The sequence below is a fragment of the Adelges cooleyi genome, unplaced genomic scaffold (assembly GCF_023614345.1).
Source record: "Adelges cooleyi isolate 19-005CV unplaced genomic scaffold, UGA_ACOO_1.1 ACOO_flye_CR_arks_rails_tigmint_CR_PRNA_38, whole genome shotgun sequence".
NCBI lineage: Eukaryota > Metazoa > Arthropoda > Insecta > Hemiptera > Adelgidae > Adelges > Adelges cooleyi.
In genome coordinates this window covers 292,045-364,133 of record NW_026096056.1, presented here as the reverse complement: position 1 = coordinate 364,133, position 72,089 = coordinate 292,045, and the positions used below count along the sequence as shown (strand labels likewise).

At 29.8% G+C, this 72,089-nt stretch overlaps 4 protein-coding genes across 7 annotated transcripts; 2 read left to right on the top strand and 2 right to left on the bottom strand.

Annotated features, from left to right (window-relative positions):
- The first annotated feature begins 18,022 nt into the window (after positions 1–18,022).
- Positions 18,023–30,086, top strand: LOC126841249 (cytochrome P450 4C1-like). Of its 3 annotated transcripts, none has more exons than XM_050577588.1 (9): positions 18,023–18,170; positions 18,604–18,650; positions 26,440–26,663; positions 26,776–26,970; positions 27,346–27,595; positions 27,800–28,085; positions 28,627–28,703; positions 28,811–29,000; positions 29,088–30,086. In XM_050577588.1, exons 1-9 carry the CDS (start codon positions 18,032–18,034, stop codon positions 29,414–29,416), a joined length of 1,737 nt encoding a protein of 578 aa, XP_050433545.1. In that variant the 5' UTR covers positions 18,023–18,031; the 3' UTR covers positions 29,417–30,086. The 3 variants fall into 3 exon arrangements, with proteins under 3 accessions (XP_050433545.1, XP_050433543.1, XP_050433546.1); XM_050577586.1 differs by having other exon boundaries at positions 28,627–28,724; XM_050577589.1 differs by lacking the exons at positions 18,023–18,170; positions 18,604–18,650 and adding an exon at positions 26,038–26,155 and having other exon boundaries at positions 28,627–28,724.
- A 4,228-nt stretch (positions 30,087–34,314) lies between these two features.
- On the bottom strand, positions 34,315–44,518 carry LOC126841257 (uncharacterized). Its single transcript, XM_050577609.1, has 3 exons — positions 44,248–44,518; positions 36,136–36,364; positions 34,315–34,876 (listed from the first exon to the last, which is right to left on the bottom strand). Exons 1-3 carry the CDS (start codon positions 44,386–44,388, stop codon positions 34,539–34,541), a joined length of 708 nt encoding a protein of 235 aa, XP_050433566.1. The 5' UTR covers positions 44,389–44,518; the 3' UTR covers positions 34,315–34,538.
- A 6,372-nt stretch (positions 44,519–50,890) lies between these two features.
- LOC126841250 (cytochrome P450 4C1-like) lies at positions 50,891–55,187 on the top strand. Of its 2 annotated transcripts, none has more exons than XM_050577591.1 (8): positions 50,891–51,008; positions 51,293–51,516; positions 51,629–51,823; positions 52,199–52,448; positions 52,653–52,938; positions 53,481–53,557; positions 53,665–53,854; positions 53,942–55,187. In XM_050577591.1, the coding sequence occupies exons 1-8, from the start codon at positions 50,976–50,978 to the stop codon at positions 54,268–54,270; spliced, it is 1,584 nt and encodes a 527-aa protein (XP_050433548.1). In that variant the 5' UTR covers positions 50,891–50,975; the 3' UTR covers positions 54,271–55,187. The 2 variants fall into 2 exon arrangements, with proteins under 2 accessions (XP_050433548.1, XP_050433547.1); XM_050577590.1 differs by having other exon boundaries at positions 53,481–53,578.
- Positions 55,188–57,701: 2,514 nt separating this feature from the next.
- LOC126841278 (cytochrome P450 4c3-like) lies at positions 57,702–58,440 on the bottom strand. The gene is made up of 3 exons (XM_050577647.1): positions 58,408–58,440; positions 58,119–58,308; positions 57,702–58,030 (listed from the first exon to the last, which is right to left on the bottom strand). The coding sequence occupies exons 1-3, from the start codon at positions 58,438–58,440 to the stop codon at positions 57,702–57,704; spliced, it is 552 nt and encodes a 183-aa protein (XP_050433604.1).
- Positions 58,441–72,089: the final 13,649 nt, after the last annotated feature.

Genomic DNA, 72,089 nt, shown 5'->3' with positions numbered 1-72,089 from the left:
CAAATGTTATCTAGTTGGCAACTTAAAGGGAGTAAAAATTGAAAAATTTTACTTCTTTACAGTCAAAATTAAAAAAAATACCACACTAGTTTTTAAGTTTTAACTTTTACTATCATTTCGAGAAAAATGGTCGAATCGAGTTGAAATTTCTAGAGGGGAATATTTACTTGAGGCTTAAATTTAAGTTAGACCCCTTTTCCACCCCCTTGCGGCGGGATGCGAGTTATTTTTTGGGGTTTTAGGACCTTATCTTAAAAAAAATTATATTATCAAATCATTCCAATATTTTTATGGATACTCCCCTCCTTAGAGTGGCCCCAGTAAGATTCGAGTGCTCAAGTACCAGTTAAAGGTTTTAATTAATTTTTTAAAAAGTGAATTTATCACATTCAATCAGCTCGGCCCAGCTCGAGTCCCGACCCAAGTTGTAATGGATTTTTCCTTTGAGAATATCCGCGGATAGCCATACTTAAGTTTAGTATACTCGATTCGATTACTTTTGCAATTTTAGACGATTTGCTATGACCTTCGAATCTTCGAAGTAAAAAATAACACTTCGGTGTGCACAAAAAAAAAATGAGAAACTCTAACATAACAATTTTATATATTGTTTTTGTCGTTCGATCGACGTATTTTTCTGCTTAAAATGTATGAAAATGTATCGATGGCAAAAATAATGACTAAAACATTCTCATGTGTGCACAAGTGTATGTTTTTCGAAAATATTTTCGATTTCTTATAACCTTAGCATTATCTAAATAAAAAGTTTCATCAACAAAATCGCACAAGGAAAACTCCGAAATTTCAACAACCCTCCCTCCTCCTGGGAAAAAGGCTGAAAGTTTTAAAAAATTTGGTTAGCGCAATTTTAACATTTAACAACTACCAAGTGAAACTAATTCCAAATTTGTGTGGAATTTAAACCGTTTCCAATAGAAAAGCTAGAATTTTTTTCTTTATTTCACTTTTGGAAGCAAGTTTTAGGGATTTAGGTCGGGGAAATTAGACCTAAGGTATATTATCTAGAACGGAACTATACCATATACAATTTTCTTAAAAAAATCTGTGATCAAACTTATTTTTTTTAAGGAAAACCCCCCAAAAAAAGGGAAAAATTGCACTTTGGCCGTAGTCAATTTCTAGGTTTCTATATGTGAGTGAATAAATAGGCAATGAAAATATTTTTTATATTGTTAACAACGATATATGGGTTATTATAGCAATACATTTATATAGAGAGACGACAGTGAAGTTTTTAAAGAGGGGGGGGGGGGCGATCGCTCTGGGTGGCAATTTTTTAGAGGCGCCATCAGATTTGTACATAGCCTATCTTCTGATAGTGAATCAATTATTGAGATGTGTCTAAAAATTAAAAATGAAGGATTTGAAGACCCTTCAAACCCTTATGTAAATATTGCTCTGAAAATGTATCTATGTTGTCCCTTATCAAACTACTCTTCAGAGCGATCATTTAGTGCATTAAATAAACAGTATCGCTATATTAAATATTGAATCGCACTTCACAAAAAGTTTAAAGTATGATCACATATTATTCGATGAGTATAGCTCCTCAAAAGCTTGCAAAAATATAACGCATATTGTAAATATTTATTGCTTTGTAATTTGTGGATAATAAATAAACATATTTTATATTTGTGACTATGTATAAAGATAACATAATGTTTAAACTCTGCTTTCTGTTTTACTTTTGTTCAACTTCTTGTGGAAGCAAGCCCTTTAATGTGTAATTGTCATTTAAATGTATTGTAGTATGTTAAGCATGTAATCAGTGAATGTACAACTAACAAACTGAGAGCATTTAATTATTTAGTCGCTCTTATTGTATAGATTCCAATGTAGAAGAGAAGTTTTACCCAACGACTAAAAATTGTTTAATTGAAATTTTTTATTAAATGGTCAATGTCAACTGGTTCCACCAGAGATTACAAAAAGTAAATGCATTTAGAACAAAAATGTAACAAATGTAACCCTAATCATATCCACCCTTAAACTAAACATTCATTTTCAAGCACATAATTATTGTTATTAGGTACAATGCTCTTATCGATATTCGATTTGACTGGATTGCTCTTTGAGTCCCAAATTTGGGTTTCCAAACCATAATATGTAAGGTTTTATTTTATGCTCTAAATTTTCGTTGTACGTTATAAATGCGTTAACATTACACGGCTAGTAATATTTTTTTTTGGGTTTTATTTACCTTAAATTCGTATCGGTATGAAAAAAATATGAGTCATTATAATACACTTAAAAAAGCTCCTTGATGGTGTAGATGTACTCAGATTTTTCATACTATTAAATGAGTTAGTATATAAAATATCTTGGAATTTTATTATGTTAAACATACTCGATATAGACACAAATGTGTTGTATACCTTTAGGCAGAATTTACAGAAATGAGAAAATTGTAAATACATTTATAATATACTATTATTTTTATATTTAAAATTTAAAACCTTTATCATTATTTTTCTAAATCATTGTATATTCACTTTCTTAAACGGGAAAACGTATTAAAAACACGTTTAAGTTGTATTATGTAATTAAAATAAGAAGACTACTTGTTTTGATTTGTTGTTTTGTATGACTGTACAAACAGTTACAGTCATACACCTATGTCCTAAATAAAAAAATATTCGAAAACAAAAACAACATCTTTTATAATCGACCTAGTTATATTATTTGAAGTCACCAACGTTAAAACGGTTTTGATTATTATTATATTTTGGGTCCATGCATTTTTTACTTGAGTAATTAAAATTGCAGGGCAATTATCAGTATTCCGAATTATACACCATCCGAATTATTTCTAAACATTATAAATGTTTAGAAAAAAATTATACTTTAATACTTATAGAATACATAATACATTCCATCTCTTATGGAATATTTATAAATTATTATAAATGGGATAATAATATAGATTATACAATTATTGTGATGTAACATACATGCTAAATTAGGCATTTCATACAAATTAGGAAATACCAATATTGCTCAACGACTACCTTGAAGGTATTGAATGCACGAATGCATGTTATACTATGGAAGTCGATTGTTGAATAACTGTTTTATTTACATTACAAAGACAAATTTGAGCAAATAAATTAAGATTTAAACACAATATTAAATGAAATATCATTAGCCGATTTCTACATTAACCTAGAAAAGTGGCCGAATAATTCAAATATTTTTTCAGAATTTAAATCTAACCATCCTGAGTTGGTGTAGTTAAGTCAGGCTTTTAGGCCTAAAATGTCCAACAAACAGGTCACTTCAACCCTTCATAAGATGGGTCAAAATCTATTCACTGAAATCAAACTTATAATGTTTACAACAGTTTTTGGCTACCATAAGTTGTGACTTAAGAGCATTTTCTTTAATATCTAATGTGTAAGCATGCGGTTCACAATACACGTTCAATCAAGATTGGCAATATATTATTTTCACTTCAAAATATCTATTTGTATCATAACCCTTTTTTGTGACATACGAAAATCGCTAAAGAAGTAAAACATTTTTTAAAAATAATTTTCAGTTTATAGAAATAACGGTACATTTTTTTATGTAGCATTTAAACTACTAGGGAGGATATTCTGGAAATGGGCTCTCCTTCCCTTAATTACACCTATGGATTTGTATGGGAAAAATCGCCATCGGTGATGTATCTAACCTATGTTTTCAAACAGGGTTTTGAACTCAATTTGTATTTGATTTCACAGTAATAGTTTTCAAAACCGATTCCGAATAGATTGAACAATTCACCAACACGACGTTAACCGCTTTAGTGTGTATGAATATAAACAGCTGTACTATGTATTGTACCTATGCTAGGAAATGTGTCAATACTTAAGCAATCTTCAGTATAAATATATACATATACATATGAATATCGTAAAAAGGCGTTTGCATAGTATGTAATTTTCCGAATTCCAGCAAGTATTATAATAATTTTACCCATTGCATCAACCTCTTACCTAACCTAGCCGGTTATTTTTTAAATTGTTCTCGATTGGTAGTATAAAATATAAACAGATATTTTATCGAGCGTTTCAATAGAAAATCTATTTATTTTCTGTCGAAACGAAATTGTTTTTGTATTTTCTATTATATTTTTTCGTTGTAACCGTTCTTATTTGTACAAATTTTTCATACGCGAAAATATTTCACTGAAAAATAACTTATTTTTTTTTGTTCCATATAGGTCGGTACTATTAGTTTTTTAACTTAATGCGAATTGTTGTTTTCGATTTTACACAGTATTTTTTGTCCCTGCAAATAATTTTTCTGTTCGAATACAATATATAAAACCATTTATATTTGTAATAGATTTACAATGTACAGTATACCTTGGTTACATCTACTTTAAGTCTAATTTTAATTCCTAAACCTCGGTTAGGAGAAAAACAAATAAAGAAAAATGTTCAGCCACTTTTAAGGAAAAAGATCAATTAATCCCACTAATTTTCAAAACAAATATGCTTTGCTTAAAAACTAATTTAATATAATATAAGTCAGCGCTTAATTATCAAAATGTAATATATGATATATATAAATATACTTAAAGCTCAGAGCATATTAGGGAGCAATCACAATTATTCCAGAACTATAATAATTGAATGTCTTAAATCAATAAACTTCAAAAATAGATTTTTTTTTCTCCGCCAAATCTACACTACTTTCGCATGTTAATTACACAAAATAACAATTATTAGTTTTTGTTCCATAAAAGTTGTATAAAGTCACCTGCTATAAAATATAGCTTATAAGCATATATCTAACAGTTACTGTCATATAATGAAGCTAATAGCTCTGAACTCCTATACTTGATTTCCTTTTACTTGCTTTCCTATAAAAACATTAAACAGGTTCGATAGTTTGTACATATATATTAGACCCTATATATATTAAAAAAGAGTCAGTGGCGCAACTCTTACCCCTACCCCTACCACCAATCATCTACCCCCTATCTTTTACCGTATCTCTCATCCCCTATCTCCAAGCTAATTCCCACCCCAACCCCAACCACATCCCTCATCTCTAATCTCTTATCAGATACGCTTTTGTAAGGAACGCTTTTTTCGGGGTTGTGCCAGAGCTAAGACATGAAAATGTCAAAAAGATTATATCATTATAAAACATAGTTGTATTGAAAATTATGTTATGTTATTGTGAATATTTTAATATCAGACTCTCCACTATTCCTCTTCTATCTCTTCCCACGATTTTATTTCTTCATTTTCCTTAACCATTATTGCGTCATTTCATTTTTTATAAAAACAATAGTTATTTTGTGTAGGTACCTCTAATTTATGATAGCACAACGATAAACATTGCTGTTCAAGACAACAAAAAGATGTCTTTGGAATTCATAAACGAATATATCTTATAGTTTTTTCAAGCATAAGTACTAAATGCTATTATTGGATTAATTAATAGTTAAACACCAAGAAATTCGTATGATTGTGTTGAGGCTACAATTATTATAAACCCAAAAATTGTATCATTAACTTTGCAATATAAACAAGTTATAGAAAATATCTGATGATGTAACGTGTAAAATACACAGTGGCTATTTGTTTTTTATCGAAAAACACCTAATTTAGGATTACAAGTTTTCATGAACAGTATAATAAATATACAAAAAAACATATATCACTATTTTTTTTTTATTTTGTACTTGTAAATATTTTAACGAGTAGAACGATTATTTTTATTAGACTTTGGCAAGTTAAATTAACTCTGAAATGGCATACTCACACAATTTTTGGTGTACTTTTTGGTAATGTTTGTTATTGGGTTAAAAATAGCCAATAATTCCAATCATAAACACATCAAGATTAGAATGACAATATTTTAATGTGCACGTGTAAAATTAATTATCGCCATAAATGCACATAACGGTAAAATATCAACACTATTTTTGTAGATAAGCGAATACTGCAACAGGTTTTTAAAAAACTTATCATTAAAGCTTTTACATACTATTGTGTCGCACGTGTCTCTTTAATTGACTTACAGCATTTTATTTACAACAGATTTAAAATTAAGTGTAAGTAAAATTTTTTTGAAAAAGATTTAATAAGGGACGTGTACAATGGAAAATGGTCTTTGGCAAATGTGGTGTCATCCCGCTTAACTTTATGAGTTGAAAACAGATAAAAATGTCTAGAGGTAAGTCGGCAAAATGTCTGCTATGGTTTACCTTTGTGAAACAAAATTCGTTCAAACGTAGTGTAATGATTATATTGTATTCATTGAATCATTTACATGTAATATGATAATACATAATACATAACACACAATACATGAAATTATATGCACTAAAAATACCTCTATATATGATAAGATTATATGCACTAAATTCAATATCTGCACTAATCAAAAATGTCAATTATATAAGATCAATTATATGCACAAATAATAATATCGCACACAATTATTTATATATTATTTCAAATACAGTATTTTATAAAAGTATTAAAGGATATACTAAAATAAACAGGACACATAACATATGCTGACTCATACTATACAATTGTACGCTTGGATGATTATCCTAGGAAACATTTCATACCTCACCCCCCTGCTAATGACGCATTTACTCCCTATATAAGACAATACGACGGGCTTGTCGCCGCTCAGTCGTTTAGCTACAATCGTCTGCAACTTATCAATTATTTAATTGTTAAGGCAGGGTGTGCGTAGTTAACCGATTCTTTTCGTAATTGTTTATGGTTTTGACTCAGTGTATGTTCCAAGTCCTATGCACAACAAAACATTGTGTTTATTTATTTGTTTTATTTAATAATTCATCTATTAATTTAGCTATCTTAACATAGTCCGAGAGACTGACCTGGTTCATTTAATTCTCTCGAGAAGCGTAAAGCAGCTCTAGGGATCCAATTCCTTTGAATTAAACTATTCACTTGGAATTTGGATGTTCTCGTCAGCAATTGAAAAACTTAAGTAGTTGAGTAGTTAATTAATTAGTGTTTAGCTAAGGGAAGACAACTAGAGTAGCGGCTGTTTAGTGAGGTTAAATATGGACCCTTAAGGTCTGTTGCTTCTAAATATCGCAGCCCAGTAGTCTGATCTTCTAAACGAACTTGTGTAGTCCTCCGACTAGTTATCACGTAGCATGCTAGAGGATCACCAAGTTAAAGACGCTTAAAAGTATATCTGAAAAGGGTAACTTCATTTGGACGAACAGGAATACACTCTGAGCGGATCATTAATACATTACACCTAGTAGTACGCGTGTTATTAAGTAAAACTTTCGGTATCTATTAGAAAATAACGAGTTCGATAAGTGCGTGTCATACGGGACTTCTATTTTCAGTCACTACAGACAACAAAGGAACAACGAAGAACAACGGAGGACAGCGAGACAACGCATTTCCACTCTATAGCTGAGCCATAAGGTACGTGAAAGCTTATTAACACCAGCATACTATTGTAGTAATAGGATATGGAAAAAGTAGGACACATTTAAAAGCACACATACATATATTAAAAGTAATTTCATTAAAGACATCACAAATTACCCCTCCTATCCCTACTTTTAGCCACCATTCTTATTACGACAATTTGGCGCCCAACTAAAAACTCGTTTCCAAACCACATCATATTTGAATTAGCCGCTGCTCAACTCATAATAATTCTTCTTTCCAAATTATATTATTGTTAAAAAAATATATTTAAACACAAACACTAAAACATTGAAATTATTTTAAATGTCATATCCCTCTAAACTAGATTTTTTATTTATAATCAAAGAATTAACAAAACAAATAATAATTGAATACGAAAATCGAACTTTCCACAATTTTTTTAAAACACTAGACATTATTGCGAATACTTTATGGAATATCTCATTTAAAAATAACATCAAACAAACACATACAATAATTCTTTACAGATTCATTATTCAATACTTACGAGATAGTCTAACATCTCCTATCACAGAGAGAATAATAATTCATAGACTCACACTCGCATTAGATTTCATATTATCTCATACAATACAACAAATATACAAATACATTCCACATAAATATATCATTTTTGGCAACATAGAAATAGAAGCAACTCTCGATTAAACAAATAAATAAAATCCATACTACCATAAAAGTATTTAATAATTAAACACTTAAATGACCAAACCCTCTAAAAAACAATTTATAAAAGCAGTCAAATTTGTCTTAAAAAGAACTATAAAAATTTATGAAAATACTCTATTCCACAATCATTATGGTATAATTGAATTTATCACAAGCATAATCTGGGAATATTCTAATCACAAAAGATTAACTATAATTCAATCTTTAACAATTTAACGATTTTGTATCTCCCAAATAAATAAAGATTTAAACTTACCAACATCAGAAACAATTATTATACATAAACTAACTGACCTCCTACACCTTATTATAAGGTTGACCGAAGAGCAACTTCTTGCGTGTGCTCCAATGTATTCTGAACTTACTAATTCATCGATTAGAAAAACATTAGTTTAAACTATCACAACATCACTGTATATCAGATTCATAACTACTACATTTTAAAATGAACACATCTGTTGTCTAACAGAACTTCATCCTAGAAATGAATCATCACTTACTAATGAAGTAATACAAATACAACAAAGAATCATAATAAAACAAATTCTAAGAATACTTCTGACAAAACTAGGCTCAAATACCGAAATAACTGATTTTAAAAAATATAGAACACTTCTAAGAGAAGTACACGTTCAATCTGCCAAAGAAACAGAAATCGTAGACATAGATTTAATAAAAAAATCATATTTGTTCATTCTTTCAAACACCATTCGAGGCATACTATTTCCCTCCTCAATAGAAATTTTCTTTCTTGAATTACTTCAGATGCTTGAATTTACATTTTACATGACAACATAGAACATTTCAATATACAACACAAGATTAATCATTCACAAAATATTAAAATCTCACCAACCATAACTAATTTTAATTTTTTTTCTGTTGTTTGAAATTTTTATTCAATATTCTACCGTTTCATGAAATGCACATAAATGGAAAATCAGAATGATGTCACTAATGTAATAAACTCAATAAATACTTATGACATAGACGATTCACAAAATATATTGTGGGCTCAAAAAGCACCCTTTAATTCTATTAAGGAGAATTTAGCTAAGAGAAAATTTAAAGTCGAAGGATCAGCAAACGAACTTCGAGAAAGACTTATAAGATACCTTAAAGGCGATTGGTTAGTATCTGATTTTCAAAAAATTTCCACAATGACTGAAAGAATTCCATTCTGTAAGCCTTCTAAATTTTCAGGAGCAATACATGAAAGTGTTGACTCGTTTCTAAATAAATACAACAGAGCATCATCAATAAAAGGATGGACCTCTGAACAAAAAAAATAATTTCTAGTTATTTATCTAAGTAATACAGCCCTTACCTTTTATGAAAATTTCGAAAAAACTAACCCATCAGCAGATTGGAATGCAATAGAAACATCATTTAGATCTGAATTCGAACCCATAGCACAAACACATATGCTTAGGACACTGTTAGAAAAACGCAAACAACTTCCAGATGAATCTATTGCTTCTTATATTAATGAAGCACAAAATCTCTGTAAAAGAATTGATCCCAACATGTCACAATCTGAGTTAGTACATACATCTAATCTCTAATAAATCAAAATCTCAATAACAATAATAGAAATCTTGGCACCATTGAAAAATGCAAACACTGCTCACTCTCCAACCATTCATCAGAAAATTGTAAGTGGAAATTGCAATGTTCCATTTGCAATAAAAGATATCATACTGATGAAAATTGTTATTCAAAAATTCAAAACACAAAAAACGAATAAATAGGTCATATGTCCACATTGAAGTGCATTTACCTTCAACTCCAATACCTAACACCAATTTTGACGAAAACACAGACATTATACATATTATACTCAATAAAAATAGAAAAGCCAATGCATTATATATTTTAGCTAAATTAAATAATCAATGGATAGAAGTAACAATTGATTCAGGCGCCAATATTAACTGTATTCGCCCGGATCTAATAAACCCTAATTCCATAAATAAAACACACAACTATAAACTTTCTGGCCCAGATAAATCGCCATTAAATCTTTTAGGCACAACAAAAATAATTCTAACCATTGAGAATAAACAATTCCCTATACAAGTATGTGTAATTGAAAACTTAAGTAGCACAATTATTCTTGGAAATGATTTTCTAAAACACAATAAAGCTAAAATAGATTATACTAAACAAACAATTCAATTAAACGACAAAATTAAAACAAAAATCATGAACAACAAATTTCCACAAATAATAAAAAATGTACAAGAAACATTAACTCAAAATATTCTTCAATCAAACAACATAAAAAAAATTGACATAAATATCATACATTCTCCAGAAAAATACTCTATTTTATCTTGCATATCCATAGACCTTAACTACAATACTCAAATATCAGTAGACATTTTCAACAAACATGGTCAAACAACAAATTTATTAAAAGACATTAATTTATATTTAGCCCATATAAACACTATAATATTAGATAAAATATTATTATATTATTATATTATTATTACATTTTTCGCAGAAGGCATAGAATTATTAGGACATCATATATCTCAAGATGGTTTAAGACCATTATCTAGGAATACAATTGCTATAACTGAATTTTCTACACCAAAAACTCCTAAACAAGTTCGCAGCTTTATTGGAATGTGTTCCTATTACAGAAGACTAATAAAAGATTTCTCTAAAATAGCTCACCCTTTATTTGAACTAACAAAAAATGACAATACAAAAACAATTAAATGGACAGACGAACATGAGATTGCATTTAACAAACTAAAAAAAATTCTTACTTCTGAACCAGTAATAGCACATTTTTCTGATGACAAAGAAACATTCTTAACAGTCGATGCATCTTTAACCGGCCTTGGTGCAATTCTAGAACAACCTGATAGTACAAACAAATTAAGACCGATAGGGTATGCATCACGTAAAGTCCAAAATACAGAAAAATCTTACTCGAGTACTACATTAGAGCTTCTAGGCTTAGTATTTGGAATAACTTATTTTAGAGAATACTTATGGGGTCGAAAATTCACAGTTTTCTCTGATAACATAAGTTTAACATATAATAAAAATTTAAAAATTCGATCAGCCAGAATAGCTCGCTTAACACTGAAAATTCTTGACTTTGATTTTATAGTCAAACATAAACCTGGCAAAGAAAATAAAGTAGCTGATTGCTTATCACGAGAAGGCATTATGCATATAATAGATGCAGTAATATTTCAATTTCCCCGCATTGATAATAATAACATCATATCGAATAAACAAGCAAATGATAATAACAATATGATAAGCCAAACACACAATAATAATAATGGCATAAATATAACACAAAAATATAAAAATTACACAGGCCAAACAAATACACAAAATATTAATAATAATAATAATCCTTGGGAAATATGTGATATTAATAATGATAATATACAAAATGTACACACAAAAAATACAGACAGAAACAACATAACTGATAGTAATGATAACAATGAATTAGGCTAAATTGATAACATTAAAACATACACAAACCAATCTGATAATACAGACAACACATTAAATAATGAAAATAATAGCGAATATATAACAGAAACTTACAAACATATACATAAAAATACAGACATTCATAAGAGTGAGAAAATTAAAAATACAACAAGAAACACTTTAAATAGAATTATAAACAACATAAATAATGAAACAATACCTAACATTGATATAATTAAGAGCCAACAAGAAGATTCATTTTGTAAAGATCTAATAACTGCCATAAAAGAAGGAAACACCTCTCGCAAAATAAAAAAATTATCAAGAAGATATACAATTATAAATGACATATTATATTTCAAACAGCATAACCCAAAACAAAATATCAGTAATCTAATAGTAATTCCCAAAGCTCTAATAAACAAAATTATATATGCACATCACGACCCACCTATGGCATCACACATGGGAATATCCAAAACAATTAAACTTATTCAAATTGAATACTACTGGCCAAATCTAATAAAAGATGTCACAAATTACATAAAAAGTTGTCACCAATGTCAAATCAACAAAAATCCACATACAAAACCAGCAGGTCAATTACAACCAATACCCCTGAATACTTGCAGCCCTATGACAAGATTAACAGCTGATTTCTTAGGACCACTTCCAACTAGCAACAATAAGAAATACATTCTAGTAGTCACTTGTCGAAGTTCTAAATATATCTTAACAAAAGCAACGAAAGCTGCTGACTCTACAGCAGTCATTAACTTTCTAATACATATCATCACAATATTCGGTGTACCAAGATATCTTACAAGTGACAGAGGCTTGCATTTCAGAAACAAGAGTCTAGGGGATGTATGTAATAATTTTGAAATAAAACAAATCTTTTCATCAAGTTATTCTCCACAAACGCAAGGTTTTACGGAGAGAGTAAATGGCGTGTTATGTCAGGCTATCAGGCATTACATTACAGATAATAATCAAAGTAGATGATCATTCTATTTGCCATACATAACATTTAGTTATAATAATACCCCCCAAATATCCTCTCAACATAGCCCTTTTTTCATTTTACATGGCTTTAATGCTAATCTTGGAGTTGACATCAAAGTAATTCCAGAAAATCTATCATATGACATTAAACAATCACTTGAAGAATTGCAAAAAGTTAGACAAAAAATACCCGAATACATAAAAAAAGCACAACAAACACAAAAGTTAAATTATGACAAAGCACATAAATTAGTTGAATACACACCAGGACAATTAGTTCTTATAAAGTTTCCTTTTCAGGAAGCCAATAAAACTCCAAAACTTGCACAAAAATACAGAGGACTATTTAAAATTATATCAAAATCTAATGACGTTAACTACATAGTGGAATTAAAACTAAATAACAAAATAAAACAGGATATAATACACATAAGAAGATTAAAACCCTACAACTCTAGAGAGGAAAATAATTCCTCAGAAAACAAACAAACTCACGATCAGCAATAAAAAAAAAATTACATCAACTACACAAATCACTCACATAAATATAATTTTCAAAAAAAACACGAACAATAGAAACAATAACACATCCAAGAACAATGACTGAATCAAAATATGAATACTTTATATTTGATTTTGAATTTGGAAATCTCCCATCAAAGGAACTTGTATTAGTATCCGGAGCAGTACAATTAGCACTTTCACAACACAAAATAGGCAAATTAAGAGGCAAACCATTAATATTAAAATCACAGCCATTACGTCTACCTTTTAAACAAATAGTTCCATTATTAAAACATATGTCAAAACACATACCCCAAGACAGAATAAAAGCATTCACTGAACAACTAAACATAGCAATTACAACGGACTACGAAACACTAAATGCTGAACACATAAAAAATTATATATATAGTAGCACTCATACACCTATAATAGTATTATGGAATGGCCACATGGACAAGACAATTCTACAATCATTAGGTATTATTCACAAATACCTAGAAATAACAGTATATGACACAAAAAACAATGGCATTTTTGATCTCATACTAAAAGATATGACCACAAAAAAGATAATAACTTACACAACACTAGGACACTTTAACAAATCAGGACGATTACTCAACTTAAAAGAAGCTCACAGCATGATTTGTAACCAACATTTGTCCCTCTCACTTTCCAGAAATTGATACTACAATGACACACTGTATTTTTAAACACTTAATCAATAGAATAGGATTAGACAAATTAGAATCATACCTAAATAACACAGTAGAACACCTATTAATTTAATAATTAATCATACACTCCATTACCTTAATAAATCAAAACAATAAGACAAAAATCAAAATCAAATTATCAAAATCAAATATTCATTTATTAAAATATAAAATATATAACATATTTCATTTATATTTAGGAATAAAAGCAAAAATCCCCAAATCTGTCATTTGCAAATAAAAAATGGAAAAACAGCATATTTCAACATCAAATGGTATGATAATTAGTAAATCAACTAATCGAACAACTACAATGACATTTATATTCATACTAATATTAACAATATATACAACACACGGGTTTATCGCATATGATTGTAATAGCCCATCTATAAATATCACATCTTTTAACACACTTGAAGTTGACTATTGTACAACACCCATTCCAGCAAAAGTAGAGACTATACCATTAATCAAGTTATTACAAAAAACTGAAGTACAAAAAATAATGTATAAAAGTTGCTTGATAAAAGTAGAATATTTAATTATGAAATGTGCAACCTTCTCTAATGCGCAAATGGTTAATGGAGGATACTCTGCAGATATTATCGATCTCACAAGAAATCAATGTAGAGATATTCATGACAAATTAACTTATCCACTTCCAAACAACCAACTAATCACTAATCTGAAAATAAACAACACAAAATACACTCACTCAGTAATAGCTGGCAAATTATCAGACGGTTCATGTTCTGGAGCTAACTACTACACTGAAAACCAAGCATGGGAAAAAGTTGTTGTCCAAGCAAGATATCAAGTTACACTATCAGAAGGCTCAGCCATAGCTAACTATAAAGATGACATAATAATACTACCAACTGGCACAAGATTAAAATTAGCTGACCAATACGGAATTGATTCATACAAAGGTGTTATATTTTGGGACTCCAATACACCACATCAATGTGATGAAGATGATTTTGATGTAATCTACGAAGGAGCAGCATCAAGAATCACGTCAAACAATCCTGATCAATCTAAAACATCAATAACATACCTGGTTGAAACTGATAAAATTGCCTTTACTCTTAGAAAGATTGGCAAAGCTTTTGCATGTGGAAAGGAAGTAATTGAAACAGAACACCCACGCCTATTAATTCTAGAAAATCCTTTATACATGTCATACTTCAAAATTAAACCCATATCCGCATACTCAACCGATTTATTCGCTTACATTAACACAAAATTTGTCTATATAGAGAGCTTCTTAGGTTCCTCTGTAACGGCTATGTATCAAGACCTAATAATGAAACAATGCAATTTAGAAAGAAAATTATTAATGCAAAAATTATCCGTAGCTACATTCAATCTAAACGAATTCGCTTACTTAATGGGTGGTGTTGGACACTCTGCTATAAAAGCTGGTGAAATTGTATATTTGCTTAAATGTAAACCAACAAATGTTGATCTAGCAAGATCAGAAGCATGTTTTAATGAATTACCGGTAACACATAACAATATCACTAAATTCTTAAGCCCAAAAACTCATGTATTACAAAGATATGGCACAGAAGTTGACTGTAACCAATTATTGCCAGTAGCTTTCCAACTTGAATCAGAATGGTTTTCAATGTCACCTGAATACAGAGACATTAAAACACCACAAAATTTAAAACCAGAAACATCTTTTACATGGACACATAAAAGCCCTGAAAATCTAATGAACGCTGGAATATACTCCAGAGAAACAATAAACAAGTTTCAAAATCACATGCTTTTTCCTCAAGAAATAAATGCTGCACAAAACTTTATTGCAAGAGAATCACTTGGTCTAAACACAATGAATCAAGGATTAAAAATAAAAACCATCATAGACCATGAAGCTATAGGAAAAATAATAGAACAAAGACTTGAGAAAATTTGGGGAATATTCGTCTTTATTGGTAACCTTACGAGTGGTCTTTTCGGAATATTTTTTATTGGAAAGATCATAACTATAGCTCTAAACACCACTTTAACCATGACAATATTATACCAAACTTTTGGATGTAGTTTCAAGGTATTAGCTGGAGCATTTAACGGCATCACTCAATATGTCATGCATAAAAGCCATAATAAATTATATAAAAATGTAAATAAACAATCTGAACTCTCACAGTCAAAAGAAGAACTAACTTTAAATACAATACATATACAATCACAAGAGCCTATACTGGAACAATGTACAGTCAAGCTGAATGAAACCGCATATCATAACATGTATCCCACATTAAATACACAAACTCCACACTATCAAGTGCCAAGGAGAACATTATAACACTATAAAATTATAATACTGATAATATTAGCATCAAAATATTAAAAAACACATATACATATAAAAACACTACACCTCTGTAAATAAAAAAAAAACACCACACTTATAAATAAAATACACTAAATAAAAAAAGGTGTCTTATTTAACTATACAACAATTACATTATAAAATATACGTACTCAAAAGATATTATCGGTTCCTAAATAATATTTAAAGTAAAAATAAAAATAAAAATAAAAAAACATTAAAACAGGTGCACATCTCGACACGCGCCACAAATAAAAAAAACCAGTACAGTGGGGTCGGGGCATAGTGGGGATGGAGCATAGTTGGGTCAGGGCATAGTGGTGACGGGGAGGTCACAGGTTTACAGGAATTTTTAAATCTGAAAGTGATAAAATTACTTTCGAAAAAACGCTTCGATGCAAATCGGTAGTTAGTATTTTCAAGCCAGTACAGTCCAAACCAAGCACAGTATAAACCAGCAAAGTTAGAAAGTTTCAAATGAAGGTTCTGTATTTACAAATGAGCATCAAAGCGTTTATTTGAAAGCGATTTTATTCAATTTTATCACTTTTATTTATTGTTATGAACATAACCTTCAGTTAACCTCTACACACCATTACACAAAACAACCAACTACACTAAGCATAATAATACCCATATTATAATAGCTCTCTGAGTCATACATTGGCATACCTATACGATAGATGGCTACTGGTTATTACAGAGCGCACCTGCATGGTTATCTGGCGTAGTGATTGAATTATATTACAAATATATATATATATCAATACTACTTTAGTCCGTTCCGCTTTGATAAGCTATTTGGGAAAAACATGTTATTGCCATTCTATAAGATTAGATTGCCAAAATAATTCCAATTAAAATAATCATACGATGAGCGTTCGCTGTAGCATCCGCCCATCGGGTCAACACAATTTACACAATAACACATTACACAGATTAGCATAACCATATAAATAGGAGTAGGATCCAAGCCTATTCCAGACGAATTATTACACTCATGTTAAATACACTTATGTAGCTGTTGTCTACGCACTTTTACTATACAATAAATTTTATACTTATATTTTGAAAAAGTCTTAAATTATTTTAAATCCATTTTCCTGAACTGGTTTCAAATTGAACAACACGATACTTTTTGATATTATATATCACCAAGCATCACATTATAATAATTCTTGTAGACCTGTGACCCCTCTGTTTCCACATTGCTTTGATTACATTAAGCCAATACTCTACTGTACTAGTCCTCTCGGATAAAATCACTTTCAAATTAACGCTTTGATGCTCATTTGTAAATACAGAACCTTCATTTAAAACTTTCTAACTTTGCTGGTTTATACTGTGCTTGGTTTGAACTGTACTGGCTTGAAAATACTAACTACCGATTTGCATTGAAGCATTTTTTCGAAAGTGATTTTATCACTTTCAGATTTAAAAATTCCTGTAAACCTGTGACCTCCCCGTCACCACTATGCCCCGACCCAACTTTGCTCCGTCCCCACTATGCCCCGACCTCACTGTACTGGTTTTTTTAATTACTAATTCAGTGACACAACATGACTACATTTTTTTAATTAGTTGGCTTATAATCCACTATTGTAAATTCTATACAAAGTAAAAAACATACAAATTCGCATAATTATCTGCACTAATAATTATTTTAATATAATAACGTTAGAAAGGTATCTAATAACCTTGCAATTATTCTTCACTAGGTATAATTATAATAGTAAATTTTAAGCTATGTGCAGCAGTATACATTAAAATAAAATTTATATTTCAATAGATTTAAACCAACTAGGTGTTAGTAATATTGAGTCAATCAAGCAACGAACAACATGGAATTTGTAACAAACTTCTTCTATTGTATATTATTTTTTATAATAACAAGATTTATAGTGATATTCATATACCAAGAAATTATTGCGCCGATCTTGCATTTAAATATTGATTTTACGAAAACAGGGCAATGGGCAGGTAATGTCATATTTTAAAAGTACTTAATTATAATAAATAATTAAATAAGCAATTTACATTCTTATATCCGTCGGTTGCCTTGGTAGCACTTCGTTTTGAATTAAAAATAGGAATAGAGTTTTTTTCATAAGTTGGTGCCATTTTTGTTATTATATTATATTTAATACTGGACAGGTTTCATACTATTTTAATGTGTGCTAAATTAAAAAATATGTTTTACATATTATTTAAATTGTCTACATTAGTATTTTAGTCTTCATTTAACTTTTTCCATTTGGAGAGAATATCATGCTTCATGAACTTTAATCAAACTATAGATAATTAAGTCAGCCAAATAGAACTAAGTTAGTTGGTATTTAGTATATTAAAGTAAAAACATTAAAAAGTTAGCGCAGTGAAATCAAAATCAAGTAATATGCATTATTTGTTATAGTTATAACGGGCTCTACCGATGGAATTGGAAAACAATACGCAGAACAGGTATGCGAACAGCTAAATTTGTTAAAAATAAATTATAATAATAATTTACTATTTTGAAAGCAACTCATTAGATACACGTATTGACATTTTTTTAGTATTTAAAGAAACAAATATTAAATAAATATAAAATAATTAAAAATATTTTCACTCATAATTTGTAGTTGGCCAGTAAGCGTATGGATGTCGTACTTATCAGCAGAACTAGGTCCAAATTAGAGAGCACGGCCAGTGATATAAATAAGTATAGTTACAACCAAGACGGATGGGAATATTTAATTAAATGTATAGTATTAAGACCACATAACACAAATGTGTCAAAATACCTTGTACAAGCTTGATAACATGTCTAAGTTGTAGTTTGTATTATTTGGCTGTTTATTAAGTTATAATTATTTACTATTGTCAAAAGCAAGATTATTTATTGAACCACTTAAAGAGATTCAATAGTCCATTATGACAATCAAGAACTATTTATAATTTATAGTTCTACGGTACACGATTTAATGTGATCTAGTTAATTTTGTGTGACAGGAGGATGTCTATAAAATTGAAAGGTAAATTTCATAGGGTGGTCCATCAATGTTATCTTGATCGGAATGTTGGGCAGTAGACAAGAAAACTGAACAGAGAATGAGTACAGTGGAGATGAGAATGATAAGATGGATGAGTGGAGTGACTAGGAAGGATAGAATTAGAAATGAATACATAAGAGGGAGTCTAAGAGTTGCACAAATGAGGTGGGTAAAATGAGAGAGAATAGATTGAGATGGTTGGTTATGTTATGAGAAGAGATGTGGCAGAGGCAGCGAAAGGTGTTATGTAGATGAAAATGTAGAGGGAAAAAAAGAAAGACCGAAGAAAAGATGGATGGACGGAATTGAGTAATATTTGAATAGATGGGGTGATTGATCAAGAGGTAAAATATCAAAATCTATGGAGGTGTAAAACTAGGGTGGCCAACCAAATGTAGTTGAGATTGTAAGGCGAAGATTTAATTGCTCTATTTAATTTTATGATAGACAACCGAATTTATTTGTTTTTTCGCCGTTACTAATATTTGATTAATAAAATGCTTGAATTTCAGGAAATAAGTACAGCGTGAACACAAAAATCATCGAAGCCGATTTCATAGACAATAATTCTGACTTATATGATCGTATTGAAAAAGAACTACGCGACTTGGATGTTGGCGTATTGGTTAATTACGTTGGAATGATGAATGAATTTCCCATTTTTTTTTTAGAAATTGTCAAAAAAAAATCCATTGTACGACAATATCATAAAATGCAATATCGTATCGGTGGTAAACACGTGTAGGACAGTCTTGCCTGGCATGGTCAAGCGCCGTCGGGGTGTCATCATAAACGTGTCATCAGCATCATCAGTTATATCGTCTCCGTTACACACGGTTCACGGAGCTTCTAAAGTAAGACTAAATTACTTATTAAAATATTTCCAGGCAATATAAACAATAACCCGTACTTGAAATGTTATTTTTTAAATTAAATTTATATGTTTACACCAAAGGCATTCGCTTATAAGTCCAGCGAGGACTTGGCTTCGGAGTACAACAAAGATAGTATAACTGTCCAGTGTGTTACACCATGTTTCGTTAAAACCAAATTCGTCAAATTCATGAAAATTCTTTTCTTGGTTACTAATCCTGAAACTTATGTCAATTATGCGCTACAGACTACTGGAATTAAATGTATCACTACAGGATATCCTCCACACTGGTTTTTGGTACGTATAATATTAATAATAATGTAATAAATAAAAACAATAAGTTATGTAGCTCGAATATTCAAACATTTCTTTGGCCAGATCATCTTATTTGGACTTTAATCGAATGGGTGCAAAAAATGTGAACCATTAATTATATAGTGAGAATTAAAGACCGGTATGGAAGTTCATGAATATCTATGTTTTACTGATTGGCATGGAAAATTGTTGAGCTACTACTTACATTTCAAAAGAATTTAAATTAAAAAAATGATCATACATATTTTTGTTTTTTTTAATGATGTGTAGTTAAAATCTAAATATAACTACAAATAAAATAATGGAAATATGAAACAATATTTTTTTGAAAAAAAGAAACACAGTTTCAATATGTATTATTAGTTGAAAAAGATGAAAAAAGTTATTGTTTTTATGCAAGTAGTTTTATTTGTGGTTAAAAAAAAAGATTAATTTTATTTTTTATAATTTTTAAATACGTATTATTCATTATTCATTGTTGTGTATTTAAATTCAAATTTTCTGATTGAACAATTTTTTGTTTTTCAACAATTTTAGTCTAATACTATGTGGGGTTAAAAATTATGTTGGGTAAGGTTAATTTATTTAGTTTTGGTGTAATATAAATGTAAAAGACAAATGGTGTTTGTAGCATATAAGAATACAGTTTGTTAGTTGTGACTATCCATAAGTTGTTTAATATTGTTACAACTTTGCAATGGTTTTTGGAAGGAGTTTTAATACAGAAGCAAATAACTAAACCTCCGAAAATAACAACGATGTTTTTCTTTTTTAACCTAAGGTATTTAATTGTTAATTTAATTTGAAAACTTTTAGATGTCGTGTTCAAGCTGATGTGGTGAAAATTATAAATATTTTAAATTCGTTATAAATTAAGCGTTTTCTAACCAAATATATAATTTATATGATATGTTAAAAAATTCATTTGTTTATTTATTTAATGGTACACGATGGGCAAAGTCTCAAAACGCAATTGATGGTTAATTTAGAAAATTAGAAGTCGATTAAATAAATTTACTGACAGTTATATCATCATAAAAATGCATGATGTTTTACAATAAATTTGTAATAACGTTTCATACTTGAATGAATAATTTCTGATCAAAAAATGTTTTTTAAATTATTTTTACTAACATTTTTGTCTCATACAATGTGGTTTATATTATCTAAGCTGGTAAAAAAAATGCTGTGCTGGGTTAATTTATTTAGTTGGGCCATAGTTTAAATTTGAGAAACAATGTTACTTCTTTGTATCATAAAAAATGTTATAATTAACATATGATATGAGAATTCTGTGAGAATGACATGTTTGTCAAATGAAATCTGTCGTCTCAACATTGGTCAGATCTTATCGTTTCAGTCCGTCGGACAAGTGTCCAAAACCAGAAAATCTTCGTTGAACGTATGCTGGGACACAAGCGTTTGTCGACGGGTGTTACGTTAAAATAGAAGAGAGAATGTGATCAATTATTGAATTAGGATTTTAAACCAGAATTATTTACATATTTGGTTAAGGTTGTTCGCGTAATTATGTTGATTTAGTTAACCGAGGTAATACTTATATCTAATAACACATATCGTTCCCGTTCACGTAAAACACATGAAGTCCAAAAATGGGTGTTTTGAGAATGTGCTTTTTAAAATTGTAAAAACTTTGAGATATAACATAACGGACTGAATTATAATTTAAAATCACTCTTTAAAACGATTTTTAACATAATTGGATTTGAGGGAGTATAGCACATGGTATACAATTGCATTGTACATTTTATTTCATAAATATTTCAAAAAACCCATTCACTTGGACTTGGTGTTTTGAGCTATTTGTCATTAGGCTTAGTTATTATTTTGGCTTACCAATTTGTTGGTGTATTCAATTCTTTCAAAATATATCTTCTATAAACTGTTTAAGCGTCTATACAGGGTGTTCAACAATGATTCGACAAATGAGATAACTTTGGTTCTAGTGAATATTTTTAAAGTTTTTTTTTTTTGAATTTATTTATATTCATTCGCGCATAAGTACCATGTTTCTTGTTGCACTTACTTGTTTTAAGTTTATATAGATATATTTTTTTTTTTAATATCCTATTTATTTAGAATAGGTTTTAAAAAAGAATTGGTGAAAAAATTTATATTTTTATTCTTACATTAAAAAGTTATACTCACTTAAAATTGATCAAAATTTGAAAATTTCTCTCCGCGTTTATTGTGTCGGCCATTTAAACATGTTATTAAATTACAATTATTCATTTTTATATTTTACCAATGTTTTTTTTAACTGATTACACATATACCTACAATCATGGTTATAGATAAACAGGTTATGTATTTTTTTGTCCTAAAACGACGGTGTAGTCATAATACTGCTGTTACGCATAGTTTCTTTATTATATTGGTTAAGAAAATACATAAACTTCCAGAATCGAACAGTTTCCAGATTTCGGAGGCTTTAACACTGAATACAAGCATACAGTATATATGGAAAAACGATGGCCCAGTTGGACGTATCATTCCAAAACATTTCTGAAAACTAGTATAATATAGGTATATAAGATACATGCACTTTCAGTGGCCTACTTTGAACAACACTTTGGAGGGTGTCTAATTTTTTTGTATTTTTGTAAACTCTTTTTCACTCTCAATCTAAGCCCCTGTTCTTCAATGCCGACCACTTAAAACTTACTTGTAAATATTTATAATATAATTTTTCATCAACCATCCGTCCGAAGATAAGGGGAATGAAGCTGGCAATTGAGAGACCACATAAGAAATATGAAAGTATGATATTTGTAAGATATAATCTAAAGATCGTCTCAACAAGTCATACAGAAATCAACGACCTAGAAATTCTCACAGTAGAAGTTACAAATGGTACGGTCACATCAATATATAAACCACCTAATATCCCATTTAAACTTACAAAGCCAATCAATTTCTAAAATCAAAGAACAAAAATTGTAAATGGCGATTTCAACAGTCACAACAGCATCTGGGGCTACAATTAAATGAACGTAGACGGGGAAAAAGTAGGGAAATGGGCAGAGGAAAACGATCGAACTTTAGTACACGATACAAAGCTCCCATCGTCGTTCAACAGCGGTAGATGGATAAGATGGTATAACCCGGACATAATTATTGCGAGTAGCAATATCAAACAACGATGCAAAAAGAAAGTCGTAACACCAATACCAAATTTCCAGCACAGACCAATAACATGTCAAATAAATGCTATTATACACCCAGAAAACGTACCGATAATAAGACGCTATAATTTCAAAAAAGTCGACTGGGAAAGTTTTAAGACACAGCTGGATACTGAAATCAACAAAATCATCCCAACGCCTGAAAATTACGGCCAATTCACAAACCTAGTAAAACTATTCCAAAACAAAATATGTATAAGGTAATACGTTTTTCAAGAATAAGTATTTGATATCAAGAAACTTATTCATAAGTCGCATACACTAGTATTTGTGTAAGAATAATAGTTCTATTGATAAATTTTATACGGTTAAATAGAATTTATATTATGTCCATAAACTATTATTTTTGTTAAATTTAATCTAGTTCTATAAAGATTATATACTCATAACATTTTTGAAAAAATTAGGTCATCTTTATGAAAGTATCAAATGTATACATTTGTGTATGAATAATCAATATGTACTAATATATGGTTTAAAATAATGACTCTATTCCAAGAATAGACGAAGTTGAAGATGGATTTTGAAAGCCATTTATCTTTATTCTTAAATATTTTCAAGTGAATTGATGAAATCACAGTAGCAATAATGACAACAAGTGTAATATGAATTTTATAGGACGCTACACTTTGTTAGAGAATATGTTATATGCATATTGTATATTATGCAGTAATGCAAAATAAAGCATGATGGATTTTTGATAGTGTAATAATTGTAATATTGTGCTCTTTAATAATTTCTAAACAACAAAGTTAATTTTTTTACTATTTAACTTTGATTGTTGTCTGTTATCATGTGGTGTAAATAAAAAACACGGAGTGTAGGGTTAACTTAATTATTTGGGTTGTAAAAATTTAGTCATAAACATTTATATATCGTACTTCAGTTATAACAAACCTATAATTTCTATGGTAGTTCGAGATTTTAAAAAATAATTATATACATATGAAAAAAATATTTTTAAAACAATACCGCATTTTATAAAAATTAATTATTTCACCAACGTTCCCGTGACCCATGCAGATTTTTTTGTAGAAGTATAGCATAATATATTTTTTAATATTCTGCAGAATAAATTATTGCTTTTATCATCATTTTCTAGGGAATAAAAAAATAATTGTTCTCGGGTCAATTTTAAGAATTGAAAAAGCGTTAAATTGGTGTTTTATTTTGCCCGATTTCAAGTGCATAGTTGTGACTATTTTTTAATTTTAACTTGCTAATATTTTTATGATATATAGAGGGACCAAACGAGTAAATCGGTTAAGGAATTTTTCATTTTTAAATAATACCTTTTCAGATTGGCCTCGAAGTTAAATATATACTGAAGAATTAACTTTAAAATAAAAGACAAATGTATAGTTTTACATTTTCTATTATATATTTTTCAAATGAACTTTCAGTTGGTTTATGAAGATCTTACTGGATGTAAACTTAACCAAAATTAGCGTAAAATGTAAATAATATTAAATCTTTCTAAATTCTAAGCCGTCTTAGACCCGGCCGGTGGAAATAACGAACGTTAGACCTAAAAGAAATGAGACACCCTGAATTTGTTTTCACGTTTTAATAAATGAGTAATCATTAAAAAAAAAAACATTTTCAACTTTATTCCTTTATTCGTATTCCTATTCATGCTGTGTACTGACATTTTGTATTGTCCATAGAAAGGTATAATATTTACTGATTTTACCACTTCAAAATTATTAGACCTTTAAAGTTTAAATTAGTTAAAACTTTTACTAATAACTATTATAGAACTAATTTCATACTGTTCAGATTAGTAAAATCAGGAAAAATTAATCTTTCAATGGACGATTAAAAATGTCAGTACAGTTTAATTCAGGACAATAAGCTAAAAAGGCATCAGGCATGCTTATATTATTTATCATTATCACTATTTAACATTACTGTTTACTATAGGGCATGCAAAGTACACACACTTGCGAAAATAAGAACAATGCTATAATAATAATATTCATTAACATAATAGAATATTAATTTTGTCAGTCAAGAATAAAACCAAACAACCTTGTACATTGTTTCTTTGTCGACAAAACTTCTAAAAAGCTGAAGGTCATTGAAGAAATATTTTAGTATTATACCTTTCTTAGGCTAGAGTATTGTTACATACAACAAGTTCACATACATTAAGCTATGTGAAACATTTTAGTTACGATATTCATTTAATTAATGCGTAAATATAATACTATAATAGTGATACTGTAGATATTGAAATTTTATATAATGACCTTATTGAATATGCAATAGTAGATTATACTTATTATATATTATAACACATCAACAGAATTCATATTTTTATTCAAATGCAAGTTTCACATTGATTATGTATGTGAACGTAAATTGTAATAACGTTTATTTAAAATCAAATTTTATTTATTCGTTTTGAATGTTCGTAAGCATGAGAGTATAAATGTTAAGAATAATTAAAAAATCAATTACTCGTTGTGTATAACTGCTCAGATAATCATCGTCTTATAGAAAATGAAATTTAATGAAATGGTTTCGTCTCATCAGGTAAAAAAATCATTAACTCAACATTTCAATTATTATTATGGCTAGGGGTTCAAGTAATAATAAACCCATTTAAATTAAAAAAAAAAACCTTTTCAATGGTCAAATGATAACACTATACTATCTTCTATTCAGATCCCTCTAAATTGTCTTTTATCTAAAATTGTAAAGTTTGTACTAATATTTTAGCTCCAACATAAAATTGTTTAGCATAGCACTAAGTTACATTTAACAAAAAGAATACCATGATGTAAAAAAATATTAATTATTGGACACAATATTTTCAGGTGTCGGACATAATAAATGATACAAGCCTTAATAACATTATCGTTATACTTACAGCGGTAATATTATATTTAGTAGTTGTGTATTATAAAATAGTAAGCCGAAGAAAGATATCTTTAGCAAAACGAATACCAGGTCCAGATGGTTTCTTTTTTGTGGGAATGCTACCTGTTTTACTTGGAGGACCTGAAAAACTATTGAAGAATATATTAAAAGTTGGCAGAAAGTAACTATGCTGTGTTCATGTCTAACTATTACATATTATTACTCTTTTGGTATTCTCAATTTCTAGTAATTTCAGAGCAACAGTAATTAGTTTTGTTGTCTTTGTGGTATAGATACCAGAATACTTTATGCAAAGCTTGGATTTTGGATCAATTATACGTATTTCCTGGAAACCCCGAAGAAATAGAAGCGATTCTTACCAATCCTAATATGTTCAACAAAGCTAAACTTTATAATGTTGCTAGCGAATCAATTATGGGCGATGGATTATTTACAAACAGGGTGTTTGACGAATGGAAAAATAACAGGTGAGCTTTTTTAGTGTGATCTCCTGTGATTAATAATTTAAACCATAAACTGTTATTCGTAAACTAGAGATTAAATATAATCCTTAATCCAAAAATTTAGGATTATGGAAATTATTTTGATCCAATTTTATTATTAATCGTGAATTACGTGTAACCTGTAATCCCTTTGTAATCGATTACGGATTGTAATCAATTTTGACCATCTCTGGCGTCAATATGTATAACACATTCAAAAATATAGTGGAAACGTATTAATACTTGACTTTTAAATGCTAAAAAATCAGTTTCTAGTTTCTATCGCCAATTATTATAATGTCACCTTTTCGAAATTACCGATTATCAAATATCAGTTTCAATTTGTTTCCATAATTATAGAAAATTGGTAGCCACGGGGTTTAAATTTTCGATGCTAAAATCGTTCATACCGATATTTTACGAGGAAGCCAAATTCCTGAGCCAAGTATTGTACGAGAAACGGGATATCAATACAAATGAATGCGAAATAAGCTGTGCAATCGGGATGGCGACAATGGAGATAATCGGAAGAACCGCTTTGGGTGTAAAATTTAATACACAGAAAAACGCCAAACACGTATTTTTGGAGAACTTACATTTCATCAAAAAGGTTTGTTCGCATTTTTTAATAAACAAAAATTATTTTATTTTGGCAGTTTATGGAGACCCTAGAATGGGGTCCATTAATCCGGGCCTGCAGTGTAAAAGAGTTTTCAATATCACTAGCCATACTTTATATAGTTAAAAGTACTTGACTGATGTTTTTTTTTGTGCTGGCATGTCATCTGTTTGTAATAAAAATTTGTTTTTGTAGGCTATGGAATACCGAGTTACACACCCATGGTTTCTGAACAGGAGTCTGTTTCAGTTGTCGACGTATAAACGTAAACATGACATTAGCCAAAATAAAATTTACAATTTCATCGATGATTTAGTCCAGAGAAAAAAAACAGAATTGAGAAATAGGATAAACAGTCAAGGAGAACATAACGAAGAGTGTATGGGCCTTAAATGTAAATCTTTTATTGAAATACTGCTCGAGAATGAACATCAGATGTCATTTCAGCAATTACGGGATGAAATAATAACTACTATAATTGGTACATTTTTTTTTTTAAACATTATATTAAGAAAGAATTGTTGGCATGTGTATTATAGTTGACCTTAAAAAATGTTAAGACACAGTTGGTACGTTATATGCTAATAAAGTGGTTAAAGTGATACTTTTTAATTATCATAAAATCTATGATTACTCAAATTGATCGAATGGTCTAGACAAAATATTATAATAACCGGTCAAAACAATTTCATAATTATTTAATGTGTCATTATTTAAATTAAAAAAATGATCTTATTTTTTGAATTACTATAATATATATATATTTTTTTTACATTTAATAGCGGTATATAAAACAAGTATACTTTATTTTGATAAATAATATCAACTATATATTTGTGTTGTTATTCGTGAATATCAAAACAGGCTGTAAAATTGATAACATTCTCTAACAAATACACAACTAGTACCTATGATGTATCAAAGCGTTCTAGCGCCTTTCTCTTGATTAAACAGTTCCAAATAACAAGCGTAAAATGAGAGCTGTATTTTCATTAATTCTATCTTTTAATATTTGATTTTAGGAGGTCAAGATACTACAGCTATGGCGATAGCGTGTTCAATATTTATGTTGGCTCATCATCAGGATATACAAAATAAAGTATGCTATAATACATATTCGGTATTATGAACTTTAAAGTTAAATACCCATTATAGGTATTCTTGGTGACGAAAATATAACAAATTTTAATAATCGCTCAATAATAGGTATTGGAAGAGTTATTGACATTATTTTCTACTGGCGATCCGGATCGACAACCTACCTACGAGGATTTACAAAAGATGGACTACTTGGAACGTGTAATCAAAGAAACTCTAAGACATTTTCCCTCTTTTCCCTTTTTTGGCAGAAACGTTGAAAAAGAAACTGTTATCGGAGGCTACTTAATCCCTGCAGGTACGGCCGTAGACAAATTCGTTTGATAAATTGCCACATTTGGTGCTTAAATTTACTAATACAATTTATTTTTAAAAATATCTACAGGGTCAACGTTCATAATTTGCACTCAGCTTTTACACTTAAATGCAAATTTTTACCCGGAACCAGAAAAGTTTAATCCAGACAACTTCTTGCCCGAAGCATGTCGCAGTCGCCATCCGTATTCGTTCCTTCCTTTTAGCGGTGGTTACAGGAACTGCATTGGTATGAAATATGCAATGCTCCAAATAAAAGCTGTCGTCTCAACATTGGTCAGATCTTATCGTTTCAGTCCGTCGGACAAGTGTCCAAAACCAGAAAATCTTCGTTTAACGTATGCTGGGACACAAGCGTTTGTCGACGGGTGTTACGTTAAAATAGAAGAGAGAACGTAATCAATTATTGCAGCAGGGTTTTGAACACAAATTATTTACATATTTGGGTATCGTTATTTGATTAGTTATGTAATCTTATGGGTTAAGGTTTCGTTATTTTTATAGGTTTTAGGTATATCGGAGTTAGTTAACTAAAATAATAACGTTAAAATAAAAGAGAGAGAATGTGATCAATTATTGAATTAGGATTTTAAACCAGAATTATTTACATATTTGGTTAAGGTTGTTCGCGTAATTATGTTGATTTAGTTAACCGAGGTAATACTTATATCTAATAACACATGTCGTTCCCGTTCACGCAAAACACATGTAGTCCAAAATGGGTGTTTTGAGAATGAGCTTTTTAAAATTGTACAAACTTTGAGATATTACATAACGGACTTAATTATAATATAAAATCACTCTTTAAAACGATTTTTAACATAATTGGATTTGAGGGAGTATAGCATATGGTATACACAATTGCATTGTACGTTTTATTTCATAAATATCTCAAAAAACCCATACTTGGACTTTTGGTGTTTTGCGCTATTTTTCATTAGGCTTAGTTATTAGTATGGCTTACCAATTTGTTGGTGTATTCAATTCTTTCAAAATATATCTTCTATAAACTGTTTAAGCTGTCTATACAGGGTGTTCCACAATGATTCGACAAATGAGATAACTTTGGTTCTAGTGAATATTTTTAAAGTTATTTTTGTTGAATTTATTTATATTCATTCGCGCTATAAGTACCATGTTTCTTGTTGCACTTACTTGTTTTAATTTTATATGTATATTTTTTTTTTTTTAAAATAGCCTATTTTTTAGAATAGTTTTTAAAAAGAATTGGCGAAAAAATTTGTATTTTTATTCTTACATTAAAAAGTTATAGTCATTTGAAATTTATGAAAATTTGAAAATTTTTTTCCGCGTTTGTGTAGGCCATTTAAACATGTTATTAAATTACAATTATTCATCTTTATATTTTACCAATGTTTTTTTTTTACTGACTACACGTATACCTAGCATCATGGTTATAGACAAACAGGTTATGTATTTTTTTGTCCTAAAACGGCGGTGTAATCATAATACTGCTGTTACGCATATTTTTTAATATGGTATAACCCGGACATAATTATTGCGAGTAGCAATATCAAACAACGGTGCAAAAAGAAAGTCGAAACACCAATACCAAATTCCCAGCACAGACCAATAACATGTCAAATAAATGCTATTATACACCCAGAAAACGTACCGATGATAAGACGCTATAATTTCAAAAAAGTCGACTGGGAAAGTTTTAAAACACAGATGGATACCGAAATCAACAAAATCATCCCAACGCCTGAAAATTACGGCCATTTCACAAACCTAGTAAAACTATTTCAAAACAAAATATACCAAGAGGTTGCAGAACGCAGTATATTCTGGGGACGGGGAAAGAAAACAAGGAACTACTAGAAGATTACATTAGACAATTTAACAATGATCCTTTTGCCGAAGAAACAATCACCACCGGAGAATCCTTAAAAACTATCAGAAGCAAAACGAACAATGAGAGTAATCTGGGAAGGTGTTGAGATTAAAAATACTAAATACTCAAAATACCTTGGCGTCACACTAGACCGAATTTTATCATTCAAACATCACTGCGAAAACATCACTTAAGACAAAAATCACTCGCAAAAAACAACTACAACTTAAATCCAGGAAAAGCTTTCTTACTACAATCCAACAAATGAAGAACTTACCAGAAACATAAAGAATCATCAGATGGAAAGATAGAGAGCTTGAGATTGCTGCTGCTGATGTTCTTTTTTAAAATAATTTAAAATTATTATGACAATTTAATATAATGAATGGTAAAGGACTATTTAATTAATAAATATCTACAATAAATAACCATTTAAACACTTATGTATCAGATGGCATTTGACATTCTTTTTTTTAAAGTACTCAGAGAAATACATGAGCGGTAGTCAAATGGAATAATTAAAAGCTATACAACTAAAACATTTTTGAGCTTTCCAAGTACGGCATAAATTAATGTTGCACTGATTTTTCCTCGCAGGGTAACGATATTAAGTCTTATTAATTAACTGAAATTTTTATGTATAAGGTAATACGTTTTCAAAGAATAAGTATTTGATATCAAGAAACTTATTCATAAGTCGCATACACTAGTATTTGTGTAAGAATAATAGTTCTATTGATAAATTGTATACGGTTAAATAGTATTTATACCATTAGAACTAGATTAACATGTCTCTTAGCTATTAGTATTCCTAAGGTATAGCAATGGATTGTGAGATATTTAAACATTTTTTTAAATCTTACATTTATTATAATTATTATCCCAAAAATATACATAATTTAATAATGTATAATTGAATAAATGTATATAGACATTGCTGAAAAATATGTAGATGTAAATTTTACACTCCAAAACATTTTTGAGCTTTTGTGGCATTTACATATAGGTTTTACGAAAACAATAAAAGATTAGGTAATGTTTAATTTTACCAGTATTTAAATATACATTAATAAATAAGTCATTTTCTGCTTCGAAACAGTTGGTTGTATTGATATTTAGTTAAACTAACAACCTCAAATCTTGTTTCTTTTTTATATTCTATTATATGCTGTACTGACATCTTTAAAATATATCCATAGAAAGACATACTTTTTATTGATTTTTCCACTTTCAAAGTTATTTTACCTCTAAAGTTTAAATAGTATTAACCGTAACTTCATTTTACTTAACTAGTACTAAACTAATTTCATACTATACCTTTAAAAGCAAAGTTATTTTTTATGCTTTTATGGTAAAAAAATATATATCTTTAAAATCAAAATAGATGAAAATATAAAATTGTTTGTCCAAAATAAAACTATACTTAGAAATACGCCAAATTGGCACTTGAACGTCAACAAAATGTTGAAAAAATTATAGCCTCCGGGGAAGGGGAACCGTCCGAACCGCGTGTATACATGTTATATGGTCACGGGTGCGAGGGAAAGCACCTCGGGCGGGAGAGGTGGTCAGTCTGCATTCCACCGAGTTGGTCGGCCCGGTAACCCACTTTTAACGTCGTCTCTTCATCTTCTTCTGTGTATTCCCTCACACATACACACACACACTCACACATATGGCTTACACGACAAAACTTCGGGCAAGGAATTGCAACTGCTCTTAGAACTTTCTTGAGACTAGGAAGCGGCACGAAGCCCGTTCTCGAGGCTCGACCAAACCCTTTTGTTATTTATTAAAATGCGCGGTTTAATAAAAATATTGTTAAAATGTTCTGGCAAGATAAATATATACACCTATACATTTATACGATTTTGTTAATGATCCATTGATATCATTCACAATAACATAACATCATAATCGAGACCACACACGTGGTGCGGTTTGCGGCCGTCTGGTTATTAGTACTCTATTGATTAACAGCAGCAGCAGCAGTTGTAAGTACGGTATATTCACAAACCTCGGCATCGTGTCAAAACCGACTAACAAGATCACACACACCCATATCCGCGTGTTACAGTTTTACCGTCTCTAAATACATCATGTATACATGTGTATGTTAGGTTTTTAACGAAGAAATCGTCAGATTAAATACTATAATATAATATTTGGACACGAAAATATTATCTATCCGAATTTCCTAGTACACTTTGACAGAACACAGTGTTTAGGACATAATTTCTCGATTTTTTTAAAAAATTTTTGATTTGTATATGTTTTTTTACATATACAAATCAAGGCTACTAACACCCTGGTGATATATTAGTATAAGCGCTGGATTTACGTTTAAAAACTATGTGGATATTGAAAGTACTTGAGTGACTAAGTTTTATTCATCACAAACGTAACATGGAATAATTAAATTAAAGTTTAGTATAATCGTTTAGCTTTATAACTTAACAAGTACCTGTTTTGAGATAAATAAATGAGTTTTATTTTTTCCTGAATTAAGCATATTATCACAAATAAGTGTAATTAAAATTACTGCAATGCTCGTAATACCTAGGTACTTATAACTCGAACTCAAACCACAGAACATTGCGCTCCTTATTAATACTTGACACTTTAGTTAAGTGCTATTGAGTATAACTCACGATGGTTAGACAATTTTTTTATAGGTAGTGCAAAACAAAGTACATTTTACCTAAATCTGTTTTACAGTTATTAATATCAACCCGTTGTTATTGTCATCATGTTGAAAGTATACAACTACATATTACCCATTTTTATGAACACACCTGAGTATGTTCATACTCATGGATTCGTATTTAAGTATTTTTCCATATGTATATATTTACCTTCGTATTATATTTAGATGCCACTGAGCCATAAACGTTTTTGAATTAAGCTTTAAAATGTTTTTTTTTTTGCAAAAAATTGTCTACACCGATTGTTGAAATAAATAGGATGTTGCGCTCTCTTGAAATAACAGTATTGCATCTGTTTGGGAATGAGAGGCTTCGGGGAACGTTTGTTGATGGGCATCCCAGATCCCTTGAATATTTGAGAATTCAAGATTATGAAGAACATTATACAGCATGTAAAAATATAAAAGGTAATTTCGATCATTGGTGCAAACAACAACATTATTGTTTTTTTTATGCCGTTTATGACGCTCACACAACCCAAACTATTTCAAGTTATTTAATAAAAACACTATGCATAATTTGTTATAATCGCGTACAAAATATGATTACATATACAATGGACGTGTCGTTATTGAATTATCGTTTGTGTATTAATGTATGGGTATTTAATCAAATCATTCGTCGTTTGTCCACAATTTAAAATACCTATTATTTCAAAAACGTAGCATATCGACTTTTGCTGTTTTATCACTGGTTTAAAAAATTACAAAAACTACTTTCACCAAAAACGTGTCGATGTGAGTTTGTGTGTTGGAATTATAACGAAATACTCTGCGCCGGATAAATTTCTTTTCGACAGGCCCAATCCAAAAAGTGTGTGCGTTTAGGTCGAATGGGTGTACAGGCAACAATACAGGCTCTTGGTCAACACATACATATATAATAATAATATACACTATACAGGTGCACTCTATTTGGTGACATTAGTGACGTTCGGCATAGGGCCGGGCGGCCAAATCATTTAAATGCGCGTATCCGTTTCGCCGGCGTTGTGCACGTGCGACATCGGGTTCTTGACCTTCTTTGCGGGCGACGCTTTATTATTGGGCGTCCCGTAGTACAGCGGATTCACGGCTGGGCTGCAATCGTCCTGGACCATGGGAAACGTGTACTCGAGCTGCACACCGTACTTGGGCAATTTCCCTCGCACGTAACTGCGCACGTTCACCGGCACCGCCTTGTCCCTGGACAGCAGTATGGTGGACAGGTACCGCGGACTGGACGGCTTTTCCGCGCAATGGAGCAACACCGCCCACGTGTCCTTACAGTCCAGCACGTACGTGTTGTAAACGCCTTCGTCTGTGCTCGACAAACAACAACAACAACAACAATGGTTAGAGTAACAATAGTAATAGTAAAAAAGAGGAAAAAAACACAATATGTGTAACAACGTGGGTCCTAAGGTCGACGCGAGTCAGACGAGTGCACTTAAAGACATTGTTCAATATTTAAAATATTATGCGTTATGGTTTACAGTGGGAAACAGCTCTAATCTTATCTCGGTCCGTTTATTTTGTTTCAAAATTAATTACTATAAGTTTCGTTCAAATCAGTGGCATCATTTTGGGAGGGGGGCAGGCAGGGGCATTTGGCCAACCCTTGATTTTTACGGGCTGGTCAAATTTTCGGTACGTAAGGCCGTAAATTATCTGTTTTTTATGCAACTACCTGCCTTTACTAATAATGAACCGTCTGAACTGACTACCAAGTATAATAGGTATGAAGGTTTATAATATTTGTGTTATTACTATTTTGTTTCTAAGTGGTTTGGAAAAAATATTTATATTTGTAAATGACATTGGGCCGATAAAAATTTTGCCCCACCCTAAGAAAAACCGAAATGTCGCCCCTGATTCAAATCCGTTATTCGCTGAATATTACCTCATTTCGCAATGCATTTATCGACTAATTATAGACATTTTTTTTTGGCGGAAAAAAGAAGTGAAGGAAACGTACGAAGGTTTAACTGGTTTAGTCTCCAATTTCAATGTTGCTTATGAAATTTAATTAGTCGTGTTATTTAATTAGTATTTTTATTACTATAGGCCCAAATAAAGCCTTATTAAATGTTACAACTATTAGGCATTAAGCGGCTAACCCGTTCGCAATAGTGTCACATATTGAAAATAAAATTGTTTGTTTTAGATAAAATTAGAGCATATATTTTAACACAATGCTTAAATGCCAATTAAATAGCTTACATGACGATAAAGTAATGTCAATGAATTTGATAATTTCACTTTAAAATTCCGGGCACGAAAAACACAAATATTGTAAAAAGTGTGTCAAGTAGGGTCCAGTTGACGTGATGCAATATTTTAACCATTTTCCTCACTTGGCATTTAACATTTTTTTTAATGAATTGAATTCTACTATGTTTATTTTTATTGGCGATAGACGACCGCGCTCTTCCTAATATGCGATTCCGCGTATTGATCTTCACGCTCTTATTTTTTGTTTTCTTAATTTAATTCTACGTAATAGCGGTGGAAACATATTTTATTTTATAGGTATTCAGTGTAAGTGTGTTATCAAATGAAACGTTGGCGAGGTCTTACACGGGGTCTCCATGTGTATCCAGTGACCGGGTTGACTCATGTCCGGTATGTTCCAAGTGATGTTACCGGACAGCTGCTCGTTGTCCGGGTCATCCACATAGCTGTACGTAAAGTCCATGGATATTTCCGGAACGTCCGGTGACAAGTTAAACGTGGATCTCATGCATCTGTAGATCTGCGCTTCTTCCGAACTGGCATAGTAGTCGATTACGTTCCACGTTCCTTTTATCTATAAGCCATCATGAAATCAAAATGTCATCGATTATTGTTATAATCTAACCGTGTGTAACCGTATTGGTTACTATGATTTATAAAAAAATAATATTATGTTGTGTTATTAGATAGCTGCACAGTGCACTAGTAAAACATGGACCTAGCCCAATCAGTGGCTCGGAGGAGATTGAAAAGTTGCCAGTAGGAAACAAATTCTACAGTGGAAGATCTAAACACGAATTATTTCTTATAAACAGTGGATAGCCATTGTATAGCCTCCGGGTGGGCTACGGAATTATTTTTTGTTGTATTCAATATCTTCTCTATGGGGTCTAAAAGGCCGATTATGTATTTTTGTTTTTTAAATTTACTATAAGCGTTTATTATATTTTTACTTTTTTTATTGGTTTTTTTTTTTAGAAATCTTACTAATTTTCTAATCGTTAAATCAAAAATTGGCCTTGAGTCCCACACAGAAAATAGTAAGCTTCACAGAAAAAAAATTCAGAACTTCTACGAAAGTGATTTTTTACCAAACTTGTATAAACCTAAAAATACTTAATATTTTTCACCTTAAAATTGGTAGGCATGCTTAAAATGGCTACTAGATCAATTTATGACAAATATTGCCTATCCTTTGCCCCTTAATTAATAGCTTAAATAGATAAATTAGATTACTATTTAATTTAAAAAATGTTATTAATGATCCGTTTTGGATTTCGAGAAAAAACAGTTTGTATTCACGTGTAATAATATTTTAAGTACTAATAAATCTATTTAAAATAATACTGTAAATACATTTACTTACCAAGATAAGTGTAAAATATACCAATTAAAACATAAAATATAAAATCACACAATTTGTTGAAATATAAGTGTGACCTAAAAAACATACCTAATTTATAAATATTTATTTTTTATCAAAATTGGGCATTCGTTTTGATAAGTAAAAACTGAGACAACTAGTTAGTAAGACACGGCAGACTGCTCTCGGACTAGCTTAATTAACAATTCTGATTGTACGGTTTGCTCTAAGTCAATATCCTCTATCAACAAAATAGTAGCTATTTTATTAATACTTTTAACTTAGAAATATTTTGCCAGAATGTAAGTACCAGGCTTCAAAATTATCATAGAGATAATTTTGTCCACTTACAAACACAATACGTTATTTTGTGTGGAGATCTTGCCTCGTGTAATTTGGTAGTGTGAAGAGTTGGGGCTCACTACCTTTAGTTTCTTAACTCCTCTCTCGTTCTCTATTGCTGTCTATTTCTCCTGTCTTAATTAATTTTAACTTCATTTCATTTTCAAAGATCATGATAGTATTTTTGACCTTGTTTTTTCTGATTCTAACAAACTACCCAAGTGGATAGATGCCTCTCTTGTGGTCAGCCTACACTCCTATCACCTTATCCTGATCATATTAAGTTGCCTCTTCAAGCTGATCATGACATAGTCAAAACTAACGTTTATTTAGATTTTAAAGTAGAACTACCTACTTTAAAGTAGGTGATTTCGCTGCCATATCCTAATCCTTTAATTTATTCAATTGGGAGCTTTCTCTCAAGATTCTGTTACTGACACTGCTTCTGTATTTTATGATGCCCTTCTTCACTCTATCAATATGTTTATCCCTAAAAATATGTTTAAGCCACTTAAATTTCCCCGCTGGGTTTCCTCTCCTCTTTAAAACTTGATTATCCAGAAAACGTGCACACATTGCTTTTAAACCCTTCGACTATCGTAAAACTATCATGTTTTATCTTAACTCAGAGTTCAATTTAAGAGTTTAGCAAAGTCTGGCTACAAAGCCTTAATTAATGTTACTGAGCGCATACTCTTTCAACCCTTCCTCTTTCTGAAAATTTGCCAAAGAATTAAGCCATCAATCCTCTAATTTTTTTTCTGTAGATCTCAACAACAGAGTGTAGATTCTCCTTTAGATTTAGCAGTTCTGCTAACTAAAAAAATACGCCTTTGTATGTAAAATTCCTTTGTTTTATATAGAATACATATCCTTCTCTTGTTTCTAACTATAGACCTATCTATCCATCTTATCCCCATCTTTCGTCACCTAGCCAAATTATATTTTGAATCTATTGTTTATTCTTGCACCAAGAGGATCCTCAACCACACCATAGTAACTGGCCCACATGCCTTTTTTTTGGGAATCCGCTGTTACCAGCAGCATTGCCTTCACATTCAACATCATTGGCGTAATTATCATGGTATCTCGTGGAATAGAGTATAAATAAAATCGTAACATACTTTACAAAAAGGATTTTTAAGGTTTTAATAAGACTTTGGCAAACAAGTTGTTATTAATTATTGCAACAATCGAAAAAAATGCTAAAGAAGACTAAAAAACAATAATTATATTCAATGTCAAGGTAATACAGTGTGCTACACATTAAATTAAATTATCTGTTTTTATTTTTAATACTAAAAATATTGTTATGTTTAAAGTTTCGACTTTGATCAATTTGTTCAGCTTTTCACATTAAATAACCTGATAAACAACTAATGATGGTAAATTATATTATGATATGTCGCTAGACAAAATGTACACATTAGTTATTAAATAAATAACCATAAGTCGTATTCTCTTTAGGTTCTAAACATACACTATTCAGGTATAACGTGTTTTTTATTTGTTTTTAATCATATTTTGTGATGATCTCTGGCCAGTAGTCTGTAGTTCACGGAACAAGTGGAACCATTAATGTTTAACTACTAATTGGTAATTACAACATATTTTATTGAAATCTGATTTATGTTATTTTGTTATTATATGTAACATACCTAATTCGAATACAATATAAATTAGCTGGATACCAAAAGTAAATAAAAGAGAAATAAATAAAAAGTTTCCACCTCTTCTAGGGGTTTATGATTTTTTTTTTTTGGTTTGTCAACGTTTATCGATAGTACTATATCTTAATAATATTCTATACAATTTAGGACCCAATTCGACTATTTAAAAAAATGTATAAATCATCATTATTTGACTTAAAATACTGTAGCTCATTTAAAAATGTTAGTAACCCGTTATTTAAGAAAACTATTCACAAAAATTATATAAATAATTAATAAGAAAAAGTATAATGTTACAATTGTAGGCTACATTTCTGAAGATTTGGTTCGAGAAGTAAAATGCCCGAAAATCTAAACTCTTGGGGCCAGAACTAATAGAGCTTTTGCTTGGGGACTCAAAGTTCAATTTGAGCTCGCAAGTGGGACAGATGAATACACCTGTGCTATAAAATATAATACATTAAATAAAACTAAACCATTTATCACAAATCAAGCAAAAGTTAATTATTTACTAATGTTTGCCTTGATAATAGACAATCAAAAATAATTTTATTATTTTTTTAATACGACTTAATATTATGTTTTATATAAAAACATTACTTAGTTGGACATTTAACATTTGCCATTGATTACCTATCTATATAAAGTCTATAACGCAAGTCCAACCCATATTCTTAAAAAATATTTTTATTACTGTGCAAATTAACATTATTCAATTTAATTTAACGATCTCAAATGCCGCAATGGTCTTAACATAAAATCTTTGATTAATGATCGCTATAAAAATGTACAGCTATAACAAAAATTGTGGAGAAGGTCGGGGTGTTTTTTATTTACATTAACCCACATATCATTATGGAACCAAAAGAATAACGATTAAGAACAATAACACAACTGTAGTTAGTGACCCTTCGCATTAATTATATCTTATTACAGTTTTTAAAAATTAAGTAGTATTTTAATTAGATTTAAGCTATTTTAGTAATGAGAATATTTTAAAATATCCAATATGTAAAAAAAAAAAATTGTTTTATAATTATAATGTAGAGTTTCCATTTACTGATGTAATAAACTCCCAGGTGCAATCACAAATTTAATACTCACAATAAAAATATCTGGTGGCCCATTTATTTAATTTTCCTGAATAAAAATTGTTTAATTCGCGGTTAATTAGGTAGCCGTCTTTTTAAAATATAACATTATGAATAGGGTACATTTTTATAGTTTTTGGACATTGCTCATTATTTACTAAGACAAATTTTTAATATACCGTTCATAAATATTCGAAAGAAAAAAAAAGTATTAACATTTTTATTAACTGTCAAAACCCCAATGTACTTATTAATTAATTGTAATACTAATATTTAATCTTGTAGGCTGGAGGAATGTTTATAAATAAATGTTCGCTTTTATACTTTCAACTACGATTAGATTTTGTTTTATCTCAAATAATGAAAAGGTTGTATGTATAAATAAATTCGAACATTAAACCATACTAGGTATAGATATAGTCTGAATACATACAGGATCCTTGGTTAAATAATAGAATATTGATCATAGCGGTGGTCTTAAATAAAACGCGAAAGAAGAACGAAAAACGTCGTGGGTAGCACACAAACCCTCGCAAGTTCGCTGTATTATAAAATTAGACTTAAGTTAAAAATACCCACTAAGAAATCTTAAATCCAACCAATATTAATATATAATATAGCCGTACTTATGTCATTGATTAAATATACATTTTGCATGTTATCTGTCAGATTTTAGCTTCTGTCAGAATTTAACCCAATGCCCACCCCCCTAGGGGGGGTACAGGTTTTTTTGTTTTTCGGGGTTTTTAGCCGTAATTTTAAGACCTTTGGGTTGAAAATTTGCCAGTAGTTGGAACTCATATGTATCCATAACATATTAAACGGAAAAATAATTCGGCACTACAGTTTTTTTTTAATAGCCGGAAAACTGTGTTTTCGCAGATTGCGTATATTTTAACAAAAAACACTTAAAATCTTAAAAAAATTGTTATCAAATCATTAAAACAATTTTATGTAGATCTATGCAGAATGATACTATTGAGTTTTGTGCTCAAGTAACACTTTTGACTTTAAGTTGACACAAAGTTCAATTTTTTTTTTTTTTTTTAAGTACAAACGCACTCTACCAGATGTGAGAAACGAAAAAAAAAAGTATAATTTTTTGTTCTATTGGCATCATCGTGTGTACGAACAGCATATTGATGCGCGCTCTTATCTGCTCCGTAATGAATTATGAAATCAGTTATGATAGAAAATATTGTATGTCGTTTCAAATAGTATTTTTAAATCTCTACAAAAACGCTAGTTTTTATTCTGGTTGTAACTTGTATTGCGCTGTATAAAACTTTTATGACGTAGTTGATGTTTATTTTATCAATTTTCATTATTTAATAAAAAACAATTTGTCAACAGAATATAACTAACTGGGTGTGGATTTTATTAAGTCACAGTTGATATAAAATCGATTTGGACTTGAACTTTTTGCGGAATGACTGAATTTAATTTAAGAAACTAATTTAATTTTAATTGGCAGCCATTACGTGAGAAATGATAACATGAGTTGTTTATACTATAGTGTATAGTTGTTGTAATTATCAATTTTCGAGACAAAATAATATTTGATCGTGACCATATAAACGCCCGATCGCGTTATCAACTGTCCACCGTCTTATGTACACGGTACAGGTGGGAACGAAAAACCCCTTATCGGCCCGAGCCGGTCATGGTGTGTGAGAGAGAGGTCGGGGGGTGATGACATTTGTAGGTAGTTGCCAGTCAGTATTCGATAATTCGATTATCAGTTATTGATTTAAAATTGATCCGGAGTGTCAATCCGCTGTCGTTCCGAGTATTATTATTTTTATTTACATATTGTAAAAAATATTTAATTATAAAAAAATATTTTCTTTACATAATTTTCGGTGTTAAATTTCCACCTTCGTATAAAACCACCTGCACACCGTTTGCTTGTGGCTATACACGTTAGTAATATTTAACTAATAAGTAATAAATGTAGGTAAAATTTATTGTTTTCTCCATCACAGTACCAGTATACGATTTATTTTAATTTAAATGTAAGAAAATCGATTTTTCTTTAGAAAATAACAAGAAATTATTATACAGGATGAGGCAGTAAAACGGCGATTTTCTAATGTATTTAATTGGTAAAACCCGTTTCACTATCCCACCCTTTACATTTTAAGGATCTATGAAAAGGTTTTTTTAGTTGCATTTTATTTTGTACATTGTCAATCTAGTAAAATAGAAGTATAATATAGCTTTGAAATAATATAATCTGTGAAGTATAAATAGTTTGTGTGTGATTGCTTTAATGGAAGTATATAATACATAAATATTAATTTTATTGAGAATAAGCGATTATAATTTAAACTATGGAGTACAAACGATTGAAACATGAATCGTCGACCATTCCAACAAAATATAACAAGACATTGTATATGTGTTATTTGGTCCACTAAGTTTTTGCAAAAAAAAAAAAAACAGTACAGTGGGGTCGGGGCATAGTGGGGACGGAGCATAGTTGGGTCGGGGCATATTGGGGACGGGGAGGTCACAGGTTTACAGGAATTTTTAAATCTGAAAGTGATAAAATCACTTTCGAAAAAACGCTTCGATGCAAATCGGTAGTTAGTATTTTCAAGCCAGTACAGTCCAAACCAAGCACAGTATAAACCAGCAAAGTTAGAAAGTTTTAAATGAAGGTTCTGTATTTACAAATGAGCATCAAAGCGTTTATTTGAAAGCGATTTTATTCAATTTTATCACTTTTATGTATAATAATTCTTGTAGACCTGTGACCTCTCCGTTTCCTCATTGCTTTGATTACATTATGCCAATACTCTACTGTACTAGTCCTCTCGGATAAAATCGCTTTCAAATAAACGCTTTGATGCTCATTTGTAAATACAGAACCTTCATTTAAAACTTTCTAACTTTGCTGGTTTATACTGTGCTTGGTTTGGACTGTACTGGCTTGAAAATACTAACTACCGATTTGCATCGAAGCGTTTTTTCGAAAGTGATTTTATCACTTTCAGATTTAAAAATTCCTGTAAACCTGTGACCTCCCCGTCCCCAATATGCCCCGACCCAACTATGCTCCGTCCCCACTATGCCCCGACCCCACTGTACTGTTTTTTTTTCTATTGTACACTTTTTCCCAATGGCCAGTTACTTATCAAATATTTTTAACTTAACTTTAAACCAGCAACTTTATTCTAGCTATCGTTATTTGGATAGAGGACCCCCAGTTGATCCATTGACCATTAGGACACAGAAAACAAGCTTAAAAAATGTCCTGTTATCTGATATGTCTTTTCTTATTAGATTAATTGGAAAATATTTCTATCAAGAAGAAATTGCTTCAATATAATGTCTAGGAGTCAGTTTGGCTAGTTTATTCATATTTTATTTCAATACAACAGAACCCGTTTTTTTAAAAATATATTTTTGAATGGTTTTCCTAGCAGGTATTTGGAGAGGTTGTTTGGTGATAATGACTTTCGTGTATGAGGGCGGATGAACTGCCTCTTAATCATGGACCCCCCCTTGTCTAACCACTTTTCATTTTCTAGGAATACCTGTTCAGAATGTTTTCTCACAACCGTGTTTGTAGTATATCCTCAAGGCTCTCAAAACATCATCTGTGACAATTGATTCAGAATGTTATTATCTTTGAATAAATTTGCATTAATAACATTTTAAGGTACCTAACCTTGACCAGCCTATACTGCGTGTATGTAATTTGTTATATTAGGGGTTTGGCTCGGAGTGGTGAATGTCGCAATACCGATCCACCGAAATTTAATATGGATGTACATATAATAATATTAAATTCCGTTCTCGAATTGAAGAATAGAATACCTGGAACTAGCCTATCTTTAGTCTGTTTCATCTGTCTGTTTTAACTCTTAGCTTTGGCTTGGGAATTAATCGTTGCTAAATTTTAATCTATTTTTAACCCCCTTTCCTCCTATAAATACTAGCCATGTATTTGTGTCAGTTGGACGGTGAAAACACGCATGCTTACGGCGTCCAAGTCGCAATTACTTCTAGCTCGGACTTCCGGACACTTTTCGTCGTTCTTTGCCAGCCTGGCGACCGATGGCAGCAAGCGACCACAACCGACGGCCAAGTAAACGGCAACGACAACCGAATAGTACACGGTCATTACTATATTATTATTATGTGTGTTTTTGTTGTATAATTTTTCTGGTGCTAAAACAAACGACACTCGATTAAAATTTAATATCTCTATACCAAAACTGGTCCGGCCACAGACAAGTGCACTAACACTGAACGTGTCGCCGAACGTTTGACTGTGGCCCTCTCGGTTTTATCAGTCCATATCCGGTATAGAAATGCGCACACGGGACAACAGAACAATAATCAAATATAATCTGGAAGCTGATAAAAAATAATAAAAAATACACATTAATTATTATATATTTTTATAATACGCATACGACACACAAAGCATCAAATTTATCACCGCATCCTCTTCATATTTAAATTTGACATTTTTAAAAAACCGATCAACTATTTTTTTTCCTTAATAACACCGATAATGTGCCATAATAATAATTATCAACAGTTTCCAGAGTTATAATAACGCGGGTTGACCCACTTTTTCCTCCTCTCTTGACCGTCGTACCATCGCGGTGCAGCGCATACGAGAACTGGAAACAAACAGGATGAAATTAATGGTATTTGTCTATGAATATCGGTATGTGTGTGTGTGTTATTTTTCGGGAGGCCTCTTTGAAAGAAAAAAACTGGTTCCACTTGCATTGACCATTAATTGGAATACTCGTTTAAAACACTCGCACACGAATAATGTCGGCTCAAACAAACATACACACACACCCCACTCGGTCGTATAATGTTTTGTCTTTTTTCTAATCAGCTACAATGTACCCGTGTGTACTTAAAAACAATAAAACATTAGATGGGTCCTGAGATTTAACCACGCAGAAGAGGATGAGCTAGATATGGAAGAGCAAATCCGCTAATTCTAATACTTAGGGCCTTTTGTAAAATTTAAAGAAATCGAAATTTCGCTAAAAGTAACTAATTGTAAGTACGAACATTTACTTATTGTGATTATAATTATTAGGGAAAATATTTGTCTATCGGTGAAAACGTCTGGTACCACCACAGCCGCTGTAAACACTCATCTCAATAGATTACATATGTGATAAAAAGCCAATATGTCCCCTTCGGAGTAATGCATATAAAAGGAAAATACTTCAAGTGTAATAACTTAGTAATTTGTTTAGCTAAAGAGATGTTCCAGCTCTTGTATTGTTCAAACATCAATCAAGATTCAGAAAATAGCATTACCTCAATTATTGAAATGCCGAAAAGAGGCCCCCCCCTTTCGCTTAATTAAATTTATCTCAATATTTACAGACTCTAGTCCACAGACTTACAGGTGTGTACTACGTCTCACGGTTTTTAACGGGTAATAAAAACCCACGGGTTAAAATCCGGGTAGGTTTAATACCCTTGTATTAGTTTGTTAGTTGTGACTATCCATAAGTTGTTTAATATTGTTACAAATTTGCAATGGTTTTTGGAAAGAGTTTTAATACAGAAGCAAATAACTAAACCTCCGAAAATAACAACAATGTTTTTCTTTTTTAACCTAAGGTATTTAATTGTTAATTTAATTTGAAAACATTTATATTTCGTGTTCAAACTGATGTGGTGAAAATTATAAATATTTTAAATTTGTTATAAATTAAGCGTTTTCTAACCAAATATATAATTTATATGATATGTTAAAAAAATGCATTTGTTTATTTATTTAATGGTACACGACGGGCAAAGTCTCAAAACGCAATTGATGGTTAATTTGGAAAATTAGAAGTCGATTAAATACATTTACTGACAGTTATATCATCATAAAAATGCATGATGTTTTACAATAAATTTGTAATAACGTTTCATACTTGAATTAATAATTTCTGATCAAAAAATGTTTTTAAAATTATTTTTACTAACATTTTTGTTTCATACAATGTGGTTTATATTATTTAAGCTGGTAAAAAAAATGCTGTGCTGGGTTAATTTATTTAGTTGGGCCATAGTTAAAATTTGAGAAACAATGTTACTTCTTTGTATCAAAAAAAATGTTATAATTAACATATGATAGTTTTTAACGTTCTTAAGTATTATTATATTTTTTTTTATGTTCTGTGAAGAAACTTTAAATGTAGTAACGAAAAATTGTAACCCTTCAATATCAACCACTATATTTTATCTGTGCTACATTATGTAATTAAGTGTTAAATAGGTGTGAATATTTTCGTTACAAATTCTCTCTGTGAGAATGACATGTTTGTCAAATGAAATCTGTCGTCTCAACATTGGTCAGATCTTATCGTTTCAGTCCGTCGGACAAGTGTCCAAAACCAGAAAATCTTCGTTTAACGTATGCTGGGACACAAGCGTTTGTCGACGGGTGTTACGTTAAAATAGAAGAGAGAATGTGATCAATTATTGAATTAGTATTTTAAACCAAAATTATTTACATATTTGGTTAAGGTTGTTCGCGTAATTATGTTGATTTAGTTAACCGAGGTAATACTTATATCTAATAACACATATCGTTCCCGTTCACGTAAAACACATGAAGTCCAAAAATGGGTGTTTTGAGAATGAGCTTTATAAAATTGTACAAACTTTGAGATATTACATAACGGACTTAATTATAATTTAAAATCACTCTTTAAAACGATTTTTAACATAATTGGATTTGAGGGAGTATAGCACATGGTATACAATTGCATTGTACATTTTATTTCATAAATATTTCAAAAAACCCATACTTGGACTTAGTGTTTTGCGCTATTTTTCATTAGGCTTAGTTATTATTTTGGCTTACCAATTTGTTGGTGTTGTCATTTCTTTTTAAATATATCTTCTATAAACTGTTTAAGCTGTTTATACAGGGTGTTCCACAATGATTCGACAAATGAAATAACTTTTGATCTAGTGAATATTTTTAAGGTTTTTTTAAATTTAATTTATTTATACTAATTCGCGCTATAAGTACCATGTTTCTTGTTGCACTTGCTTGTTTTAAGTTTATATAGATATGTTTTTTTTCAAAATATCCTATTTATTTAGAATAGGTTTTAAAAAAGAATTGGTGAAAAAAATTATATTTTTATTCTTACATTAAAAAGTTATACTCACTTAAAATTTATCAAAATTTGAAAATTTCTCTCCGCGTTTATTGTGTCGGCCATTTAAACATGTTATTAAATTACAATTATTCATCTTTATATTTTACCAATGTTTTTTTTTTACTGATGACACATATACCTACAATCATGGCTATAGATAAACAGGTTATGTATTTTTTTGTCCTAAAACGACGGTGTAGTCATAATACTGCTGTTACGCATAGTTTCTTTATTATATTGGTTAAGAAAATACATAAACTTCCAGAATCGAACAGTTTCCAGATTTCGGAGGCTTTAACACTGAATACAAGCATACAGTATATATGGAAAAACGATGGCCCAGTTGGACGTATCATTCCAAAACATTTCTGAAAACTAGTATAATATAGGTATATAAGATACATGCACTTTCAGTGGCCTACTTTGAACAACACTTTGGAGGGTGTCTAATTTTTTTGTATTTTTGTAAACTCTTTTTCACTCTCAATCTAAGCCCCTGTTCTTCAATGCCGACCACTTAAAACTTACTTGTAAATATTTATATTATTTATAATATTTTAATTTTTCATCAACCATCCGTCCGAAGATAAGGGGAATGAAGCTGGCAATTGAGAGACCACATAAGAAATATGAAAGTATGATATTTGTAAGATATAATCTAAAGATCGTCTCAACAAGTCATACAGAAATCAACGACCTAGAAATTCTCACAGTAGAAGTTACAAATGGTACGGTCACATCCATATATCAACCGCCTAATATCCCATTTAAACTTACAAAGCCAATCAATTTCTAAAATCAAAGAACAAAAATTGTAAATGGCGATTTCAACAGTCACAACAGCATCTGGGGCTACAATTAAATGAACGTAGATGGGGAAAAAGTAGAGAAATGGGCAGAGGAAAGCGATCGAACTTTAGTACACGATACAAAGCTCCCATCGTCGTTCAACAGCGGTAGATGGATAAGATGGTATAACCCGGACATAATTATTGCGAGTAGCAATATCAAACAACGATGCAAAAAGAAAGTCGTAACACCAATACCAAATTCCCAGCACAGACCAATAACATGTCAAATAAATGCTATTATACACCCAGAAAACGTACCGATAATAAGACGCTATAATTTCAAAAAAGTCGACTGGGAAAGTTTTAAGACACAGCTGGATGCTGAAATCAACAAAATCATCCCAACGCCTGAAAATTACGGCCAATTCACAAACCTAGTAAAACTATTCCAAAACAAAATATGTATAAGGTAATACGTTTTTCAAGAATAAGTATTTGATATCAAGAAACTTATTCATAAGTCGCATACACTAGTATTTGTGTAAGAATAATAGTTCTATTGATAAATTTTATACGGTTAAATAGAATTTATATTATGTCCATAAACTATTATTTTTGTTAAATTTAATCTAGTTCTATAAAGATTATATACTCATAACATTTTTGAAAAAATTAGGTCATCTTTATGAAAGTATCAAATGTATACATTTGTGTATGAATAATCAATATGTACTAATATATGGTTTAAAATAATGACTCTATTCCAAGAATAGACGAAGTTGAAGATGGATTTTGAAAGCCATTTATCTTTATTCTTAAATATTTTCAAGTGAATTGATGAAATCACAGTAGCAATAATGACAACAAGTGTAATATGAATTTTATAGGACGCTACACTTTGTTAGAGAATATGTTATATGCATATTGTATATTATGCAGTAATGCAAAATAAAGCATGATGGATTTTTGATAGTGTAATAATTGTAATATTGTGCTCTTTAATAATTTCTAAACAACAAAGTTAATTTTTTTACTATTTAACTTTGATTGTTGTCTGTTATCATGTGGTGTAAATAAAAAACACGGAGTGTAGGGTTAACTTAATTATTTGGGTTGTAAAAATTTAGTCATAAACATTTATATATCGTACTTCAGTTATAACAAACCTATAATTTCTATGGTAGTTCGAGATTTTAAAAAATAATTATATACATATGAAAAAAATATTTTTAAAACAATACCGCATTTTATAAAAATTAATTATTTCACCAACGTTCCCGTGACCCATGCAGATTTTTTTGTAGAAGTATAGCATAATATATTTTTTAATATTCTGCAGAATAAATTATTGCTTTTATCATCATTTTCTAGGGAATAAAAAAATAATTGTTCTCGGGTCAATTTTAAGAATTGAAAAAGCGTTAAATTGGTGTTTTATTTTGCCCGATTTCAAGTGCATAGTTGTGACTATTTTTTAATTTTAACTTGCTAATATTTTTATGATATATAGAGGGACCAAACGAGTAAATCGGTTAAGGAATTTTTCATTTTTAAATAATACCTTTTCAGATTGGCCTCGAAGTTAAATATATACTGAAGAATTAACTTTAAAATAAAAGACAAATGTATAGTTTTACATTTTCTATTATATATTTTTCAAATGAACTTTCAGTTGGTTTATGAAGATCTTACTGGATGTAAACTTAACCAAAATTAGCGTAAAATGTAAATAATATTAAATCTTTCTAAATTCTAAGCCGTCTTAGACCCGGCCGGTGGAAATAACGAACGTTAGACCTAAAAGAAATGAGACACCCTGAATTTGTTTTCACGTTTTAATAAATGAGTAATCATTAAAAAAAAAAACATTTTCAACTTTATTCCTTTATTCGTATTCCTATTCATGCTGTGTACTGACATTTTGTATTGTCCATAGAAAGGTATAATATTTACTGATTTTACCACTTCAAAATTATTAGACCTTTAAAGTTTAAATTAGTTAAAACTTTTACTAATAACTATTATAGAACTAATTTCATACTGTTCAGATTAGTAAAATCAGGAAAAATTAATCTTTCAATGGACGATTAAAAATGTCAGTACAGTTTAATTCAGGACAATAAGCTAAAAAGGCATCAGGCATGCTTATATTATTTATCATTATCACTATTTAACATTACTGTTTACTATAGGGCATGCAAAGTACACACACTTGCGAAAATAAGAACAATGCTATAATAATAATATTCATTAACATAATAGAATATTAATTTTGTCAGTCAAGAATAAAACCAAACAACCTTGTACATTGTTTCTTTGTCGACAAAACTTCTAAAAAGCTGAAGGTCATTGAAGAAATATTTTAGTATTATACCTTTCTTAGGCTAGAGTATTGTTACATACAACAAGTTCACATACATTAAGCTATGTGAAACATTTTAGTTACGATATTCATTTAATTAATGCGTAAATATAATACTATAATAGTGATACTGTAGATATTGAAATTTTATATAATGACCTTATTGAATATGCAATAGTAGATTATACTTATTATATATTATAACACATCAACAGAATTCATATTTTTATTCAAATGCAAGTTTCACATTGATTATGTATGTGAACGTAAATTGTAATAACGTTTATTTAAAATCAAATTTTATTTATTCGTTTTGAATGTTCGTAAGCATGAGAGTATAAATGTTAAGAATAATTAAAAAATCAATTACTCGTTGTGTATAACTGCTCAGATAATCATCGTCTTATAGAAAATGAAATTTAATGAAATGGTTTCGTCTCATCAGGTAAAAAAATCATTAACTCAACATTTCAATTATTATTATGGCTAGGGGTTCAAGTAATAATAAACCCATTTAAATTTAAAAAAAAAACCTTTTCAATGGTCAAATGATAACACTATACTATCTTCTATTCAGATCCCTCTAAATTGTCTTTTATCTAAAATTGTAAAGTTTGTACTAATATTTTAGCTCCAACATAAAATTGTTTAGCATAGCACTAAGTTACATTTAACAAAAAGAATACCATGATGTAAAAAAATATTAATTAATGGACACAATATTTTCAGGTGTCGGACATAATAAATGATACAAGCCTTAATAACATTATCGTTATACTTACAGCGGTAATATTATATTTAGTAGTTGTGTATTATAAAATAGTAAGCCGAAGAAAGATATCTTTAGCAAAACGAATACCAGGTCCAGATGGTTTCTTTTTTGTGGGAATGCTACCTGTTTTACTTGGAGGACCTGAAAAACTATTGAAGAATATATTAAAAGTTGGCAGAAAGTAACTATGCTGTGTTCATGTCTAACTATTACATATTATTACTCTTTTGGTATTCTCAATTTCTAGTAATTTCAGAGCAACAGTAATTAGTTTTGTTGTCTTTGTGGTATAGATACCAGAATACTTTATGCAAAGCTTGGATTTTGGATCAATTATACGTATTTCCTGGAAACCCCGAAGAAATAGAAGCGATTCTTACCAATCCTAATATGTTCAACAAAGCTAAACTTTATAATGTTGCTAGCGAATCAATTATGGGCGATGGATTATTTACAAACAGGGTGTTTGACGAATGGAAAAATAACAGGTGAGCTTTTTTAGTGTGATCTCCTGTGATTAATAATTTAAACCATAAACTGTTATTCGTAAACTAGAGATTAAATATAATCCTTAATCCAAAAATTTAGGATTATGGAAATTATTTTGATCCAATTTTATTATTAATCGTGAATTACGTGTAACCTGTAATCCCTTTGTAATCGATTACGGATTGTAATCAATTTTGACCATCTCTGGCGTCAATATGTATAACACATTCAAAAATATAGTGGAAACGTATTAATACTTGACTTTTAAATGCTAAAAAATCAGTTTCTAGTTTCTATCGCCAATTATTATAATGTCACCTTTTCGAAATTACCGATTATCAAATATCAGTTTCAATTTGTTTCCATAATTATAGAAAATTGGTAGCCGCGGGGTTTAAATTTTCGATGCTAAAATCGTTCATACCGATATTTTACGAGGAAGCCAAATTCCTGAGCCAAGTATTGTACGAGAAACGGGATATCAATACAAATGAATGCGAAATAAGCTGTGCAATCGGGATGGCGACAATGGAGATAATCGGAAGAACCGCTTTGGGTGTAAAATTTAATACACAGAAAAACGCCAAACACGTATTTTTGGAGAACTTACATTTCATCCAAAAGGTTTGTTCGCATTTTTTAATAAACAAAAATTATTTTATTTTGGCAGTTTATGGAGACCCTAGAATGGGGTCCATTAATCCGGGCCTGCAGTGTAAAAGAGTTTTCAATATCACTAGCCATACTTTATATAGTTAAAAGTACTTGACTGATGTTTTTTTTTGTGCTGGCATGTCATCTGTTTGTAATAAAAATTTGTTTTTGTAGGCTATGGAATACCGAGTTACACACCCATGGTTTCTGAACAGGAGTCTGTTTCAGTTGTCGACGTATAAACGTAAACATGACATTAGCCAAAATAAAATTTACAATTTCATCGATGATTTAGTCCAGAGAAAAAAAACAGAATTGAGAAATAGGATAAACAGTCAAGGAGAACATAACGAAGAGTGTATGGGCCTTAAATGTAAATCTTTTATTGAAATACTGCTCGAGAATGAACATCAGATGTCATTTCAGCAATTACGGGATGAAATAATAACTACTATAATTGGTACATTTTTTTTTTTTAAACATTATATTAAGAAAGAATTGTTGGCATGTGTATTATAGTTGACCTTAAAAAATGTTAAGACACAGTTGGTACGTTATATGCTAATAAAGTGGTTAAAGTGATACTTTTTAATTATCATAAAATCTATGATTACTCAAATTGATCGAATGGTCTAGACAAAATATTATAATAACCGGTCAAAACAATTTCATAATTATTTAATGTGTCATTATTTAAATTAAAAAAATGATCTTATTTTTTGAATTACTATAATATATATATATTTTTTTTACATTTAATAGCGGTATATAAAACAAGTATACTTTATTTTGATAAATAATATCAACTATATATTTGTGTTGTTATTCGTGAATATCAAAACAGGCTGTAAAATTGATAACATTCTCTAACAAATACACAACTAGTACCTATGATGTATCAAAGCGTTCTAGCGCCTTTCTCTTGATTAAACAGTTCCAAATAACAAGCGTAAAATGAGAGCTGTATTTTCATTAATTCTATCTTTTAATATTTGATTTTAGGAGGTCAAGATACTACAGCTATGGCGATAGCGTGTTCAATATTTATGTTGGCTCATCATCAGGATATACAAAATAAAGTATGCTATAATACATATTCGGTATTATGAACTTTAAAGTTAAATACCCATTATAGGTATTCTTGGTGACGAAAATATAATAAATTTTAATTATCGCTCAATAATAGGTATTGGAAGAGTTATTGACATTATTTTCTACTGGCGATCCGGATCGACAACCTACCTACGAGGATTTACAAAAGATGGACTACTTGGAACGTGTAATCAAAGAAACTCTAAGACATTTTCCCTCTTTTCCCTTGTTTGGCAGAAACGTTGAAAAAGAAACTGTTATCGGAGGCTACTTAATCCCTGCAGGTACGGCCGTAGACAAATTCGTTTGATAAATTGCCACATTTGGTGCTTAAATTTACTAATACAATTTATTTTTAAAAATATCTACAGGGTCAACGTTCATAATTTGCACTCAGCTTTTACACTTAAATGCAAATTTTTACCCGGAACCAGAAAAGTTTAATCCAGACAACTTCTTGCCCGAAGCATGTCGCAGTCGCCATCCGTATTCCTTCCTTCCTTTTAGCGGTGGTTACAGGAACTGCATTGGTATGAAATATGCAATGCTCCAAATAAAAGCTGTCGTCTCAACATTGGTCAGATCTTATCGTTTCAGTCCGTCGGACAAGTGTCCAAAACCAGAAAATCTTCGTTTAACGTATGCTGGGACACAAGCGTTTGTCGACGGGTGTTACGTTAAAATAGAAGAGAGAACGTAATCAATTATTGCAGCAGGGTTTTGAACACAAATTATTTACATATTTGGGTATCGTTATTTGATTAGTTATGTAATCTTATGGGTTAAGGTTTCGTTATTTTTATAGGTTTTAGGTATATCGGAGTTAGTTAACTAAAATAATAACGTTAAAATAAAAGAGAGAGAATGTGATCAATTATTGAATTAGGATTTTAAACCAGAATTATTTACATATTTGGTTAAGGTTGTTCGCGTAATTATGTTGATTTAGTTAACCGAGGTAATACTTATATCTAATAACACATGTCGTTCCCGTTCACGCAAAACACATGTAGTCCAAAATGGGTGTTTTGAAAATGAGCTTTTTAAAATTGTACAAACTTTGAGATATTACATAACGGACTTAATTATAATTAAAAATCACTCTTTAAAACGATTTTTAACATAATTGGATTTGAGGGAGTATAGCATATGGTATACACAATTGCATTGTACGTTTTATTTCATAAATATCTCAAAAAACCCATACTTGGACTTTTGGTGTTTTGCGCTATTTTTCATTAGGCTTAGTTATTATTTTGGCTTACCAATTTGTTGGTGTATTCAATTCTTTCAAAATATATCTTCTATAAACTGTTTAAGCGTCTATACAAGGTGTTCAACAATGATTCGACAAATGAGATAACTTTGGTTCTAGTGAATATTTTTAAAGTTTTTTTTTTTAAATTTATTTATATTCATTCGCGCTATAAGTACCATGTTTCTTGTTGCACTTACTTGTTTTAATTTTATATGTATATTTTTTTTTTTTTTAAATAGCCTATTTTTTTAGAATAGTTTTTAAAAAAGAATTGGCGAAAAAATTTGTATTTTTATTCTTACATTAAAAAGTTATAGTCATTTGAAATTGATGAAAATTTGAAAATTTTTTTCCGCGTTTGTGTCGGCCATTTAAACATGTTATTAAATTACAATTATTCATCTTTATATTTTACCAATGTTTTTTTTTTACTGACTACACGTATACCTAGCATCATGGTTATAGACAAACAGGTTATGTATTTTTTTGTCCTAAAACGGCGGTGTAGTCATAATACTGCTGTTACGCATATTTTTTAATATGGTATAACCCGGACATAATTATTGCGAGTAGCAATATCAAACAACGGTGCAAAAAGAAAGTCGAAACACCAATACCAAATTCCCAGCACAGACCAATAACATGTCAAATAAATGCTATTATACACCCAGAAAACGTACCGATGATAAGACGCTATAATTTCAAAAAAGTCGACCGGGAAAGTTTTAAGACACAGATGGATACCGAAATCAACAAAATCATCCCAACGCCTGAAAATTACGGCCATTTCACAAACCTAGTAAAACTATTTCAAAACAAAATATACCAAGAGGTTGCAGAACGCAGTATATTCTGGGGACGGGGAAAGAAAACAAGGAACTACTAGAAGATTACATTAGACAATTTAACAATGATCCTTTTGCCGAAGAAACAATCACCACCGGAGAATCCTTAAAAACTATCGGAAGCAAAACGAACAATGAGAGTAATCTGGGAAGGTGTTGAGATTAAAAATACTGAATACCCAAAATACCTTGGCGTCACACTAGACCGAATTTTATCATTCAAACATCACTGCGAAAACATCACTTAAGACAAAAATCACTCGCAAAAAACAACCAAAACTTAAATCCAGGAAAAGCTTTCTTACTACAATCCAACAAATGAAGAACTTACCAGAAAAATAAAGAATCATCAGATGGAAAGATAGAGAGCTTGAGATTGCTGCTGCTGATGTTCTTTTTTAAAATAATTTAAAATTATTATGACAATTTAATATAATGAATGGTAAAGGACTATTTAATTAATAAATATCTACAATAATTAACCATTTAAACACTTATGTATCAGATGGCATTTGACATTCCTTTTTTTTTAAGTACTCAGAGAAATACATGAGCGATAGTCAAATGGAATAATTAAAAGCTATATAACTAAAACATTTTTGAGCTTTCCAAGTACGGCATAAATTAATGTTGCACTAATTTTTCCTCGCAGGGTAACGATATTGAGTCTTATTAATTAACTGAAATTTTTATGTACAAGGTAATACGTTTTCAAAGAATAAGTATTTGATATCAAGAAACTTATTCATAAGTCGCATACACTAGTATTTGTGTAAGAATAATAGTATAATTGAATAAATGTATATAGACATTGCTGAAAATTATGTAGATGTAAATTTTACATACCAAAACATTTTTGAGCTTTTGTGGCATTTACATATAGGTTTTACGAAAACAATAAAAGATTAGGTAATGTTCAATTTTACCAGTATTAAATTATACATTAATAAATAAGTCATTTTCTGCTTCGAAATAGTTGGTTGAATTGATATTTAGTTAAAATAACAACCTCAAATCTTGTTTCTTTTATTATATTCTATTATATGCTGTACTGACATCTTTAAAATATATCCATAGAAAGACATACTTTTTATTGATTTTTCCACTTTCAAAGTTATTTTACCTCTAAAGTTTAAATAGTATTAACCGTAACTTCATTTTACTTAACTAGTACTAAACTAATTTCATACTATAACTTTAAAAGCAAAGTTATTTTTTATGCTTTTATGGTAAAAAAATATATATCTTTAAATTCAAAATAGATGAAAATATAAAATTGTTTTGTCCACAATAAAACTATACTTAGAAATACGCCAAATTGGCACTTGAACGTCAACAAAATGTTGAAAAAATTATATTTTGAGTATACACTTTTTTTCTTGAAAGTTAACGAAAATAAATAATACAATATATTTAAAAATGAGCTTGGACAGTTTTAAAGAGCAGACAGAGGTACACCGATATGTTTGTTTTATTCCACGAAAACTACACAATACACACTACACAACCAAAACAAATTTTAACGATAGGGTTATGCATAGCAGAATTACCATTTCAACAAAGGAACCACGGTTTTTTATCTACTAATTTACTTATACAAATATAGATAAAGTCATCTAACACGTAACATCACATGCCTTATAATTTATAATAATTATTATTATTAGTCGTACAAAAGTACCATGATATTTTTATTATTTCAAAGAGTACTACTTTCTATTCACTTATACTACTCTACTTATACTAAATAAATATGTTGATATAAAGAATTTATCAAATGAACGGATAAATTATGTCTAAAAACGAAGGAAAAGATTTATACAGACAGCTTAAACAGTTTGTAGAAAATATATTGAGACGCGATAACACCAACAATTTGTCATTAGTTATTAGTTATGGATATTATTTTTGTTAACCAACACCGATGTATCTAAAATCCAAAAAATATGATAACACAATTATCCAGATGAAACCCTTATTTGAATAATAAGTAATCATATTGGTTCAAAACCATTCTACAATAATTGATTATGTTCTCGCTTCTATTTTAACGTAACACCCGTCGACAAACTGCTGTGTCATCGCATACTTTAAACGAAGATTTTCAGGATTGGGACACTTATCCGACGGGTAAAAACGATAAGATCTGACCAATGTTGAGACGACAGCTTTTATTTGGAGCATTGCATATTTCATACCAATGCAGTTCCTGTAACCACCGCTAAAAGGAAGGAACGAATACGGATGGCGACTGCGACATGCTTCGGGCAAGAAGTTGTCTGGATTAAACTTTTCTGGTTCCGGGTATAAATTTGAATTTAAGTGTAAAAGCTGAGTGCAAATTATGAACGTTGACCCTATAGATATTTTTAAAACTAAAATTGTATTAGTAAATTTAAGCACCAAATGTGGCAACCTATCAAACAAATTTGTCTACGGCCGTACCTGCAGGGATTAAGTAGCCTCCGATAACAGTTTCCTTTTCGACTTTTCTGCCAAACAAGGAAGTAACGGTATAGAGTCTCAGAGTTTCTTTGATTACACGTTCCAAGTAATCCATCTTTTGTAAATCCTCATAGATAGGTTGTCGATCTGGGTCGCCAGAAGAAAATATTGCCAATAATTCTTCCAACACCTATTTATAAGCAGAAATAAAAAAATATATAATTACCATGAATATATAAAATGTTTTATTTTTCATAATTAATAAAACTAAATACGAATTATATTTTACTTTATTTTGTATATCCTGATGGTGAGCCAACATAAATATTGCACATGCATTCGTTGTAGCTGTCGTGTCATGACCCGCTAAAACCAAATTTAAAAAAATAGTCATAATGCTTTAATATGTACACATTGTTTATTTTTTAGGGAATTGAACAAAAGTCAAGTATAAACACTGTACATTATTTTTTAGAATGTGGTTACATATTGACGCTATATTATTTGTACCATTTATTATGCGTGACACCTGAAAATATTATGTCCATCAATTCTTATTTTTGTTAAATATAATCTAGTTCTATAAAGATTATATACTCATAACATTGTTGAAAAAAATAAGTCATCTTTATGAAAGTATCAAATGTATACATTTGTATATAAATAATCAATATGTACTAATATATAGTTTAAAATATTGACTCTATTCCAAGAATAGACGAAGTTGAAGATGGATTTTGAAAGCCAGGCAAAGTGACTAATTCATCAACTACATTATTAATATTACCAATTGTTCATTAAAATATTTGGAAGTTATAACCTATTACGGTCATAATACATTTTGACAAAAAAAAGGCCTAGTATATTTGACAAAATTTTAAGATTTTATCTACATTAATTAGCCTAATCTTATTCCCCTAGCCTCTCCAAAGTTATGCCTATGTGTTATACTACTAAAAAAGTATTTTTTTGATTATTAAATCATTTTTACGTATTATGTATACATTTTAAATTTCCCATTTCCCAATCGACCACTTCAAATTTTTAATTCATTAATCCCAAGTAGAAAAGTTCATAAAATACGTAGCTTTACTATTCTTTAGAACAAAAATAAAATTATCCGATTATCAGCCCATTTATTGTCAATAAAATTATTTATTTATTGATTTAATTGATTACAGTTATGATGAATTTCCAAAGATACGAGACCTCCTTGTATATAATATTATTTAGTATTAAAAATTTGGTAAGTATTTTTTTACCAAAAAACAGGCCTAAATCCAAAAGAGTAAAACACTTGTGTGGTTTTGATAAAAATGTCTTATGGTTATCGAAATATGTTGTATAAAAAAATGTGATATTTATGTTAATATAAAAGTGAAAATGATTTAATGATGAAAGTTAATTTAAAAGTGATTTTATCCGCGAGGACTAGTACAGTAGAGTATTGGCGTAATGTAATCAAAGCAATGAGGAAACGAAGAGGTCACAGGTCTACAAGAATTTGTATAAATAAAAGTGATAAAATTGAATATAATCGCTTTCAAATAAACGCTTTGATGCTCATTTGTAAATACAGAACCTTCATTTAAAACTTTCTAACTTTGCTGGTTTATACTGTGCTTGGTTTGGACTGTACTGGCTTGAATATACTAACTACCGATTTGCATCGAAGCATTTTTTTGAAAGTGATTTTATCACTTTCAGATTTAAAAATTCCTGTAAACCTGTGACTTCCCCGTCACCACTATGCCCCAACCCAACTATGTTCCGTCCCCACTATGCCCCGACCCCACTGTACTGGTTTTTTTTTTTTTTGCAAAAACGTAGTGGACCAAATAACACATATACAATGTCTTGTTATATTTTTTTGGAATGGTCGACGATTCATGTTTCAATCGTTTGTACTCCATAGTTTCAATTATAATCGCTTATTCTCAATAAAATTAATATTTATGTATTTTATACTTCCATTAGAGCAGTCTCACACAAATTATTTATACTTCATAGATTATATTATTTCAAAGCTTAATTATACTTCTATTTTACTAGATAGACAATGTACAAAATAAAATGCAACTAAAAAAACCTTTTCATAGATCCTTAATATGTAAAGGGTGGGGTAGTGAAACGGGTATTTCCATTTATACATTAGAAAATAGCCGTTTTACTGCCCCACCCTGTATACAAATTTCTTGTTATTTTCTAAAGAAAAATTGAGTTTAAATTAAAATTAAATCGTATACTGGTACTGTGATGGAGAAAACAATAAATTTTACCTACATTTATTACTTATTAGTTAAATATTACTAACGTTTATAGCCACTAGCGGTCGGCTGTTGCCTGTTACTTAACAATAACCTTTTATGGAGATTTTAAAAAATTCTGTTTTTTTAATAATAGTATAGGAGCAGTATTAAAATGTTAAATGTTCACGAGATTTGGTCTAGTCATAAAATAAAGTATTATCATTCGTGACTTAATTTTTATTAAAATATATCTCAATTTGAACATAGTAATAAAATAATGAAATATTTTATACAAAATTAAAGCTACAAGTTGATAAACTAAAAAATTAAAATTAGCACGAAGCAGATTATCTAATATTAGACAATTTAAACAATCAAGCCTGAATCTCTTTATATGAATAACAGCATAACAATATACAAAACATTAGTTTTCCTTTAAAAAAATTGTGTAATAAAAAATACATTTTGAGGCGGTATACTGCATAAAAACCAACACTTAATCTGAATCCAAAAAACAACAGTCCTCTTTATTATTTGCAGGTAGTTGGACCTTATATACTCATAGTTGACCTTCGGTAAGGTTATATAATGCAGGCTATAAAATAACGAGATAACGACAGTGGTTTTGTCGTATCAGAACCATTAATTGTCTTATTAAGTACACGGATAGGTTTTTTTCCCAATAAATCGAGGGTCTACTATAATCAGTTACACCATTTAGTCGTCTGTGATATTATGTAATAAACACAATATTATGATACCAATCATTGGGCCCTAACCTAATACGGATAGACGTTACCAACTGATGGTTTTTAGTGTCTGTTCGTTTCTCCCATCTGGTACACCGGGTTTTTAGTTAAAAAAAAAAAAAAAAAAAAATTGAATTTGTGTAAACTTTAAGTCAAAAGTGTTACTTGAGCACAAAACTTAATAGTGTCATTCTGCATAGATCTACATAAAATTGTTTTACTGGTTTGATAACAATTTTTTTAAGATTTTAAGTGTTTTTTGTTAAAATATACGCAATCTGCGAAAACACAGTTTTCCGGCAATGAAAAAAAAACTGTAATGCCGAATTATTTTTCCGTTTAATATGTTGTGGATACATATAAGTTCCAACTACTGGCAAATTTTCAACCCAAAGGTCTTAAAATTACGGCTAAAAACCCTGAAAAACAAAAAACCTTGTACCCCCCTAGGGGGGTGGGAAATGGGTTAAATTTAAATTTGATACAACTGACGTGCGCGGGCATACCAAATAAATATTTCTTATACATTTCAACTCGATCCGACTCTTTTTCTCGAAACTATAGCCAGTAAAAGTTCTAACTTTAAAAAGTCGTACGGTTTTATTTTTGTTTTTTCAAATTTCGTCTGTGAAGAGTTAAACTTTTTCAACTTTTACCCCCTTCAAAGTACCAACTAGATGAAATTTGCAATTTTTAGAGTTGCTATTCAAAGGAATTGGTCCAGTATTAAAAAAGTTACAGTGTATATAGATAAAAAAAAAACACACATCAGAGTAAAACCAATACCTTCTCGCTTTGCATCGAAGCTAAAAAACAACAAATAGGAATTTCCACCATAACAGGAAACATTCATAACATACTCTTATAAAAATTAATATCCTGTACTCTTACTGAACAACTATTACGGTTCACTTAAAAGCATAAACTAAAAGAATACCGTCATAATATATTAACTATTGTTAATATCTGTGTGATTATTGCAATACAATCAAACAATTAGATTAACACAATTTACAGCATAACCAACGTGCTGTTCTTGTCGAACCTTACCAAAAGACTAAACAAAAATTTTAAATAAAAAAAAATAAATGATAAAAAATAAAAAACATAAGTATAACAATGCATTAAACTATTGCAATATATAAGCACTAATATATATATATATAACATGTAAATATTAGACATACCTATTATTTATAAAGCCGCACAACTAACTTTATTATAACATACTTAATAATACCTATAAATTATGCATAACTTTCTTCTTATTTTCATAATTATTATCATTATTTACAATTAAGTTTTAAACATTTTTATTTATTTATTTTATAACACTAACATTAAGGATATTAAATAATTTTAATATAATAGTTAATTATTAAGTAACATTTAAGATATACTCATAAAACACACAATCAACACTGATTATAAAAGAACAAAAAAATAAATAAAACACAAAACAAAAAAAATAAAAAACTCAAGCACTATTAATCATTTAAAAATAACACAATCATTTCCACAATATTTAATTCAAAAGTTCAATTGTTATAGAATATAATTAACAAAATGAATTCAATCAAACATATTTGGATCATTGTCAAAAATATCACAAATTATCTTAATACTATTGAAACAATAAACTTTTTAGTGGCAATTAAATATCCATTAACGCAGAATCAAAAACAATTGATTAAGATTACACATCTTATGTATGAATTAAACAAATTCCTAGACACAAATGTTATTATTTGTGAAGGCAATCTAGATGACAAACAATTTAAGTGGCTTCAATCAAAATATTTAAAAATACAAATATATATTTATGGGCCTCAAGATATCATATATGTCGCTGTATTAGCAAAATATATTAAACTAAAACTAACATACGAGTGGAAAAATATAAAAAAAAAAACTTTATACTTTCAACCGACCATGGATAATGGCAGATATAGTTATTTAGTTGGTAAATTTATTTTCAAAAATAAAAATATATACGAATGGCATAATGTACAGTAGTTGGTGCAACCGAAAAGAAAGAAATCCTACATTTGAGGTTTTACTTGATCATTATATAAAAAATGATACACCTTGCTTTACATTAAAAAATTCTATTCCATTCGGATTAAAAGATAATTCAACAACAGCCTCCAAATTTAACTATACGGTATTCCACAATGAAGACAGAGGCTTCATATTAATAAATAATGGTGTCACAACTATAAAAAGGGATTATGAATACTGCACACATTGTCATCAAATACATTAAATGTAAATAATAGGCTAAACAAAATAAAAATATACAACCAATTATCACATATACATGCGTATGTGTTTATACGTGGTGATACACATGCATGTATAAAACTGACCTAACAAAAAAACATACAACTCAAAACACCTTTTTCCAAAATATAATGCAACATTACCTAAAAAAAAAAAAACATCACAACACACCAGCAGGTATTATTTATTTACAACCAACTTTACATATACAATATATTGTACCGGGCAAATAAATATGCACTTCTTACATCAGATAAAGTTTTTTTTTTGTGCTACCTGAAATACTAGGCACATTTGAAACGTTTAGTACCTACATCAAATACGGTAATATAAAGAAATTTTATCAATGGCATTTCACTTGTACATAACGTCAAAATAAAAAGAAATATAAAAAATATATATTGACTTGTTGTACATACATATTTACAAAAATTGTTTTATTTCTATTTTATTTTCACCTATATTATAATGTAACATAAAAATACACCAAATCTTATTGTTAGTTTTAAATTAAAACCTATATATCATATTTATTATAAATCTGCACAATTTATTTATAAAAATATATTGCACATACAATTTATTTATTATGGATTATTATTATACCATATCTAACTAAGCTAAATATTCAAGATTATATAATTTGCTATATGAATTCATAGAATAAGAATCCTTAAATTTTATACAAATTTACAAAAATCATAAAATTACACATGAGTTTCAATGTGACAAATAAAAAATAGCCATCTTCGATAACCCAACGAATAGGTTAGAAAAACATAATAAACACATATTTAAGTAAATACATATTTCCTTATCTCTCCCTTCAACGGTTTATATCGCAAATACAATAACGAGCATAGGGTTGTACCTTTGTTACAACATACACAGGCAAATCAAACGATTTTAAAATACTGCCGACCTATACCATTATTCTGATACAATTTTTTTTTATTTACCTTAAATACATAATATTAACATGAAAACCATTTACATAAAAATTATCACCCGAAATTTAACCTTTGCATGGCGCCAGACGCCGCGCTTCGGCGCAACAAAAGATACAATTTACTAACATAAGATACCCTTATATATATATATATTTTTTTTTCTTTCAACTTACCGAAAATACAAAAAACCGTTACATACTACCACCCCCATTACATGAATTTTTGAATTCCAAATGAAACCAAAAAAAACCTCACAGCGTTAGTCTTACTTTGAACACCGACATAGTCTCACGCCTTTGAATATTTTTTTAAGTTACATCGATTTTAATTTACAAAATATTGAAAAGTGCGACTAACCTGCGAAAAGTATAACACATACATCCGGATTTTCTTTCAACCACGGAAAATATTCAAGAAATATAAAAGGTACGCTCTTTAATTATCAACTTGCTTCATTAATTTATGCATTAATTTACCTAGTATATAAGTAAAAAAAAACACAATATAAAAATATAAAAAAAAAACACCTTTACCAATTAAGTTATACATTAAAATTAGCTCTATCTATAATTAATTTATATAATATATATAAAAAATAACAAAAAAAATTTTATCCATAAATAAAAAAAAAGAGCTAAGGCTCAAACAAAAAAAAACAAAGTAATATTTAAGGGAATTAGTATTAATTTTTTTTCTCCCTAAAATCAATTTGTCTAGATTTTAAATACACTAATTAAAATAAAAAATACATATTAAAATAAAAAAAAAAGTAACATTATCATATTAATCACTTTCTCTACTAACATACAAAAATAATAATAATAATATTTAAAAACAATTATCATTTAATTCTTTTCTACTATAATTATTACATTTAAAATTATTTAATTTATTTTACTTTCATTCTTTTCTTTAACAAAAAATAAATAAAAACACAGAAATACGTTGAAAATATTACCCCTGCTTTAAACACCTTTTACTACATTTAACATTATAATCAACAAATACTCAAATATTTTAAATTAGTCTTTTCAACAATTTTTTTTTTCTCTAAATAAACTCCATCAAAATCAAAGTAATCTTATACTCTTTATGGCTTCAGCTAATAACATAAGAAATCAAACATTTTTTTTTTTATTAATTATATAACACTCATTATCAATCAAAATGTATATTAGCGCGCATTTATTCAATATGTTTTTACACTTTAAAAATAGGAATCAACTTAGTGGGTTTTATGATACGTATTATTGGTGTGCTTCAGGCAATCCTTTCCTAATATCCCAATATAACGGCCCAATTATCTCTGAATTAACTAATCCCGCACAAGGTCGTGGAACACCACCAATTAGCAACTTCTCTTATTCAAGACAAGAAATAAATATGAGGAGATTGGAGTATATTAATATACTTAAATCAGAATCAAAACAAAATCCATCTAATAAAAACTCACCCTTTACAATACACACCACCGACATACATTTCTGTGACGACAAACAAAACCTTTTCTTCTTTCTTTAACTTGGATAATAAAATTCACTCCATTGATACCCTAACTCGCATAATTTATGAAAACCTTCAATTAGGCATATCAAGTAGATTCTCCGTAGAAGAAATCCTTAATATATGCTGTCAAACTGAATTCTTTCTATTTATCACCTGTCGTCTATGGGACAGAAAACATTTATCAAATTTCACAAAAATGTACAAATTAATCGAGATTTTCGCCATGACACTAACATACATAAATTATGCCGACCTATTATCTGTCAGATTATTATCTATAAAAATAGGAAAATTCAACACGGATAAAATACCACAACACTTAATAGAAAGAACCCAGTGCAATGAATATTTATTCTTTGATTGGAACAAAAAATGTCACCAATTATCTCTTTCTTTTAAAAAAAATACTTTACACCCCATAATCGTACGCACACTCATGCACTTTCATAATACTCATTGTCTCAGTCACCCATCAATTCCACAAGAAGCCATAATTCAAAAACCAAATATTTACCGGTTCACTAATATTAACTTCTTATAAAACAAACGACTTCGAGAACATTCTAGCGCTTCCTAATGAACTCGGAAATATTTATCATCTTTCTTCCGCAGATTCTCCGATCACTGTGGTATTTAATATAATTGATGAAGCCCAAAATATTATTAACCAAATAGGTTGGCAGAATTATGAGCTAGTGAAATTATACCGACTCCTTTTAAACTTCAATTTTATCTAAAAGACTTGAAGCACACAATATTAAGAATCACAAATAAAACATATATTTCACTATTAGTTTCACCCACTTTAACAAAACATTACATTTAAAACATAAATTACAAGTAATTATTAACATACATTTCAACTAATTAATTTTGTTATTGAACTTTTAATTACATACAACTTAAAAAAAAAACAAACAAAAAAAACACAAAAATATATATTAACACGGCAAATCAAAAATCTGCTACAGTATAATTTGGTGAAAGTTAGAATAAGAAATATTCAAACAATTAATATTTACTTAACAAAACTACACCATACACACAAAGATGCATGCGAAGCACAATTGCACATAAAAAAATACAGCTTATGACAAATATGAGCTCATTATCTTATAAATGACGCTCAGAAAAAAAAATCATATGCACAAAACTCACGAGATTTAACAATAAAGGATATAATTATTATATTATAATAGACGCTTTCAAATGTATTTAGAATACACTATAACATTCATGCACTTTTATGTGACAAACCAGGTAAGATTATATAGCTTTAGTAGTGCATGTGCATATAATTCTTAATAGTATTAGGTATATAACACCTAAAAACAACAAAACAATACATTTTATTTATGTAAGATCCATATGTCTTATATACATGTACATGGTTAATAAGTTTTATTAACACAACAAAATTGTTGCCAAACTAAATGATTAATCACAAAATCAAAATATCTAAATCACATTAATATTGCACACAACCACTATAATATTATATACATTTATTTAATTTTTTTTCTACCTCTCTCATTTTTCCATTTTTTAATAAAAAAATATATACATTGTAACTATCACACATCATCCCTACCAAAATATATTGTCAAACCTGTAAGGGCGTCTTGTCAACTTCAAATACACCTGGAAACGAAAACAACATCAAAGGATCAAATCAAACAACCAACAACAAGGCAACCTTATCTCCTTCACCTGCATAAAACAGCAAATGGCATATAACAAAAACTACCCACTCCCTAGAAACACAAGATATTAATTAAGTGAAAATTTCACCACCAGGACAAAATACAAAAAAATATATTTAAAAAAAAAAAGACCATCCAATTTACTAATACCTCAGTATTCGACTTACCGCGACCCAGAACATACACAAACTATAATAGTACTATACTAATACCAACATGTCTTTCAAAACAAGTACATCCATATACACCGAAAATACCATCGAGAAGTACTTAAAATTAATAATTGACAACACCAATAACAATTATTATTTCTACACCAACTTCTTATTGGATTACATCAACAAAGGATTCGAACATATTAAACAAAGACATATTACTCAAAACCTATCTGTTCTTCCCGTTCAACTTCAATAAAAATCACTGGATGCTTATCACTTGCCATGTGCCTACGGAGAGCGTGATAATATATGATGGAAGAAGAGGAACTTACGAGGACATCACCTCCGATTTAATTGATTTCCTTACTCAATGGGAAAATGGAAAAAAAACTATGGACGGTTAAATTCGGCAACCAACCGATGCTAACTAATTCATGGGACAGTGGGCCGAATTTAATTGAAATCGCAAAACACCTAGCAACAAACAAATCGCCGATCATCAACCAAGCCATGATGCCATTCATAAGAACGAGGCATAAGGAGGAGATTGCACAAAACACACTCTTTCTCCAACCTACACAACCACAAATGATTCTGACGACAATACACCCTACACAGGTACATAAATTAACTGTTAATTTTAAAACGTTAAAAAATAAAAAAAAAATCCTTCTAAAATAAAAAAAAATAGATTAAGAAGACACAAAAAAAAGAAGGCAAAGCCTAATTGCAAAAGAAATGTAAAAAAAAGAATGCAATACTTAAATCCCCATTAGCACTTTTTTTTTATTAACCTTATTTTAATTTTTTTTCAAAAAAAAAAAAATATGTTTTATATTAGGCCACGGGGACGTGTCCAAAATTCGAAAGTGGCACTTTGTAATGATTATATTGTATTCATTGAATCATTTACACGTAATATCATAATACATAATAAATGAAATTATATGCACTAAAAATACCTCTATATATGATAAGATTATACGCACTAAATTCAATATCTGCACTAATCAAAAATGTCAATTATACTCGTATAAGATCAATTATATGCACAAATAATAATATCGCACACAATTATTTATATATTATTTCAAATACAGTATTTTATAAAAGTATTAAAGGATATACTAAAATAAACAGGACACATAACATATGCTGACTCATACCATACAATTGTACGCTTGGATGATTATCCTAGGAAACATTTCATACCTCACCCCCCTGCTAATGACGCATTTACTCCCTATATAAGACAATACGACGGGCTTGTCGCCGCTCAGTCGTTTAGCTACAATCGTCTGCAACTTATCAAGTATTTAATTGTTAAGGCAGGGTGTGCGTAGTTAACCGATTCTTTTCGTAATTGTTTATGGTTTTGACTCAGTGTATGTTCCAAGTCCTATGCACAACAAAACATTGTGTTTATTTATTTGTTTTATTTAATAATTCATCTATTAATTTAGCTATCTTAACATAGTCCGAGAGACTGACCTGGTTCATTTAATTCTCTCGAGAAGCGTAAAGCAGCTCTAGGGATCCAATTCCTTTGAATTAAATTATTCACTTGGAATATGGATGTTCTCGTCAGCAATTGGAAAACTTAAGTAGTTGAGTAGTCAATTAATTAGTGTTTAGCTAAGGGAAGACAACTAGAGTAGCGGCTGTTTAGTGAGGTTAAATATGGACCCTTAAGGTCTGTTGCTTCTAAATATCGCAGCCCAGTAGTCTGATCTTCTAAACGAACTTGTGTAGTCCTCCGACTAGTTATCACGTAGCATGCTAGAGGATCACCAAGTTAGAGACGCTTAAAAGTATATCTGAAAAGGGTACCTTCATTTGGACGAACAGGAGTACACTCTGAGCGGATCATTAATACATTACACCTAGTAGTACGCGTGTTATTAAGTAAAACTTTCGGTATCTATTAGAAACTAACGAGTTCGGTAAGTGCGTGTCATACGGGACTTCTATTTTCAGTCACTACAGACAACAAAGGAACAACGAAGAACAACGGAGGACAGCGAAACAACGCATTTCCACTCTATAGCTGAGCCATAAGGTACGTAAAAGCTTATTAACACCAGCAAACTATTGTAGTAATAGGATATGGAAAAAGTAGGACACATTTTTTAAAATTTTTTTTATTAAAATAAAGACAATATTTACAATCTGTATACAATAAAACAATAGGTAAAAGAGCTGAAATAGAAACTAGACAAGACGACGTGAAAGAAGGGAGCGTCCATTAACACTACTTCCAAATAGGAATTTAAATTTTCAGTTTAAGGGATTAGTACTTTTTTAAATTTTTTTTAAATTGTATGTTAAGAGTTGAGTAAATCGCGTGGCCAGTTCCGTTTTAGTCGGCGAGGAGGATTGTCGGGAATTGTGAGAGAAGCTAGCTTAGATATAACAGGATTAGAGTGGTTGAGAGCGTTTGTATGGAATTTTTTATAGTGGTAGGAAGCAAGGGATGTTAGCATTGGTATGTTGAGGTCATTGTGTAGGGTTCGGTTACTTACATACCAGGGAGCGTTTGTGATGAGACGTAGGCTTATTGATTGAAAATATTGAAGGATGTTTAAATTAGAGATTTTAGTAGTTCCCCAGACTTGAATACCGTAGGTCATTGCTGGACGTAAGAGTTGTTTGTAAATTAATATTTTGTTATTTAGAGAAGTTTTTGATTTAAGGAGATGTCTAAGCTTGTGAAGTGTAAGGTTTAGCGATTTTCTTTTGGTCTTAATGTGGGTTGCCCAAGTAAGACTCTTGTCCAGGTGAACACCTAGGTATTTCACAGAGTCATCTATGGGAAGAGCTTGATTATTTAGGAAGAGAGAGGGGATGTTTTTAGGTCTAAGAGTGAAGGTTATGTAAGTGGATTTAGTTTCGTTAATTTTTATTCTCCATAAGTTGAACCACTCTTGAAGTTTTAGCAGGTGTTCTTGGAGATTTTCAGTTGAAGAGAGAATATCAGAGCTAGAAGAGGTAATTGCTGGACACATTTAAAAGCACACATACATATATTAAAAGTAATTTCATTAAAGACATCACAAATTACCCCTCCTATCCCTAATTTTAGCCACCATTCTTATTACGACAGTAGTATGTTATAACTTATATGTCAGTACACGGCGGTTCCGAGTGGTCGTTTTCATTATTTTATTTGTACACTAATAGTTGTTTCACATTATAATAAAGTATTTAATCTGAGAAGTATTCAGAGTGTATTTAATTATTATTTTTAAAAAACCATTTCCTTGCATAGACTCATTGTCAAGAAGATCTACAAATATACTTAATAGATTAGATTGAGACTCCAGGCTATTACACAAAAATACGATTTTTAGTAGAAAATTGAAAAAAGTACGTTTTGAATTGTAGCCTCTCGTATATTGAAGTACAAATGATAATTTTCTTTTTTCATTCCTTGTTTACCAGTATTGAAAACATTGTTTAGGAAAACAAATATTCCCATATCATCAAATAGCCTAAAACGGTACTAGTGCCGTTAAAAAGCTTATTTTATTATATTATAATACTGTAGATATTAGTAAAACCAATGTTGTACCTACTTTGTAGTAAAGAAAAAGTCTTATTTATAAGATAATAATAATAAAATTGTGTATTTGCATAATAATAGTTTATTCCGAAGTATATTTTTTGTACATTGGATTGTAATAATTTTATGGCATGTGAGATAATTTATATAATTTTATATTTATATTAATAATTAAATAAAAATGTAAACAAAGAAGATTTAAAAAAACTGGTTGAGTGAATGTTAATAGGTCAATCGGCACATCTTCGCTTCAAACCACTGACAAATGCATTTACATCATGATCTTTATCTGAAATGTACAAATACCCTAATTAAAATAAAATATCACATACGCTTCACACTTTCAATGGATTTTTTTAAAAGTTTTTAATGATAACATCTTTAGCTAAAAGCTAAATCAAGAAATTGATTTATCACAGTACATATAGTTTTTAAATATACAAAGGTAATCCGATAAAGAATGAGACTATTTTTTAAAATAGATGAAATTGCCTTGTCGACTAAAGATTACTCTATTTCGAATAGGAATAATGTTGATTTTCTCTTAATTAAAAATCCGATTTCAAACATTTTAGTCTTTTTCTTTTTCGGTAAACTCTTACACATTTTTCAGTTACACTTTTAGTACAGTTAATATATAATAAAATAGTAACTAATACAATTTTTATAGTTAAAATATTTTGTAGTAGCAGAGTTTGCCCATTTAAACCATGTAAATTTCGTTGTTTACAGCCTAGTTGTACTTTGACTACTGAACCACTGAACCATTTTCTATCAAATATGCGTCAGCATATCAAAAATAATGTACAGA

What these genes read in the sequence shown, in the direction of transcription:
- LOC126841250 (XM_050577590.1), top strand. Translation starts at nt 50,976, where the DNA reads ATGAAATTTAATGAAATGGTTTCGTCTCATCAG. An exon ending in AATAATAACTACTATAATTG is followed by an intron (nt 52,939 to 53,480) that starts GTACATTTTTTT and finishes ATTTGATTTTAG; the next exon opens with GAGGTCAAGATACTACAGCT. An exon ending in AGGCTACTTAATCCCTGCAG is followed by an intron (nt 53,855 to 53,941) that starts GTACGGCCGTAG and finishes AAATATCTACAG; the next exon opens with GGTCAACGTTCATAATTTGC.
- LOC126841249 (XM_050577586.1), top strand. Translation starts at nt 18,032, where the DNA reads ATGGAATTTGTAACAAACTTCTTCTATTGTATATTATTTTTTATAATA. An exon ending in ATATTAAAAGTTGGCAGAAA is followed by an intron (nt 26,664 to 26,775) that starts GTAACTATGCTG and finishes TTTGTGGTATAG; the next exon opens with ATACCAGAATACTTTATGCA. An exon ending in TATGCTATAATACATATTCG is followed by an intron (nt 28,725 to 28,810) that starts GTATTATGAACT and finishes GCTCAATAATAG; the next exon opens with GTATTGGAAGAGTTATTGAC.
- LOC126841278 (XM_050577647.1), bottom strand. Translation starts at nt 58,440, where the DNA reads ATGTTGGCTCACCATCAGGATATACAAAATAAA. An exon ending in ATCAGGATATACAAAATAAA is followed by an intron (nt 58,309 to 58,407) that starts GTAAAATATAAT and finishes GCTTATAAATAG; the next exon opens with GTGTTGGAAGAATTATTGGC. An exon ending in AGGCTACTTAATCCCTGCAG is followed by an intron (nt 58,031 to 58,118) that starts GTACGGCCGTAG and finishes AAATATCTATAG; the next exon opens with GGTCAACGTTCATAATTTGC.
- LOC126841257 (XM_050577609.1), bottom strand. Translation starts at nt 44,388, where the DNA reads ATGACCGTGTACTATTCGGTTGTCGTTGCCGTTTACTTGGCCGTCGGT. An exon ending in GTAATTGCGACTTGGACGCC is followed by an intron (nt 36,365 to 44,247) that starts GTAAGCATGCGT and finishes GATGGCTTATAG; the next exon opens with ATAAAAGGAACGTGGAACGT. An exon ending in GATACACATGGAGACCCCGT is followed by an intron (nt 34,877 to 36,135) that starts GTAAGACCTCGC and finishes TGTCGAGCACAG; the next exon opens with ACGAAGGCGTTTACAACACG.